This window comes from Manis javanica, chromosome 1, assembly GCF_040802235.1.
Source record: "Manis javanica isolate MJ-LG chromosome 1, MJ_LKY, whole genome shotgun sequence".
NCBI classification, from domain to species: Eukaryota; Metazoa; Chordata; class Mammalia; order Pholidota; family Manidae; genus Manis; species Manis javanica.
The window spans coordinates 187,989,007-188,060,481 of NC_133156.1; the positions used below are offsets into that span (position 1 = coordinate 187,989,007).

Consider the following 71,475-nt stretch of genomic DNA (forward strand, 5'->3'; position numbering starts at 1 on the left):
CGCAATATCCATACAGAGGTTAATCAGACCAGGGCTGGAAAGGGAATGGTAAATCGAAAAGAAGATAGTAGTGCCGGCGGCCAACACTGGACGATGACCCGAACCAGCGAGGTTGGTCAGTGAGGAAGAGAACTGAAACAGCGGCTTCGTGTTTTCCAGAGATCCCAAGTTTTTCAACAGAGGCCCTTCGATTCTCTTCCGTCCTTAAAGCGGACGTCTTAGAACTGGCCGGGAAGCTCAAATCTCAAGTCTGTCCAGGCCAGCAAAAGTCGCCGGAAGGCAGGACCGGCCAGGCGTATCCGCTGGCCTGCTTTCCTTCCTTACCTCCATATTCACGTAGCCGCTTGGCTCCCGAGCCCTCTCCACCCCTCGGAGTTCCCAGATCCGCCCCACCTCTACCCTGCGGCGGCCACCCGCACCGCCCTCTGTTCCTCCCCCTTCCCCTCCTCCTCCCCGCCGTGGGGCGCTGACTCGCCCGGCTGCCACGTATCACTGATGACATCACCAGGGCCTTCGGCCTTAGCCAATCCGCTAGGGGGAGTCCGAGCGAAGTCCTGGCCAGCGAGTCAGGGGGGAGGGGCGGAAGGGGGGAGGTGAAAGAGAGGGGAAAGGGGCGAGCGCCAACCTCTCAAGTACGCATGCGCCGAAGGCGCGGAGCTTGGCGGGAAACTGAGTCTTGGCTGCTGCGCAGCGCTTTCAGACTGCAGTGACCACTGCCAGGCTTGCAACTCTCTTTCCCGGCATGCCACGCGGTGCGGCCGTCCTCTGGGCTGTGTAAAGGCCCCTCAGTCTAAGGCTTTCCTATTTCCTGGTTCGCCGGCGGCCATTTTGGGTGGAAGCGATAACTGAGTGGCGGCGGCTGCTGATTGTGTTCTAAGGGGACGAAGTGGGGGAAGACGTTTGCTCTCCCGGAGCAGCCTATCTCATTCCTGTCCTTCGATTACCCGTGGCGCGGAGAGTCAGGGCGGCGGCTGCAGCAAGGGCGGCGGTGGTGGCGGCGGCGGCGGCAGCTGCAGTGACATGTCCAGCATGAATCCCGAATAGTGAGTGCAGGAGGGCACCAGTCGGCTGGGTCGGTGGGTCAGCTTGGGATAGCTTAAATGGGGCTAGAGAGCTGGGGCGTAGGGGCCCTCGACCGGGCTGAGGGGCGGGTGATGGGGCCGGAAGAGGCTGGCGGCCGTGAGTCGGGCCCCATTGTCTGACGGCGGAGCGGGGGACGGGCCGGAGGGGTGAGTCGCCTGGGCCTGGACCTGGTCAGGATGGAGGGCCTGAGTGTCCGGCCGGTGCGAACGGACAGTCTGCCGAGGGGGGTGGGGTGTTTGGGAGACGGTGGTGGGGCGGTGGAAAGGGTTCGCTGCCTTTGGAGGTAGTGACTTTTGAAGGAAGACTTGTTCCTAAGGGGAGGGGATTAGGTAGGAGAGCTCTCCTAGAGGGCACTGTCAAACCCTGCCTGCGCCCGCACTCTGCGGAGCTGTCAGCATCGTCTGGGTGGAAACCAGCTTTACTTGTAAATTTTGAGCTTGTTGGCTTCTCCTTCCATCCTCCCGGCCAGGTTGCAGGTAATATGGATGCTTTCCAGGACTCCATGGGATTGAGGATAATGAGTACATGCTGAGAAGGGATTTAAAAATTTTAGTTCTCTTTTTAGTTATTTCTTGGAGCTCTTTAAGAACTTACGGAGCCCACTGGCTTCTTTGAAAACGTGGGCATTTGTGACAATTTTTTTTAAGAGGACGCTAAAGTCATTTTGTCTTGTGTAGGTCAAGAAAAAAAGCTAAGACGTAGGGACATTTTTCTGATAATACCAAATTAAAGGAACACTGCTGTCAAGTTGAAAGAAACGAATGGGCCCTACGATAGATCTGTAGGTTTGGGATTACCTAATGAATGCTCGAAGATAGGGAATGAGATTCCATGATGTGTCATGAAAAGTTAATGCATTTTTTTTTTACTTACTCAGGAAGTCACCACAGCATGTGTGACATACCTGGCACCTTCCTGGGAACTGGTGTTCACTTTTCTTGGGAAAACTTTGTTGGCCTTTCCTTAATGTCACTTAAAAAAATCCTCCTACAGTTTATGTATGTAGGTTAGTGAATAATTGGAGGAGACTGAATTGGTGTTCCTTTTCAGTGTCAGTTAATTTGCAGAAGAGTGGGAATTTTTTTTTAAGCAAAATTCTGTACTTATCCTAAAGTTTATTTACTGCTTTGGTCAATTACTGCTAAACATTTCCCCTAGAAGGTCCACCCATCAGTTTAGCTGACTGTCATGTGTGTGTCACATGGCTCTTGCAAAATACATTGACTTCAAGTTTTGTAATACTGTGGTTTGATGCTGAAATGTCACCTTTTTGTTCTAAACAGAAGCCACAGTATTAAAATTTCACATACTTAAGAGAGGTTGAGGGTAGTTTTCTAATAGTGCCATATTTACCATGTTGGCAGGCTTTTTTTGTTTGTTTTTCAAGGACTTCAAGGACAAAGTTCATTTTGCATAAATAGAACTGCAGAATTGAACTTAAGGTCTCTAATATAGCAGTTTTTGTGGCAACAATAAAGTGGATTTGCCACTTCATGGAAATTTGTAAACCTCTTTCTGTTCAGGGACTTTCTTATATTTGCTACATATATTTAGTACTATATAAATAGATCTTGAAGATTGGTTGAACAGAACCTGACAAATTATTTAGTCTATGAATTTGTTTCTCCTTTTGTAAAATAGGATAGTAGGAGTCAATTTTCCTGTCAGGGTAGTTGTGAGGTTCAAGTGTATGTAAAAGAACACCAAGAGCCCTCTAGGTGGTGGATATCATCTAAGGCATTCCAGAAGTGGTAGGATTTAGGAATATAATTGTTACCTTCAAGTAGTTTGTACGTGACCCTATAATGGAATATAGAAAATAGAAAATTGTATATCTATCAAATACCAGTAGACATAGCAAGTTTCAGATGGGCAGGCAGACTGGATTGGAGCAACAAGATTTCAGAGGAGGATGGAGTGGTGTGGTTGGCTAGTTGGGTTCAGGAAGACTTTATAGAAAAAGAAACTTGTAAGAGAATTAATTACTAGATTTGGAGAAGCAAGGAGGGTTTTTCAAGGGGGAAAAAGGAAGAGGAATGGCTAATAAATGGCAAGGATAGTAATTCTTAAATAAATATAATGCCAAACAATTTTTTTTTTGAGGACTCTAGGTTAATAACTTCAGCAGAAATAATTTTTGTATTTTTCATTAAGTATGCTGGTACTGTGTCTAGTAAAATAATCTAGGACTTCGGGAAAACCTTAGAAAAGCATTAGTGAAAATTACTTGAGGTGAGTGAAGGTGCTGAGTATTCTATTAGGGAAGGTCACCAGGGCAATCAGCAAGCAGATTTTTACCAATCTGACTTAAGCAGTGTCTTTTTTTTGTCTTTAATGAAGTTTGTCTATCATAATGGTAATTAGCGAAAAACTGAAAAATAGAAAAAAGAAGGAAAAGTTCTTAGGAGTTTCATCACCCAAATAAAAGTCCATTTGCTTTAACACCTTGTTCTAAACCTTAAAATCTTGTTTTTTCTTGAGTTAAAACTTTTAATGGGTGAATGCCTTTCATTATTCCATGATGTTGTCTTAATAGTTAACATTTATAGCCACTTACTGTATGCCAGATACAATATATATGTGTATTACAGCATACATATTATATGCTAACATGAAAGAATAGTATACTAGCTAATGTTTACAAGTACATCCCAAATATTTATTTAGTCTTATCATCTACTAATATATCTTCTTCCTTTTAGAAACTTAAAAAGTTTTCATTGGTACTGCTGAATTTGGTAATGAAAATGGGTTCTTGACAAAATAAAAGATTTGGTTCTCTCAGAAAGAACAGGATTTTACATTTAAATTAGTTGACATAGGATTACCTGTTGGTAGCTTTATTACTGAACACTTGTGCTTTACAATCTTAAATTGTAAGCTTCTGGTTTGGAAGTGAGGAGAATAAGAAATAGTGTGTATCAATCAGTGATTACATTTTAAGCTGTCCTGTTGATTACTTTAAATGTTATTTGGCTGATCTAGGACAAATGACAACCCAGGATTATCTTTATGGTACAGTAATGGCAGACTTGTTTGAATTTTAAGTACAAACAAAAAGCAACAGGAAGTGGAATCTAAAAGGTGGGTGGAAAGGATCGAACCTTTTTTTTTTTTTCGTGTAGATCTGAAGAAAGAATTTGATTTTCTGGGCTAGGTGGTAAAGGAGGCAGTGATTATTTCATCACATGAGTTAAGAAATACTTACCATTATTCTCATACCAGAAAGTTTAGCTTCTAGTGGATTTTTTAGTGTCAAGTAAATCATTTTGGCCGCTTCATTTATAAGGAATGTGTTAAGAATAAAGTATGTATACTTATGAATATACTAATTAACTATAGTAGGAAGAACTATAGTAGTCTACTTGGATCAATTATAGTTCTTTACTGCAGAAAAATTTTATAGTAATTACCCTGTTTTTAGCTTTTTTTTTTCTTCTTTTAATGTTATGGCTCCAGAATGATGTTTGAGATCATGGTGCAAGATTTAGTCAGTGTTTCAAACTTTGCCCTACTGTCATGGTTGACTCAAGGAACATTTGCCCTTTTTTTTTTCTTTTGTCAGCACTGTACTTTGAATAAAACTTTCTTAATACTTTAAGGGTTTGAAAGTGAAAGAAGTTACTTAGTTTGGTTAACTGTCAGACATTATTTCATCATTAAGTAGGTCATTACTGGCTTTCATGTAATTTTAGTTAGAATTTTTTTTTACTAGAAAAGTACCAGAAATCAAAAGTAATATTTTCTTTTTGTTGGTTGTCTTGATGACTTTTTTTGGTGGTGTTGGTAGTGGTTTGAAAAATTCAGAACAGTTTAAAGAAGAAAAGTAACCAGAATTCCACTAACCAGAATATGAGTTAATGTTTGTAGAAAATCAACATACATAATTCTTTGGGTAATGTGTTTGCGTTAGCTATATAGAATCTCTACAAAATAAATCTTGAGAATTTGTGTGGAGTGGATGATCTTTTTTGTAGGGTCATTTAAAAAAACTGCAATTTCGCACTTTAAAGTTTCCTCTTCATCATAGTTCTTTTAAAATGAGGGATATTGACAGTTTCTTATATATTGCAGCAAATTTTGTTTTGTTTTTTTTAAATCTTTTAAAGATGGAAGAGCTTCAGAATCAAGAATTCTCTTGCCAAATCTTTAACTAGCTTTTAAAGAGAATTTTGCTTTCTGAGTATTTTATTTCTTTGATATTTCAGTCCTTTTTATTCTGGAATCAATTTTAGTAATTTACCTGTGCGCTAATAACATTTTATTATAGTCTTGTCCTATTAGCATTCCTTTGGCTGTGTCTGTGTTTTTTTCTTCTTGGCAGCTTTTGACGTACATATATGATAGTTTTACTATTTGCAGTTGTAATAATTTTGTCTCAATAATCAAGTGTAGCTTCCTTTTGCTAATGTTATCTACTCTTGTCTCTTAATACATGAAAATGTTTAGGGTTAAATAAAATGCTTTTTGTGATTTTGAGATTTTTAAAGATTTGTTTAAAAAACTGTTTTATGATGAAGAAAAATAAAAAATGGGTGTAGGAGGCCAGTAAATGACATATTTTAGACATGTACCTCATCAGCTTTTTACCACTCTATCTGACTATCTGAACTACATTTTGGAGTTTTAGGAAGAAAGTTATGCAAAATGCTCTTTTTTTTTTTTCTCACGTGGAGTGGGGTGTGATGAGACTGTTCTACTGTTTTCCTGTAGAAGGTGGGACTGAGATTGCTGCTTTGATGTCTGGAATAGAATTAGGGAAGACTACCTAGGTCTTGGCTTTTCTTTGGAACTACCTTGTGAGTATTTTGTATTATAAAAGGTAATGGTGGAATGATATTTGGCAGGAAAAAAAAGTCCCAATGCCCTAAGGAGCAAGAGAACAAGTATTGGTTTGTTGACTGAAACGTGAAGAAATAGGGTACAAAAAATTAGGAAGTGAAGTTTTTCTTGGTACTTTTGTGACTGGTTGACTCGGTCAGAACACCCTGCTTTTATTAAATCCAAGGTTGTAATAAGTTTCTGTTAAGTTTTACTCTGTTCTTTGTAGATTCCTAATTCTGATAGGTAGTGTTACATGTATGAGCCTTTGCTCATGGGGGATCACTCTTTGGAAACATCATTTGAAAATAATAATAGCTACTATTTAATGAGTGCATACTTTTATGTGCCAGCCAGTCGACTAGGGTCTTAAAGCAGGGCATATTATGCAGTTTGCACCTCAAAATAGTGAGCATTACAAATGAAATTAAATAAATTATGTAATTAAAGTTTTCCAAGGACAATGATGAACTTGACTTGCCTTATGTATTTCCTGTAAGTAACAATAGTACGTGGGTGGAATTATTTTTTTGTCCTTTCCACTCTGCCTATGGATATTTTCCAGTAACTTGATTTAGGACAGTACTCTTAACCCATTTATGGTCCTGTATCTCAGGAGCATTTGATGAGCCCTGTGGACTGCTCCGGTGTGCATACATGCTCAGCATTTTGTACAAGTTGCAGGCTGCTCATACTTCCTGGGCCTATTCATGAACTGCAAGTTAAGACTGTCTGATTTAAAATTAAAAACAGAAATGAGAATGTTTACTACCCCTCTTTAAATGTAGAAACCCGAGTAGACAGTTTAATTTTAAATCTGGTCTTCTGAACTAATTTGTTTTACAATGTGAGATCTGTTTGGGCATGGCTTTACTTCAGTGACCTATTCTGCACCTCTCTTCGTTTTTTAAAATGTTTACTTACCTGTTTCTCATTAAGTTACTGATACATGAAATGTTTCCAAGTGCCTTGAAAGAAAGGCACACTAAGTTCACAGAATATCAGTGTTCACATTCAGAACAATAGGTCATCTCTGTAGTGTCTTTACTACATTAAAATCCATATGGATGTAGTTAGGATAAATGCCTAGCCAAGTATAATAGTAGTCTTTCTTAAGTGGATTAGATGGAATTTAGAAAAATTGTTGAATAGCTAGATTTACAAAAGGACATTTGAAGCAACTTTGTGAAATATATACTGTGGATAATTACTTAGTGCTTTTTACTTGTACATTGGTGGCTAGCACCAGTCCTCATGAAGAGCAGTTGCATTCATCAGTTACTAAAGTTGATAAAGTCTGAACTCTAAAATTTACCACATTTTTTTGAGCTGAGCTAATTTCTTCTTTACTAACCAAATGTTGAGTTAATTTAAGCGGTAAATGACGTTTCTTTATATTTTGTCAGGTCCTGTGTGCTACTTCATAGATGATTTGATTCATTCTCATAGATTTTATATGTATGACTTAGCATATTTACTGACAGTTTTATCAACTGAGTATATAAAATACAGAGGGAATGTGGTGTGATAAAAAGAACATAACATTTGGAGTTGTGAACTCCAAGTTTAAGTTCAGACTGCCACTAACCTTATACAATTCAGTTATTCTTTTTGAGCCTGTTTTTTTATCGATAAAATGTGATTAGTACCACCTCCGTTCTGAGTCTCAAGAAGAAACTACTGTGCTGTGCAAAAGTTATTTGACTTCCGTATTCTAGAAGGGAATGTTCATATATGTGTAAATGGCAGGTGGTTTCAGTTTTAAAGCTTTTCGCATACATATAATCATCACACATTTATCTCTGTCCTTGTCTACCTTATCAGTTTTTTCCAATACAGACTTTTAAAAATCTTCCAGGGGATGTATGTGTATAAATACACACATGGCTAATTTCATGTTTGAAGAAGCTTGTTGAAGAAAACAGCCAGCCCTTTCTTGCTCTGTCATCAGAGTATGCTAGGAATCGGGTTGTTTTGATTTTAGTTTTTAATTATGAAATGTGAACTCATCTCCCTGGTGCTTACAATTAGTTAAAAAGATGACTCAGTCTCAATATAATCACTATATCAGTATTAGCACAAATTAAATCTTAGATAATTTTAAAGAATAGGATGGCAGGACAGACAGTGCAGAAAGAGAGGGGGCTTATGTTTTCTGCTACTAACAGAAAGTTTCAGTTAAGTTTGATGTAGCTGGAGAGGAATACTGCGCTGAGGACTCTTGAACCCTTGGTGCTAGCCCTGGGATGGGGTCAACACTAATAATATGAGTTCCCACCACCAGCCAGATTTTATGTATGTACATTGTTTCCCTCAATCCTTTGGAGAAATAGTGTCCTACTTTTTACAGATGAGGAAACAGAGGCAGAGAATAGTTAAAGGGCTTGCATAAGGGCATCCAGAGTAAGCAGCAGAATTGGAATTTTAACTCAAGGGCCTGGGATTTCACAGTGCACATATGCTGTTTCCAATTCACTATGTGTGGTTAACTTACAGAGAATTTAACATTGAAGCCAGTAAATTAGGCAACTAACATTTTCTTCCCCTTACTGAGTACACACACTTGGAGAGTGTGATAGCAATAGCATGTTACTTGCATTGGGACATTTTAAATTACCTACTAATATAGTAGCTTTTCCAAACTATTTGTATACTGAATGTTCAAGAGAATTCAGAGATTTGAAATTGCTTAAAGGTATTTCTGTAGCTATGGTTTACAAAACAAAACACAGCAGAAATGTTGATAGAAAATATGCAGATCTAAAATTAGCACAAGGTCAGAATTTTGGTACAAAGAGTTAAAATAATTTAACATATATTAAGACTTTAAATATAGTTTTCCTTTATTCCCCAAGAATTTGGATTGAGTTTTTTGGCCTACAGTTTTGGTTTAAGTGAAAAAACTGGATTACCTGCTATTCCCAAATTGGAACTTACTCTAGTCTTTTTTACTCTAGTCTAATTTACAATGACACTTCATATTGAGTAGTCTGTGGAGTCTACTTTCTCCACTCTTATGTTTGATATCTATATGTGAGTGTGTAGGTAAATGACTTATTCTAAGTCTATGTATCCAAAATCTATCATTGTGCCTTTTACAAAGCTTGTACTAAGAGATCAGAGGACATTTTAATTTTGCATTTTTAATGAAGCCTCTTCCGTTGTGAGATACAGCTAAAGAATATCATTGGCCACTCTTGATTAACGTTTTGGGCAAAATACTAGGGAAGAAAATGGATGGGGACAGTGGCACATTAAAAGGACACAGTAGCCCACCTGTAAGTTCTCTCAATGGCTAAAATACCAGTTGAGCCACAAACGTAAACCACAGTGCATTGGGTAATAACCCAAAGAATAACAGTATCTGTGAGTCCATAAAATGGTACAAATAATTAAATATAACTAAATGGGAGAGAAGAGACATATGCAGGAGGATCCCAAATAATATTATGTAGAAGGAATGAGAAATTGAAAATCACTAATAGATCATGGCAGTAATAACTGCTGTAGGCGTGGTCCACTGATGAATGATGAAATTAGCAGGCGAATCTTGGAGAAGTAGGGCATTTACATGACCTCAAATATATCCCCCCAAATATTTATTTATTACTGTGGTAATTTTAACATATGCCCACAAAGTTTTTGAGTGCTCCTCCCTCTACAAGATGGAGCTTAATTCCACTCCCTTGAGTGAGGGCTCTTAATGACTGGTTTCTGATAGATGAGGAAAGGGAAAAATAGTAACTGACAGATACCACCTTAACTAGTTGGTCATGGTGAACAGCATCAGTAGTGTCATACTGCTATCAAGATGTAAGCAGTAAGAGTGCTTCAACTCTTTGGTATTTTCCCCAAAGTCCAGAGCCCCAGTCCAGTCATGAGAAAATACAGACAAATGCAAAGTGACGGTCTACAAAATACCTAATAGTACTCTTCAAAAGTGTCACGATCATGAAAAACAAGGAAAGACTGAGAGACTCACAGACTGAATGAGGCTAGCATGATATAATCACTAAATACAACATGGTATCCTAGGTTAAATCCTGGAACAGAAAAAGGACATTAATGGAAATGTTAGAGAAACTGGAATAAAAGTCTGTAGTTCAGTTAATAATGTGCCAGTGTTAATTTCTTACTTTGATAAATGTACCATGGTTTGTAAGATGTTACTATTAGGGAAAGCTAAGTGAAAGGTATACAGGACTTCTCTGTACTATTTTTACAACTTTTCTGAAAATCTATTTCAAAATAAAAATGTTTAAAAAAACTATGAAGGCATTAGTGAAATGGGTACAAACAATGTTTGAAAAGCTAGTTTCTGATACTTTTGAAACATGAAAGACATACTTGTGCCTTCTATGAATAATACCGGAGTCTGTAAAATAAAACCTTAGGTGAAAGCTGCTTTTGAGCACAAGTATTTTTATTATTAGAGAAAATTATTTTGAACTGCTTGAATTTATAGTACCATGAGCAGGCATTATAATTTAAAGAGATAATTCAATGAGAAAGCTAAGACAGTTAAAGATTGACATAGATTAAGGGTGGAAGAAAAGGGGTGGATTCAAAGAAACAGGCTTTTTAATGACTGGATGGTACAGCTTCAAAAATAATAAACAAATGAAAACTTACTTTTGCTGTTAAGTTTCTCCTGTGAGTCCACTCAAGGTCCACTTCAGCAATTTTGGAGATTCTCTGTTTCCATCATTTATGATCTGAACATTATTGATACGTATGCCATTTTTGTATGTAAGCACTAACATTTTCTGTACCTTCAAAAAGTCACCTTTGTGAGAGCATGAAACAACATTCTAAAAGTTATTACTAAGATAGATTTTGGGTTCAAAATTTGAATTAGGTAAATACTTTCCTTTTCATGAAGTTACCAAATTGCATATATAAAATATGAAGTAAGGGATGAATCTTCTTGTTTCTCAGTCTGAAATGCTACTGGGAATTCTAATATCTCAAAAGACTATTATGTGCAATGATGTTATATGAAAAGATTGTAGAACATTTTGTTTAGTATAACCCATTTTTGTTTTTAAAAATGCACACACAAATATTTTGGGGGAAAATGGACACTAATCAGATGTAGGATTATAATTAATTAATATTTTTTCTTTATACTTTTTTAACAATCTATTGTAAGCTTGTATTACCTTTATAAACAGAAGAAAGAAATGTTATTTGAGGGGAAGAAAAAATTTTAATCCAAGGATTTATTCAATGACTTAACACCCTTGTGAATTTGTTCAGCACACCCATCATAACACAAATAATTTCTAGCAGGTACAGTAAGTCAAGGTTCTAAGCAGATAGCATCAGCACATTCTCTATACAGCCACAAGTATATGAAGTCAACTTTTTGTACTAATGAGAATACTCATTTTTTCTTCTTTTATAAAATAGAATTTGGATTATCAGACATGTTCACATGTCAGTGAATATTTTACAAGAAAAACATGACTAACATTATTACAACTTTCAACATTTCATCCTCTGGAAATACATACCAAGAAAAGACAAAAGCATAATAGTGGAGAACTATAATGTATAGTTGTTTTTAATCCTAACAGTACCTGCCAAATACAAATGTCATAATGTCAGCTGTAATATACCTTAGAAAAGACCCATTTTAAGAAGTTCATTGGAAAGTAAATTTGTTCTTTTTCATTTGGAACAAATTCACTTGCATAATAGGAATCGTGTTATTTTACCTTTATATAAATGTCATACTTGAAAACAGACAAACTAAGTTCACATCAAATTTAAAACAAAGTCATGATTATGGTATGATATAATGACCAAATAAACTTTAATTCACTATTAAACTACATACTGTTAGCCTTTGGGGTATGAGTAATGGAATGATTAATGAAAGCTTGGACTGCAATAATTGTGTCTGATACCACCTTTTTCTTCACTCACTTTAAGTATGCCTCACAGGACACAATTCAAAGCTGACTTTCAGGCTGGAGAAAAGAAGTAAGGACTTTTTAGTTACTTCATGTTAAGGTATTGTTTGAATTTTATAAAGCACATACTATTTCTGTGATTAGATTTTTAAAACCCACCACTAAGGACAAAAGCAGTCTATTAGTCAAAATAAGCGAAGTAATCAAATGTCAAGAATTTGAGAGGGTTTAAGTCTTTTCTCCAAATTTAAAGAAATAGCCAAGCAGTTAAAAAAAACTCCGCATAATTGACCACTAACATGACCTTTTATTTGGTATTTAGAGACAATACATTAATTTTCCAGGTTCCATTCTAGCTGTTTAGAAAAGTGCTCCAAAAATTAAAAGCTCAAGTTAGAATTCTGAAGACACAGGAACTCTAGTGGTGCTGAAGGAAGTGACAAGTCATACAAGAGAACAAAAGAGTAGATGTCCCACAACCTTTGTAATACATGTTTGCTGAAAAACAAGCCAGTGTCCTCTACCTCTTTACCTTTCAAAGCCTGCATGGGTTTTAGAGCCAGTAAGACCTGTACTGCATTTGAATCCAGATGAATATTAGCTATAAGATCTTCAGGCAAGATGCTCACCACCATGAGCCTCAATTTCCTCATCCGTAAATAGGTTCTCTTAGCACCCTCTACACCCAGTTAGGCTTCTTGTTAGGATTAGAAATAATGCCTCTTAAAATCTCTAGCACAGGGTCTGGCACATTATAGGAGCATAGTAAGTGGCAGTTATTATTAATATGTCATTGTAAATTAGACATGAAAAAGACTAGAAGTCCTGATTTGGGAACTGGATAGGATTTACTAGAATAATCTAATTTAGGAGAGGGGATTACAATTGTGACACTATAGATTTCTGGACTAGCATAATGCAGTCTTTTCACTTAAACCAAAATTGTATTGTAGGCTGAAAACTCAATCCACATTCTTGGGGAATAAAGGAAGAATATATTTGAAGTCTTACTGTTTTTGACTCTGTACCAAAATTCTGACCTTGTGCTTTCTAATTTTAGATCTGCTATTTTCTATCAACATTGTTGCTGTGTTCTGTTCTATAAATTATAGTTACAAAAATATCTTTACACAAAAATCTCTGGACTCTTGAATATTCACTGCAATAATAGTTTAGAAATAAGCTACTACAGTAGTAGGTAATTTAAAATGTCCCAATGCCAGTAACATGCTATTGGTCACACTCTCCAGATGTGTGTATTCAATAAGGGGAAGAAGTTTATGAGTTTGATTTTGTTTGCCATTCTCCATATTGCTTGTCATGTTAGTAAAGCTGATGGTTTGGGAGAGAACAAAATAGTTGTCTTTTGCAATGATAATTTCCTTATAGACAAGAGTGTTCAACTCTTCCTATTATTTATGATGGCAGTGAACTTTAAATTATTGGGAACTTATAAATTAATGTTTTTAAATAATGCTGTTTTACCCAAAGAAAATAGAATCACTAACCTGAAAAAACAGAAGCACTCCTGTTTGAAAAGCAGCATTATTTACAATAGTCAAAATATGGAAACAATGTGTGAATACCCATAGAGAGATGATTAGATATGCTACATATGTACAGTGGACTATTACCCTGCCATAAAAAAAAGAATGAAATCTTGCCATTTGCAACAACATGAGTGGACCTAGAGGGTATTATGCTAAGTGAAATAAGTCAGACAGAGAAAGACAAATACCATGTGACTTCACCTATATGTGGAGTCTAGAAAACAGAACAGATGAACAAAAAACTTAAATAGACTCATAAAAACAGAACAGTATGGTGGTTGCTGTAGGGTCGGGAGTGGGGAATGGTTGAAATAGGCGAAGGGGCAAAAAGAAGAATGTTTGATACCTTGATCTGAGTAATGGATGCATGAATATATACATGTCAGAATTCATCAAGCCATACAGTAAGATTTGTACATTTTATTGTATGTACCTCAATATAAATAAAAAAGGAAAACTAAATAATTCCATGTGGAAAATTTTTAAAGAATGTGGTTGTTGAAAAAGTGGATTTTTAAGAAAATTGACTAATTTCGTGAAACTGTAATATAATTTGTAACACAATTAAGAAGTATTCATGTTTTTTCCAGACTTAGGTTACTCTGAAATAGAGTTTATCTTTTAATATAATGAATGCTGTATCAGGCATCATCTGTGGCCCAGTGCTGTCCGTTATTATAACAGGGCCTAGTACAGCTGATTCAGGCCGTACTTATTGAGTGTTTACTTGATGCCTGGCACTGTGCTCAGGGAGATTTGTAAATTCAGGGCATCTGTTATGTTGAAATTTCTGTTAAAAACTTTGTAATCAGTTGTGTGATTATTCTTGCTGAGGAAAAGTACTTAATATACTCATTGCCAGTGTTCAATGTTCAGCATTCTTAATTTATCTGGACCAATTAAGGAGGAGCTATCAGTAGTACTAACGTGAGTCAGCAACTCTACTGCCTAATAAAATTTTTTTGGTATTTAGGTATCATTAAGGGTACATTTTTGTAAGCATTATCTCTCTCCTGCCTGTTCAGGATCTCAAACTGCAAAAGATGCTACTCAGTATGCTTCAGTCGCCTTCTTAGTGACTTGTTTAAAAGTTTCTTATTTCCTTCTCTACCTTTATTTTGCTGCTGACTGGTACACTTTATTTATTTTTCTAATTCTTTCCTTCAGATAAAATTAGGGACAATAAGTGTACTATGGTAACTATAGTATAACTATGGTAACTTGGTAAGACCAAAAGGATATGTTTTAAATGATACAGGATACATATCACCATGTAAATCCAGGTCAACAAGTAAGTGAATATTCACAAAGGTAATCACATCTAAAAGTTTTACATCTTGCTTACTTGTAAATGATAATTGTAATAAAAATTCAAGTTGTGAATGTAATTTGGGATTCACCCAGGTATGATTTCCTTAGAACTAAATTACAACAAAATTGAAAATCACATGTATCTTCTTTAAAAAAAATCTGTAAATTCTGGAGTTTTTGTCTTTTTGAAATTGTTTAACAATATATAGAATTGGTCAGAGTGAGAAAGGATCTATGAGGGATTCCCTTAGAGACTGTGGGCAGTCTGTTGTCCTCAGGTCCAAGGAGTCCCTGAGGATGGTTTTTGAGTGGCCTGGCAGTGGTAAATGTAAATAAACAGAGCCTAGCTTCCAGTGTTTTCTGACGAATGCTTTAATACTTATTAGAATGTTTGGTAAAGTTGTGCAGTTGCATAAAGAGCCTTTGACTTTACCACATACCTAGTTTAAATTCGTATAATACAGGCTTTCAGAAGTTAAGAGTTAAATGATTTTTTTTTATCTTATAAGAGCTCTTGAGAATTGCAGGTGGATGCCAGGAAAGGATCATAAAAGCCCCTTTATTGGTGGATCACTATGAAATCATTATTTTATCTTAGAATTTGAAGGAGAGATTCATGTTTCATTGGCAGTGCAATGGAAAGTTAACTCCCTTACTCTAATACTGCAGAGGAGTGGGATTTATCTAGTGTAAAGACACTTCTGTCTCCAAGGATGCACATTACTTAGGTTTCTCTTCATTTTTACCTTCAGTGATACAGTGGAAGTCACTGTGTCATTGCCTATCCTGTACATAATTCTGTCATGTTAAGTGATTGACCAAAGGGCTTCTGCATGTTTGCAGTTTTAGCTTGTATTAAGCTGTTCATAGATTTTTTAGGAGCTGTAGTCCTTCTCAATGAGCTGTTACTCTTGGGTGTATTTTTGTTATAGAACTTACAATGCAGTATGCTTTTTACTAATGTGATGTTCTTTTTCTTTTTGCAGTGATTATTTATTCAAGTTACTTCTGATTGGTGACTCTGGGGTTGGAAAGTCTTGCCTCCTCCTTAGGTTTGCAGTAAGTTGAAACTGAAATGACTTTAAAGAAATTAATGCTGTTTTCTAGGTAGACAAAGAATTAAACAATTTTATTCTGATTAATTCCTCTGTAATTTATATATTTAAAGCCTCCAAGTATACATCCCTAGTGATATCCTGAACTGTTATTTAGAAGAAAGGTTGTTGCTCTTAAATTTTAAGTTCAGCAAAGTGTGTTAAAAACTTTGCTGTCTGATACTCTCAGTAGAGGTCAGTGTTTCATTCGAACGTAGGTAGTGAGGTAAAGGGAAGATAGTTGGCCTGTGTTGAAAGTGACTTGATGGAAAATTAAAAAGAAAAAGCAGGGTCTGATACAAACTCATTTTGACAATGGCATAGTGTTCTACATGCTGCAGTTTACAGATAAATGCCTTTCAATCTAATGAATAGAATCCATAGTCTCTCTCCTTCTTTGTCTTTATCAACTGCCTCCAATTTATCATCTTTTCCTTCTCACTGTCTAGATCATTGGTTCTCAGAGCGTGGACCAAAGACCAAAGGATTATCAGGACCTTCTCAGATGGTCCATGAGATCAAAACTTTTATCCTAAATAATATTAAGCCATTCGTATTTACTGAGTAAATAATTACTTATTAATAGTACTAAAACAAAGACATTTGCTCTGATGATGCAGAAGCAATGGTGAGTAAAGCTGCTGGTGCCTTAGCACTATGCCAAGGCAGTTCTCTGCCCCAAACTGAACTCACACGCATGGAATTTACCTCTCTTCACTGGTGGACGGGGTCATTTTCACTTAAGAGTTTATTGGATGAAACAGTAAAGATGATTAATTTTAAAAATCTTGATCCTTGAGTATTCTTTTGGAAATATTCTGTGTGAAAAAATGAGTAGCACATATAAAGCACTTTTACTGCATAATGCAGTATTTTGGTTGTCTTGAGGAAAAGAATAGCATTTATATAGTTGTTTGAGTTGCAAGCTGAACTAGCTGCTTTTTTCATTAAACACTTTTTTTTAACTTAAGAATAATTAACAAACTATATATATATATATATATATATATATATATATATATATACACACAGAGAGAGAGAGAGAGAGAGAGAGAGAGAGAGAGGGAGAGAGAGAATTGGGTATTGGGCAGACGTTTTTCTCAAATACACTGAGACTGTCACTTCAAGGAAAATATCTGACAGCATTTGCTGCCTGTAATGAAATTCAAGCTTTCAAGGAAAAATTAGAAATTTAGAAAACTTACAATTAACCACTGTGAGGTTGACAGCATCTCAAATACTTAATAGGACTTTTCTAATGATATTTGATGATATTAATGAAGGTCATTTAAAATACATATGTACTTTCATTATATAATAGTTAAAAATGAAACCATGGGAATACTAGAATAAAACATAGGTGGCGGTTTAATCTTGTGTGAAAGTACTTTCTAACACAGAAAAAAAATCAGGAAAGAAAACATTAAATTTGACTGCATTAAAATGAATGTCAAGTGCAGAAAAATGTTAGAAAACAAAGGATGCCAGCAAAAAAATATGTATGAGGAAGGGATGATATTCTCAATGTATAAAGTACACTTACACATTCGTAAGGAAAGGCTATTTGTTCTAGTGGAAAGATGGGCAAATGAATGAGTAGATGAGTGGGCAGTTCTCAGAAATTTAAATTGCCAATAAGTATGAAAATTGCTCAATCATATTTGTAATTAAAGGACTTTGAAATTAGATGTTACTTAATTTTTACTAAATTGGCAAATATCTAAGTTAAGAATAATTGCTAGTATTAAATCTACAATTCTAGATATGTAGAAGAACCTGGCATCTCTTGATGAAAATGGCTGTAGCCTGAGGTCTTTCTATTTCAAAGAAAGTCCTCTGTGAGATGCTTATTGATTGAAGTCACAGGTTTTCAGTATTTCAGACACAGTAGAATCACCAGGGAAGTAAAAAATACTGATTCCCAGACCTACAATATAGAGACTAACTGAGAAAGGTGTAATAAAAACTGTATAATGAGCTATTGGGAGCACAGAGGGAAGAATTTCTTAACCATTGCCTGAGGAGTTGGAGAATGCTTGGACAGTTAGTATTGCCTGAGCTCAAAACTGATGAATGAATAAAAATTGCCATGTGACCCAGAGGTTGGAGACTAGGAGGTATGCAGAAAGAGATACCAAGCATTTGGATGTGAGGAATAGCATGTCCAGTGGTGCAGAGGCATGCAAGTAACGCTCATGTAGGGATTTGTAAGAAATCTAACAAAGCATTTATAAGTATTTCTAACAAAGCACCTGGTGTGTAGAAGTGCTGAATGAATGTTTATTGCCTTCATTTTGTTTTCTACCCACTTAATTGCAGTACGTGATGTTTATTAAGACACTCGGCTAAAAAATCACGTTAAAAAAAAATGAATACCTAGTAAAGATGAGCATTTTGTCAAATTGCATTTAGAGCTTTAAAAATATCCTTTTACCCAATGGTTCTACATGGGCATACATGCAAATATATGAGGAGAATAAGTCAACATAACTACTTCTAGCCGCTTAGAACTCTCTCTGATCACATTTTACAGTTTTCTTTAGAGATATTTTTTGTCTCAGTCCCCATGTATATATCACATTCAGCATTAAGGCTTGCCAACATTGGCTTCATTTAGTCCTTTTTCTCCATCTCTTTGTTGGAGTGTTGTAACATAAGACTCCAGAGCTGTCATTTCCCCCTATATATTTTAGTGTGCATTTCTAAAAACTGGACGTTTTTTTATAAAATAGCAATGTCATTGTCAACTTACAAAATAAATTTCTCTGTCTCAGAAATGCAGTATTATAGCTGGTTTGAGTCAGGATTCAACATGGTCTACACATTCCATTTGGTTGTTTTGCTGCTTAGTCTCTCTTATCTGCAGTTTTTCCAACCTCTCCCTTTTTTATTTATGTATTTTTCCTGTCATTTACTTTTTGCAGAAACTGGGGCGGTTATCCTATGTAATGTTCAGCATTTTAGATTTGTCACCTTGCTTCTCTGTGGTATCTTTAAAACTTGTTCCTTTATTCCTTGTGATTCTGTAGTTGGAAGTAAGCTACAGAGTTGTGCTAACCTTATAGGAGCTCCTAGTCCATACAGCTATTTAAATTTAAATTAAAGAACAAAATAAAAAATTCATTACCTTGTTCTTATTAGCTACTTGGGGCTAGTGGCTACTGTATTGACTTAGCACAACTTGTATAACCTTTCCATTATCAAAGAAAAGTTCTGCCTGACAGTGCTGCTCTTCCTTGATTGAGGTGTGATTAGATGTAGGCCCAGTTTTTGTTGGCATACTTCTTCCCAGCTGGTGTTCTGTGCTTGCTGAGATTGTTCAGGGATTAGGTGGTGACAGTCTGATGTGTCCATTCATTCACTTACCCTTTCACAAATATTTTCACTTAGAAAAAAGTTTTGTTTTCATTCTGAAGATAATGTCTTAACAGATCACTTGAGAAAAACAGGTGTAATTTTAGAAGTTTAACATTGGATTAAACGCTTCATACAAAAACTTGTACACATGTTCATAACAGCATTATTGATAATAGCTAAGAAGGAGAAACAACCCAGATGTCCACCAACTGAAGCATGGATAAATAAAATGCGATATATCCATACAGTGTACTGTTGTTCAGCCATAAAAAGGAAAGAAGTACTGATGCCTGCTGTAACATGAACGAACCTTGAAAACTTCATGCTGAGTGAAAGAAGCCAGACACAAAAGACCATATACTGTATGGTTCCATTCACATGAAATGTCCAGAATGGGCAAATCAATTGCAACATCGAGTAGACTGGTAGTTTCCAGGGTCCAGGGGGAGAGGAGGAAATGGAGGGTGACTGCTGCTTGGTATAGGGTTTCTTTTTGGGGTGATGAAAATGTTTTGGAGTTAGATAGTGGTAATGGTTGCACAACTTTATGAATATACTAAGAAGTATACACTTTAAATGGGTAAATTTTATTATGTGAGTTATATACATTAATTTTAAAAAGTAGTAACTAGGAAATAAAATTGACTTCTAAAAAACATCCAGAAGAGGAGAATGACATGTTCATTGCTTTGTGGTGAATAAATTGGATGGGAGTTGGGGAATGGGAGAGCAAGAGTTGTACTGATTAGCAATTAGAAAAATCATTTCACAGTCATTGAAAATATGAAACCTCTTTCTATGTGATGTATGTAAAGAAAAATTAAGTAATTTTAAATTAAATAGCTACTGAACAATTCTTAAGAAGAAAACTACAATTAAATAGTCTTTGGTAGTCAGAACATGTACTGAGTACTGGAGTAGGGTAGAGTGCTGCTGTTCTCAATGTGTTAGGCCTTAATTCAACTTTATTAACTTTGTAGATAAAAGCTATTATATTTTCTTATTTACTCTATTGAATATTAATCTTTTTTTTCCCCCTTCAGGATGATACATATACGGAAAGCTACATCAGCACAATTGGTGTGGATTTCAAAATAAGAACTATAGAGTTAGATGGGAAAACAATCAAGCTTCAAATAGTAAGTCATTTTTAGACTAAGAATATTTTTGGAAATTATTTTGGTAAATTTAGAATGTATTTTATTTTTTAATAAAATTAAAGTGTCTTAAGAATCGTGCATCTATGACAGAGTGGTAGAATAATTGTTTAGATTAAAAATGATTTCTCTAAGATTATCATTGCATTTTCAGTTCGTAAAGCAGAGAAATACATGTTTTAAGTCAAACTTCGTCCTACTCGTGCTTTTATCAGTGGGAGTCTAAAGTTTTATCTTTTCTTACAGGGAAAATATATTGAGCATATTCTGACTTTTCTTTTACTGTACTGAATACTGTGGAACATTTAAAGAAACCTAGGAGAGTTTCTTCATATGTGAATTAGTTGAAGAGTATTTCTTTAGTTCTTTGTTATTTATTAGATAGTATGTACCAACTTTGTAGAAACACAGAATTTTAAAGGAACTTAGCTTTCCTAACATGTTTTATAGCTCAGAAAGTGGATGCTGAGATATAATAATGACTTGCCTACAGTTAGCAGAACCAAGTGACCCGTAACACTTGGTCTTACTGATTTTATGTCTCTGTGTGATCCTAGCCCCCTTACCCATCCATACAATCCCAACCCCAAATTAAAAATAGGCAATTGCTATAGTTCAGTTTCATCACCTTAATATGGGTCTGGATACTACCAGTGTGGATATATGTTATGTATGGTCTTTAAAAAAATTAGTCTCTGGGCATCTTTTAGAGTTGACTATTAATAATGAAGTAACAAAACCAGTGACTCTTGTTTTCGTGGAACTGATAACACACTGAACTGGAAGGAGTACTGGCTTTGGAGTCAGGAAACTTGTATTTGGTGTCTTTATTCTGGTATTTATTAGTTAGAGAGCCATGGGTTTAACTTAGTTCAACCTTTTCCCTGAGACTCAGTTTCTTATCTATAAATGAGTATGATGATGATGATTAACCCATAAGGTAGTTGTAAAAACCAAATCTAATCTGCATATATGATAATGTATGTGAAAGCCCCTTTGTAAATTTGTGGGCAGTATACAAGTGTTACTGATGATATGATATACCCAAATAAATGGAAGTTTGATAGGTTTCTTTTGTAATTGTTCCCTTTCCTTGTTTGACTCTGATAAGGGAAAGAAAGATACTTTACAAAAGAATTGTGGATTTTGATACAGGTGAACATGTTTGATACTTCAGATTAGGACTTGTAAGGATATAGTTAATCAATGATAGCTTTTCAACCAATGAACAGATTATATATAATGGGAAAAATCAGTATGAAAGGTAGAGTGCCAACTTTATACTTGGGACCACAAAGAATATTTATTTCAGAAGGATGCACCCAAGCCTCACCTCTAACTACTGATGTGAAATGGTTATGTGTGATAATTGTTCCCCTAAGATTTGGGTGTGTATTTCTGAAAACACTCATGTACTGTTACTTTCCTTACAGGTTACTCAGTATTCTTTTGATCTGAAGTCAGAATTTCCTTTCCCTGTCTGGTGCCTTTTTTTGAACATCTCACCATGGGAAACTCACCATTTTTCAGAGCAGCTAGTTCTATTTATAAATAACCTGTAATTGTTCATTCTTTATATTGAGCCTGAAGCCAGTTTCCTTCAACTTCTCTCCCTAAGACTTTTGGAGCTGCCTGAAAGAGATTAATTCCGTTTCTATTGGCTGCTTGCCTTTTAGATTGATTTTATCACAACCTTCTAACTCTGAAGTCAGTCATTCCTTTCTGGAAGCATGTATTTAGAACATTCTATTTTAGTTACTGCTGCATTTTACGAGTGCCTTTTATTAAACTATCCCTAAAATGAAAAATGATATATAGGCTTACTTCAGATATTGTGGGTTCAGTTCCAGACCATCATGATGAAGCTGAGTCAAACGAATATTTTGATTTTCCACTTTTATATAAAAGTTTTGTTCACACTATCCTGTAGTCTGTTAATTGTGCAGTAGCATTTTGTCTAAAAAAAAAACAATATACATATCTTAATTAAAAAATAGTTTATTGCTAAAAAATGCTAACCATCAGCTGAACTTTTAAAAAGCAAGTTTAATTTTTTCTTTGGTGAAAGGTTTTGCCTTGATGGTGATGGCTACTGATTGATCAGGGTAGTGATTGCTGAAGACTGGGGTGGCTGTGGCAATTACTTATAAAGTAAGAGAACAGTGAAGTTTGCCATATCAGTTAATTCTCTCTTGCACAGACAATTTCTCTGTAGTATGTAGTGCTATTTGATGGCATTTTATCCACAGTAGAACTTTCAAAATTGGAGTCAGTCCTCTCAAACTCTGCCACCCCTTTATAAATTAAGTTTTTGTAATAGTCTAGATTCTTTCTTGTCATTTCAACAATCTTCACAGCATCTTCTCCAGGAGCAGTTTCTATCTCGAGAAACCACTTTCTTTGTTCATCCGTAAGAAGCAATTCCTCATCCATTAAATTTTGAGATGCAGCAATCCAGTCACATCTTGAGGATCCACATCTAATACTGGTTCTCTTGCTGTTACTGCGACATCTGCAGTTACTTCCTCCACCAAAGTCGTGAAACTATTAAAGTTGTTCAGAAGGGTTAGAATCATTTCTTCCAAACTTGTTATTATTGGTATTTTGACCTCTTCCCATGAGTCATAGATGTTCTTAATGGCATTAGAATAGTGAATTCTTTGTGGAAGGTTTTCAGTTTACTTTATTCACATCCATTGGAGGAATCTCTCTGTTACAGCATATAAGAGAGCATCTGTAGCCTTATGAAATGTGTTTCTTAAATGAAATTTGAAAGTTGAAATCACATCTTGATCCATGGGCTGCAGAATCAATGTTTAGCAGGTGTGAAAACAATAATCTCATTGTACATGTCCATCAGAGCTCTTGGGTGACAAGGTGCTCTGTCAATGAGCAGTAATATTTTGAAAGGAATCTTTTTCTAGCAGTGGGTTTCAACAGTGGGCTTAAAATATTCACTAAACTGCATTGTAAACAGATGTGCTGTCATCCAAGCTTTGTTGTTCCCTTTATAGAGCATAGGCAAAGCAGATTGAGCCTAATTCTTGAGGATTTTCAGAATGATGAAGGAGCATTGGCATTAGCTTAAAGCCACCAGCTGCATTATCCCTAACGAGATTCAGCCTGTCCTTTGAAGGTTGGTGTTGACTTCTCTCTAGCTATGAAAAGTCCTAGATGGCATCTTCTTTCAATAGAAGGCTGTTTTCATCTATAATGAAAATCTGTTAAGTGTAGCCACCTTCATTGTCTTAGCTAGGTCTTCTGGGTAACTTGCTGCTTCTCCTGGCACGTGTGTTTTACATCTGTGAAGTGCAATAAAGAGCACGATACAATGAGGTATGCCTGTATAGTCCAGCCATTGTGGACTGCATGGGGTAAATCCTCTCTTGATTTGAACTCTGGATTTTTTTTCTCTCTCTTGGACTTCAGGGACTCATGCCTTTTTCCCATCATTAATCCATTCAAAGACAAAAAGGAGATCTACTACATTTGCTGTCTCAATAGCCATATTACTGGTTTGGATCTTAACACTTTGTGACTTGTGTTTTCAAAATCTAAACATAAGATTTTACTTTTAACCCTGTAGCATTGTATCTTTCTTGGCTTGAGTTACCTTCATGTTTTCTAGGTCTTTGAAAATGATTGTGCTGATTTGCATTTTTATTATACTTTCTGCTTTTCTTGTTCAGGTGTGCCGTCTGGGTCTTTATCACAGTTAGTGATTATAAAATATTCAGCAGGGCAGGGCAGTTAGAGAGTCCAGTCTCATACCATGGGAAGCCTCTTTCTGTGATTGTTCATTCATGAAGCATTTATGGAAATGCTTACATTACACCAGGCACTTAGATTCAAGGTTATGAAGATGAATGGAACATAGCCCCTATTGGAGGAGATTCCATTTCAGTAGGAGAGACAAACATGGGAAAATCATTTACCCTATGCTTATGAGGGTTTAATGAGTATTATATACACAGGAAGATCAGTAGCAGAGAAAGGTACTTGTAGGAAGGAAAACTACAGTTCCTTTCCCCTAAAGGCTGTTGTTACATTTTAATCTCCACTTGTCTTAGGTGTCAAGTCCTTTTTTTTTTTTTTTTTTTTAAGGATAACCATTCTGTTATTTTCCCATCAACATCAATCAAAATGTTGTCTTTTACCAGTATGTTTTAGTGGGGTGGATAGTTATTAACTATTCTAATTATACATTTTTTTTAAAGGCATTTTCTAGGAGCAATTTAAACAAAATTCTCATTGCTCTTATTAAAACCAAGGCTTTTTAAATCTAACAAGTTTTCCTCTTGGTATTTTTAATAACTAGTTTATTTAAATCCAGAACAAAAGTATTTGGAGTCATCCTCCTTAACATTATTTTCCTTCAGATTAAGATAATACTTTTCTGAGATGGTTAAAGTGTTGACTTGACTGGTAGTTATCTGAATTAGGTTCTTTCAGTGCTTTCTGTGGTGGTAAAATGTGCTAGAAGTGATTGTCTTCCATGTGAGTGAACTGTGGGAAAGGGATATCAAGCCAGTAACTTTCCTTATCATGTCAACCCCTCTCTGCATTCACATTCAGTGCATCCCACGGTTCGCAAAGGGTTGTAGGCAATGTGAAAAGTATGACGTAGTTCCTGATCTAAAAGAACTTAATGACATTTGGTTGTATTACTGCAAGCTAAATTATTGGTACTACCTACTTTTCTGGACCTGCAGCTATTTGGCAGTTAACGGTGCACTTTAGTAGTGTGAGCATTGAGGGCTGATGTTTCCATATCAAATCCTGATAGTTACACTAACCTGCTAATGTAAACTAAACTGGTCTCCTTTCTCCTGCCCCTTTCTCCAATTCTTATTTTAATGGAATTGTTGGATTTCTTGATTGTTTTATAATAGTGGGACACAGCAGGCCAAGAAAGATTTCGAACAATCACCTCCAGTTATTACAGAGGAGCCCACGGCATTATAGTTGTATACGATGTGACAGATCAGGTAAGTTCCAGGAGGAAATTGTATTACAATGATGAAATAGAAAGTTGCTATTTGATAAATATCATTCTTTGACTTTGCATGTAAGCCCTCAGTATTAATTATATGGCAGAAAACTTTGTCTACCCTCAAATGAGTGAACCACTTAAAAAACATTGGTTTTAAGCAATAATCTTTTAAAGAAGGTACATTGTTATTTTTTTCCTCTCCATCATTTGAATACCTAATGAATTGGTCAGCCAAAATTTTCTATTTTCCTTTAGTAAATAGAAAATTTAGTAATTGGGTTTATGTTTGCTTTCAAGGGTCTGTGGTTATGTTTATTATCAACTAATACCATACCATTTTGGCAAGAGTTTGTAGGGAACTGTGGGTTCTTTGTTTTGTAGTGTGTTTTTGATGTTAAGTATTAATAGGAATTTGCCTGGTAATTAGACTTGTCAGAGTTGCCAAAAGTGAGGTTTTAAGTTTCTGCCTGTGGAGGATGTGGTTCAGAAATAAGATGAACTCAAGGAACATTTTAAGAGGACAATGAGTATCTGAACATTAGCTGTTGAAAGTAAGTAGGGGATTTGTGGAGATAGTGTGAAGAATTTAGTGTAAGGGTAGGCCATAAATGTTCTTTTGATCAGAAAGTTAGAAAAAAAAATTTTCTTTCAAAGGAAAGAATGAAGGGTAAACTCTAGAATTCATTTTTCTTGTAGCAAATATTAAATCTCAATGAAATCATGCCAGATTAGGAGATTAGAGTTATAGATTTTTAGATTCAACGCCATTAGAAGTATTGGGCTAATTTCCAAAAATCTCAAGTCATCATGAACCTCAAATTTCAAAAACCAGGTTTTGTAGTGCATTTATTAAATTGCATATTCCAAAATAATTACATTTGTCTGAGCTGTAGTTTAATGAGCTGTATTTCCCTCTCAAATAAGGTATTTTCATCCTCGAATTCTAATTTCTTATTCATGTAGGTATGTATAGTCCCCTTAATATATCAGTTCACTTTTCCATCACTAGTTTTATTCTGTAGCTAGCCTTGTCTCACAAGTTCAGCTTTGGTCAGGGAAAGATAATTTCCCTTTATCACTTGCTTTATTTAGAGAAGTTGTGTCCAGAACTGTATTTAATCATTCTTAAAAATGTCTGTCTTCTTAGGAGTCCTTCAATAATGTTAAACAGTGGCTGCAGGAAATAGATCGTTATGCCAGCGAAAACGTCAACAAGTTGTTAGTAGGGAACAAATGTGATCTGACCACAAAGAAAGTAGTAGACTACACAACAGCAAAGGTATGTTTAAAGTTTGACTTTTATACTGAATGTGAAGGTGTTGAATTTGAATTGCATGTGGACATAGTCACGCAACAGCCACAACCACCTTAGCTTTTAAAATGTGTGCACTAGCACACTGACAGCAATTTGTGCAGCTTGTTTGGATTCAGTAAACTTAGTCCTTCCTCACTCCCCATTTCAGATTATAGAAATGCACTAAGTATAAAAACATTTTCAGTGTTAACTGTACTTAATATTCTCTTAGGAATTTGCTGATTCCCTTGGAATTCCATTTTTGGAAACCAGTGCTAAGAATGCAACTAATGTAGAACAGTCTTTCATGACAATGGCAGCTGAGATTAAAAAGCGAATGGGTCCTGGAGCAACAGCTGGCGGTGCAGAGAAGTCCAATGTTAAAATTCAGAGCACTCCGGTGAAGCAGTCAGGTGGAGGTTGCTGCTAAAATTTGCCTCCGTCCTTTTCTCACAGCAATGAATTTACAATCTGAACCCAAGTGAAAAAAAAAACAAAATTGCCTGAATTGTACTGTATGTAGCTGCACTACAACAGATTCTTACCGTCTCCACAAAGGTCAGAGATTGTAAATGGTCAATACTGACTTTTTTTTTATTCCCTTGACTCAAGACAGCTAACTTCATTTTCAGAACTGTTTTAAACCTTTGTGTGCTGGTTTATAAAATAATGTGTGTAATCCTTGTTGCTTTCCTGATGCCAGACTGTTTCCTGTGGTTGGTTAGAATATATTTTGTTTAGGTGTTTCTATTGGCATGTTTAGATGTCAGGTTTAGTCTTCTGAAGATGAAGTTCAGCCATTTTGTATCAAACAGCACAACCAGTGTCTGTCACTTTCCATGCATAAAGTTTAGTGAGATGTTATATGTAAGATCTGATTTGCTAGTTCTTCCTTGTAGAGTTATAAATGGAAAGACTACACTATCTGATTAATAGTTTCTTCATACTCTGCATATAATTTGTGGCTGCAGAATATTGTAATTTGTTGCACACTATGTAACAAAACAACAACTGAAGATATGTTTAATAAATATTGTACTTACTGGAAGTAATATCAAACTGTATGGTGATAAGTATTGTTTTAATTCTTATGGTTAAAGGGAACTAGAGCCTTGCATTATACTCAAAATAGCCATTTGTGTGTGCAAGCAGGCATTGTAGACCATCTAGCTCAGCGTCCAGCATACTTTTCAGATAACGTATCCAATAAAATGATCTAGGGAGGCTTCTGTGCTGTGTAGGGATTTAACCAAGCTTAGTGGTTCAGGGAGATTTAATTGTATGGAAAACAAGTTTAGAATGTATGCTTGTCTAGCCTATTATCTCTGATCCTTCTCTAAAACCATCTGAAATGGCTTAATTGATCGACATTTTGTTAATTTTTCTGTGGTGGAGGGGGATGCAATATACCTTTCCTAAGTGGCAGGTGATCAGTCTAATACTAGTGCTGATAATGTTTCTTCCATGCTCTGAGTAAGATGTCAACTGTTTTATTCTCCACAATTGTATGACTTATGTTGGAGGGAGAGTTAAAGCATGGAAGTAGAAAGCAGGAAATTTACTCTTTGCCCTAATTTTAGAAATTATAGGCCTAAAAATTAACTGATAACACGAATGCTGGGCGGGAATGATAAATGAAGAGAAATATATTTATTTCAGTGGAATTTTGCACATGTGAAAAATTTGTTAAATAGGACCTTAAAGATCCTAGGGTTTGTTTTTATTGTGGGAAACAAAAATCTTTTGCTAAGATCGGCATTTTAAGGTGATGGAGTTGTCACAGACTTTCTGTGGGGTTGAAGTAGCAGCCAAAATATCCTTTACCTGGGGCTTGGGATGTGGCTGTTGGCAACACATTTTATGGTGGGGTCTTTAATTCAATGATAAAGTTTTAAAACAAGTCAAAATTAGAGATTTCTTTATTTTCACTAAACAGCAATTGAAATACATGGTACAAAAATAAGTGATAAGATTATTGTAAAATGAAATGAACAGAATAAATATTCAATTTAATTTTCCACCTATGACAATTTCGTAATAAAATCATAGTTTACTTTGTATTTATAGATGTGCTTGTTGGATCTATTCATCCTCACATAAGGCAACTGAAAAATGCCTCAAGTTACCAATAGTTATTTGGGTGAAGATTTTTTTAATGCTCCAAAAGGTTTGTTTTTGATACAGTATAATAAAGAAAGGAGTTCAGAAATTACTTTCTAAAGTAGATAATTACAAACATTAAACAGTATGATGCTGTGCATTTCAGTTTCATACAGTAAGCTGTTCAAACTGTCTACTTTTTCTTGGTGAGTTAGCAAAAAACATTACATGAATTTATTTTGAGATGTAAACAGTCACATACATTTTGAACTGTCTAGTGATTTCCCCCATAACAGTCAAGACGGGTGTGCCATAGCTCTTCCAGCATGCTTCTACTATTTGCTTTTATGAATATGCCAATAAATGCAGTTTTGAAAAACATTCCCATTTCTACCCCCATTTTCAAGTACAACATTTCAAATTACTGTGGGTGCCTAATAAAGGGAATTATTGCTTGTCATATTTTAAGTATAAATGGCTGCCATAATTTAGTTAAATGAAGGGTGTTTTAAAGTTAAGCATTTGCAGTCTCTGGGAAATTTTTGCAGAATAGCCAGCCATTCTGGTCTAAGCTGTAACCTCCTATTATTTGACATTGGACTGAAATTTCCTTTAGCATACATGTTACCATTACACCGTATTTAAGTCAACCCCTCTTTATTATGTTCCTATTTAAGCTTCAGAATAGCCTAGTATTGACATTATCTCTTGTGTGATTAGCCAGTGAGCTGCAGCAGGAACCCAGGTATTGAAACTCCAGTCCAGCTCTTAGAACTGCCGCTTCCCTGTGGACTTAACTTCTACTAATTTAAAGGGACTACTAGGAAATTTACTGTAAGTTGACTTGTATTTCATAGCAGCTGTTAATGTCGCTGTAAGCCACTGCTGTCCGTAGACTAATGTGCACCAGAGTACACTGGCCAGTCAGGTTACTGGAATCTAACCCAGCCACATTTGCTCATGGAAATGCTGCTCAGCAGTATCTTCAGCTTGAGTTTTAAGGGAGGTCTCAAACTTCTTACAGCACTGCTAAAGATAAAATTAGCAGTTGTGTGGATACTCTTAAGTAGCATTCATTCACAGCTAGGTGTAGAGTACCATCAGTCACACCTTATTTCAAAGGAGATGAACAAAAAACATCTTAGATCATCTCTAGATAAAGTGGTACTTCCTTGGCAAACAGGGTACTCCAAAGTAAAATACTCTAAAAATTCTTGTCAGTTGACATGGATAACTAAATTGAATGGGAATACAATGGCATATTCATCGCTTAGTTGCTGTTACATTGGCTTGTTTGTTTCTATAGGGTTGTCATTTCAGGTTTTTTTCCTAATAGAAATTTATTTTCATGCCTATCAAATACTAGTAAATAAATGGGTTTAACTCCTAAGCATGTACCATGAAAAGGTGAAATATTTAAGAACAGAGGCCATTAAACGTATCTGCCTTTTTTTTTTTACCAATTCCAGGCTTTTAATATTTTACATATATATAATTATTTGCTAGGGAGTTATTTAGTCTTTTTAAATCTATGTGTGGAACCAAGATTTATATAGGGATGGCAGAATCATACTAGTTTAATTCTGATCATGCCCTTAAATATGGTAAAAATCACACAATAACAGCTGCAGGCACTTGAAATACTGAATTTTATATAGCTATTAAACTTCAGCAAGCTCATTTTCCAGTGACTATAAAGTCTGAGAAATTTTAAAGCAGAAAAGTTCACACTGAATAATAGGACTTCAGTTCATATGCAGGTAGAACTAAAGTCCTAAACTTTTTTTCAAAAAGATAAGTTTTGTACTAATGTTTTGTTCTGAGGGGCTATCAGAAGTGCTTATGTGAATCATTACTCCAGCATCCTTCTTTGGGTTCAAGGTGAGTTGTTCATTTCTTTACATAAAGATCTTCCCTTTTTAATTAGGCACCCTCCTCACATGAAAATCTGGAAGGAGTTTAAAAAATCCTTAAGTGCTTATTATCTCACACCTCTCCTTAAGTCTGAGCCCCCTGTAATACTAAAAATAAATGGAAAAAAGGTGCTTTCTTCCTTCCTTATTCATTCATGGCCTAAAACTTTTTTAAGATGCTTATTTGTTTTTGCAGAATCTGTGGTTACCAGCAATAGCTCATCACTTTGCTTTAAATGGATGATCTATATTTTTTTTCCTATCAAAGTACTTACATGCAACTACCAAGCAAAAGGAATTCCCTTTTTTCCTTAGTACTGACAGCCTTAGCTTCTGTAGTTGACTGGGTTGTGTGATCCGATCCATGCCCTTTCCTTCCCTGACCTTGAACTACTCTTCCAAGGGAGAGCAGGAATAGACAGCTGATGCGTCCTACAAGGACCCTAAAGGTGCATAGCCCTGCTTAACAACAACAGTTAAGGCCTTAAGTCCCTGGCACATTTTCCTTAATGATACTAGGTGGGCAGGTGGAGCCCTGAAGATAACAAAAGGTGTTCTAAGAGCCCAAAATAATTTGTAGAGGCTCTGTTCACTCAGAACCTTCTATAAATTTAGAGAGTTAAAAAGTCTCTTCTAAAATCTTCAAAGAGGGACTTACAAGCCTAAACTTTATAAGACCCAAGTTCCTGGCCAGCTGTCCGCTTTTTCCAAGTCTCTTGGGTCCTCTTACATGTCTGAAAATACCAAATATTTGCTCTCTTCTTTCTCGCACCAGCCTTCTTTAAGAGACTTCAGCAGGTGGACTAATTTAGGAACTACTTCTCTGCTTTTTTTACTTGGAGAGAGGGAGAGGAAAGACATGTAATAAGCCTTGTTTTTTTATCAAAAACTGCAAAGCCACAATGCTCTTCGTAGATGCACCAGAAAACTAGTTTGGAAGGATTCATTTTAAATAAAAACAGTAATGCAACAGCCCTCACAATGAAAGAGAAAGGCAATTTAAAGCCCCAGTGCATTAGAGTTAAGTTTGACCCTTGAATTTCAGTGTTAAATGGCTCTTTCATGGACTTCATGTAAGTTTCCCACTAGCAGGGTTTTGGCTGACAGATTACATCCCTGCCTGAGAAGATGCCTGAAAGAGACAGAGAAACATCTGTTACTGACAGAATGCTTCAGAGGAAGAAATGACAACAATCACCTCTGTTCATTTTAGAATTAAAATGACTTGCTCCGATTTCTTTGATACAAATACAGGGACTCCTTGTTCTTAACCTACCTAGATCTTATCCTTTACCTTTCGTCTACAGTGAATTTTCACCTGGAAAATCTATGAGTTAAGCACCATATTTTGGAGAAGTTGTTTCAGAGAAAGTACAGTCCACCTGTGGAATCATGTTGGGCAGTGGCAACCCCACAGTGGGCGCCAAACCCCTCTGCTCTCTCAGCCCCACTTTTGTATCCTTCTGTTGACATTCCCAGACATCCAAAAAACACTAAAGTTTCCCTGGCATGTTGCCCACCATCTAGCCCTTGAGCCTTTTTTGGAAAGGGAGTGGTAAGGGAAGATGCAGAGAAGGTGTGGGGAGTTACCACCGACTCTGGGTCTCTGGGCACTTGGTGCTGTCAAGAGTTGCTTGAAAACAAAGTTGGGAGAAAAGAGCCTACAGAAGAGGGGCAGCCTGATATGGTCCTGTACTGAAGAAGCATACATGTGCAGACAGAAAAGAGTAGGCACAGACAAATGGGAGTATGGGGCAGGCACGCTAGTTGTCAGCCAACAACAGGGGTGAACTGAAGTAACGGGAAGCACCACCACCATGAGTCTTCCTCCTGGCAGTAGTAGCTCATCCCTTTTTGTACCAGGAACTCCTCCCAACGTCTTGTTTCAATAGCTTTTAACTAAACAAGAGTTTAAGAACAGCCATCCATCAGAGCAGGTACTGTATCCTAATCCAGCACTGAGGGACAGACTCTTCTCTCAGGTTGCCTACTTACCAGACTAATGCCCTTCACATCAGCACTCCTGCATGCCACTGGTGTACTGTCAGGGATGAGGGTGCAGCCCGCCAGCATGTCCAGAGAGGTTAAGATAGCCTCATAGAGGCGGTCTGCGTGGCTCTCCAGCTCACTGGGCTGCTTTGAGATCTGCCCAAGGACATCCTTTAACACTAACAAATGAAGTTCAAAGCAGTTAGACCACAATACCATGCAAACCTACTTACACTAGGAGGATCTATGCTATTAATTTCTGATTAAAGCTGAAATCAATCATTGGCTCCACTTTGGAATTACACTGAACCCTTGAACAACAGGGATTATGAGCACCAACCCCATACACAGTAAAAAATCTGAGTATAACTTGACTCCCCAAAAACTTTGGGCTACTCATCACTGGAAGCCTTACCAATAACGTAAGCAGCTGATTAACAAAACATATTTCGTGTTTGTATTATATATACTTATTCTTACAGTAAAAGCTATAGGAAAGAAAATTTTTTCAGATTATCAAAAAATCCAGAAAATTTCCCATTATATTGAAAAATATCCATGTATAAGTGAACCTGTGCAGTTCAAACCTGTCTTGTTCAAGGGTCAACTGTACACAATTCACCAAAAGGCACAAAGACATGGTCCTCTGGTAGCTTGGTGTTAATCTTTTAGTGGTAAGACAGGGCATACCCAGATCCTGTGGGACAGAAGGCTTACATGAAACAAGACACCATGCCAAGATTAGGACTCTGGGTCCTGCTACCAGGCTCTATCAGCTTCTGTTGGCTGGGGGACTGTCAGCATGTACACAGGTGGTCTGGTTCTGTACTTGGGAATGCTTGTGAACCCTTTGTTTTTTGGTCTCAACAGACTAAAGAAAATCATCTGAAAGCAGGCTGATAAGACACGATGGTTAGGCCAAGATTTCCTCCTGCGGGCCAAGTGTTCATTAGAGGAAGGGTTGGGCTTAGGTTCAGAGTGCATCACTACAGGCTTTTTTTTTTCTATTAACTTTATTTCCTCTAACTGTTAAACACAAAGGCCACTTCAGCTTCCTGCATCTTTATCAGCTGTTAATGCTCTCTCCGGTTTCCTGCCACAGCTGCAACATCTGCTGGAGCGGAAGGGAAAGGGGAAGCCATATAACTGCAGAGGCAGCTTGCGGATGGGGAAGGAGGCTCACACGCTGGCTGTGTTGAGATCAGCCCTTAGAGAAGCCACAGCAGTGCAGCATCATCAGGGCAAAGTGCTGTCCCAACAACTCATGAGAGCTGGCGAGGCCTGGCTGAGGAGTGCGGGCAGGGCACGTGCTGCAGCTCGCTTGAGGGTGACAGCTGGATTCTCCCCTCCAGTCACCAGACCCCCAGCTTAGTCCTGTGCAGTCAGTGGAGTTCAGGGGACCTTTGTTTTTCTGAACTTATTTAAAAATGTTAGAATGGTTGATTGAAGCCAACAAAAAGGAAAGCTGGGAGCAGGACTGAAATAATCTTCCCCAGTGTACGACTTTCATGTTTTAATTGAATACATGCATACAGGGGCCTAGTTTAACTTAATGCCAGTGGATTGCAGTAATTTGATCCAGTGTATTAAGGAGTTTGGTGTGAGACACAGATTTAACTTGTGCACCAAAGTGACTAGGTCAAAATGTAGTGACCACCTGCCAGTTATCCAGGGGGAGGCTGCTGGTGCAAGGCTGAGCTGGGGACATTTTGGAGGGAATTAATTTGGCTTCCTGTCACTGCAGTTGTACTTGTCTGAGGAAGAAAGCAGGCTCTGAAGCAGCTGGGTGGTTTGTGCCCAGACTTCAGACTAACAGTGCTCTGGAGAGTGAGCACAGTGGTGTGCCTAGCTGGAGAGACCCTGTGACTGTCAAAGGGAACTTGTAGTTTTTACAGGACAGCCAAGTTCCTGATCTAAGCAGATGATGTCAATCTGAAAAGAACCTGGTTACATGAACTCAAAAATCTGAAACCCAAACCTTTGTATTTTGGCATTAAAATACCTCGATTTCTTTTGAGAAAAGGGTAAAGTGGGATGTTTTTATTACCATTAAAGTACTGAGTAGTAGTTAGTGGACTGTGTTTTAATTGAAGTTCAAAGACCTGTAGCTTTTAAAAGAACCCGTGTTACATGCAGCCTCTGGGAAGCGCTTTCTGTCATTGAATTCCCTTCCCGCTCAGGCCCTGCACCTACAGACACTGACACAGGAGCCAACTCAAAGGGGCGTGAGCCAGGCGGCCACTCCTTGTGTGGCCTAGACAAATTCACCAATGAGGCAAACTTAGTAATTAGTTTACCACCTCACAGGGCTGAGTAAATGAAAAAAATCAGTTCAACTGCTTCAGCACAGTATCTGGCACACAGTGGTCGGTAAAATGCTAGTTTAATTACAAGTAGCAAAGAAGCTTGGATAATGAATTTCTACCCCAATAAAAACCAAAAAGCCCTAATGCGAGAACACTAGAAGAGCTGAAACAAAGAGTGGGAGATTGTAAAGGGCTCACTTAATTCACACTGGATAATCCCTGTCCTGCTGAAAACCCGTTAGTGGCTCACAGTCCCATCAAAACCTCTGCCTGTTCTGTTCCCTCAACCACCATTTTTATTCCCAGGGGATATCTGGCAATGCCCTTGGAGATATTTTAGGTTGACAAAACTGGGGAGAAGGTGCTAATGGGGTAGAGGACAGAGATGCTGCCGAACACCCTGCAATGCATAGGACACCCCCTCTCAGCCTTAAAATGTCATCTGAGCTGAGGCTGAGGGCAGGAAAGTGCCACCTCAGGGGACTCTCAAGCCTGAGGTTCCTGCCCAGCTTTGCTTATGCTGTTTGCCCCTAGAGTAAACGTCCCTCCCTGCAACACACACTCCAACACTGAGGCATGATACAGATGGGCTCCTCTAGCACTTGGCTATTGTCTTACAGCAAATTTGGAGCTCCTTTTAGGGGCCTATCACCTTACTGCTTTAACCCAGCGTTCTCCTAGCTCATCCTCCATACAGCATCTTCTCTCAGCAAGGGCAACACAAACTAAATGCTTGCACCCTGCCTGCTTACATGTATTCTGCAAGTCTCTGATTTTTATTTTCTCCATCCTGCAAAACGGGCCCAAGCTTAGTTTACACACCATTCTCTGCCTTTTCCCACTCGATTAGGTCACGTCATTAGGCTAGTCTAGACTGACTGCTCTCAAATCCTTCCCTAAAGGAGAATGCAAGGCAGGTAACCAGAGGGGTTCATCCAGTGCAGGGGAAAGGGAGACCCAAGGGCTCCCCACTAGGAAGACCCTAGCCAACACCAAGGACAGCTGGATTAAAACGAGCATGCCCCCACAGGACACCACCAAGAAGAAAGAAAAACAGAAGCCATAGTGTCCTTGCCCCTTCACCTGAAGCCTCACTTCTCGGCTCACCCTTATGATGGTGCCTGCTCTCCGTGGCTGCGGGGCCGGTGATGCTGTGGGGTGCCCGCAGCCAGTCCCAGCACTCTCAGGCCCTGGTGCATGTGGGAGGGGCTCCTCAGCAGTGACGAGGTCCCAGGAACTGCTGCTGAGGGATGAGTGCTGCCATCTTACCTGGGGTATTATCTAGCAGGCACTGAAGAAGGAGCTCCCCTTTCTGTAAGACTCTCTCCGTCAGGGACTGGTGTTCATCTAGATCTTTCTTAAATTGCTTAAATCGTATCAGAAAGAAAAAAACCACAAAGCTTTGTTACTATCATTTTTTTTAAAGTTATTCAAAATGATCCCTTGCAGCATAGCTTGATTCCCCTCTAACCTGAAAGATAAACCCACCCAGTCTTCAGAATTCCCCAAGTAAACAGTGCAGTAATTTACCTTCACCTTCTCTGAGTCCAAGATAAATACACAGTCAATCCTTTTTTCTGTTTACAGTTTGACAAAAGAAGAGTTTTCCCTGGCAGAGCCTGGCTTACAAACAACTTGGAATCAGGGTTTCCTTGTGTCACACCTTATGGGTTCTCTTAAGTTCCCATGGCTACACGATTCTCAGACACGGTCCTCTAAGTACAGACCAAAGAGGTGCCTTTAAGTTGACCACAGGGAGCAGCTGCCCCCAGTGTTCTGCTCTATGTGGACCTTAAGCCTCGGGAAAGCATCAGGGAAGCTGCGAGTCTCCTGAGCAGCTGATTTATTTTCCCCTTAAGGGTACCAAGCCTTGTATGTAGCTGATTTGTTTTTGATGTTCCTTTAGCTGCTAAGAAGTACAATGTCAAATCCATGACCGCCTTTAGAACAGGGAGACTACAGGACTCGGCATACACATTTTTTGTTTGTTTCCTTGCTCATTTATTTTTTGGAGAATTTTAGTGAAAAGTATGTGTGTGGTTTTTTTTTTTGGTTTGGAATGTGATGTATTTTTATTTATTTATTTTTACTTTTTTAAAATTTTATTTTGTTATCATTAATCTACAATTACATGAAGAACATTATGTTTACTAGGCTCTCCCCTACTCCAACTACCCCCCATAAACCCCATTATAGTCACTGTCCATCAGCATACTAAGATGTTGTAGAATCACTACTTGTCTTCTCTGTGTTGCACAGCCCTCCCCTTTCCCCCACCCCCCACATTATACATGCTAATCATAATACCCCCTTTCTTCCCCGCCCTTATCCCTCCCTACCCTCCCATTCTCTCCAGTCTCCTTCCCTTTGGTAACTGTTAGTCCATTCTTGGGTTCTGTGATTCTGCTGCTGTTTTGTTCCTTCAGTTTTTCCTTTGTTTATACTCCACAGATGAGTGAAATCATTTTGTATTTGTCTTTCTCTGCCTGGCTGATTACACTGAGCACAATACCTTCTAGCTCCGTCCATACTGTTGCAAATGGTAGGATCTGTTTTTTTCTTATGGCTGTGTAATATTCCATTGTGTATATGTACCACATCTTCTTTATCCATTCATCTACTGATGGATACTTAGGTTGCTTCCATTTCTTGGCTATTGTAAATAGTGCTGCAATAAACATAGGGGTGCATCTGTCTTTTTCAAACTTGAGTGCTACATCCTTAGGGTAAATTCCTAGAAGTGGAATTCCTGGGTCAAATGGTAAGTCTATTTTGAGCTTTTTGAGGAACCTCCATACTGCTTTCCACAATGGTTGAACTAGTTTACATTCCCACCAGAAGTGTAGGAGGGTTCCCCTTTCTCCACATCCTCGCCAACATTTGTTGTTCTTTTGTCTTTTGGATGGTAGCCATCCTTACTGGTGTGAGGTGATATCTCATTGTGGTTTTAATTTGCATTTCTCTGATAACGTGATGTGGAGCATCTTTTCATGTGTCTGTTGGCCATCTGAATTTCTTCTTTGGAGAACTGTCTGTTCAGCTCCTCTGCCCATTTTTTAATTGGATTATTTGCTTTTTGTTTGTTGAGGTGCGTGAGCTCTTTATATATTTTGGATGTCAAGCCTTTATCAGATCTGTCATTTATGAATATATTCTCCCATACTGTAGGGTACCTTTTTGTTTTATTGGTGGTGTCCTTTGCTGTACAGAAGCTTTTCAGCTTGATAATAGTCCCCACTTGTTCATTTTTGCTTGTTTTCCTTGACTGGGGAGATACGTTCATGAAGAAGTAGCTAATGTTTATGTCCAAGAGATTTTTGCCTATGTTTTTTTCTAAGAGTTTTATGGTTTCATGACTTATATTCAGGTCTTTGATCCCCTTTGAATTTACTTTTGTGTATGGGGTTAGACAGTGATCCAGTTTCATTCTCTTACATGTAGCTGTCCAGTTTTGCCAGCACCATCTGTTGAAGAGATTGTCATTTCCCCATTGTATGTCCATGGCTCCTTTATCGAATATTAATTGACCATATATGTTTGGGTTAATGTCTGGAGTCTCCAATCTGTTCCACTGGTCTGTGGCTCTGTTCTTGTGCCAGTACCAAATTGTCTTGATTACTATGGCTTTGTAGTAGAGCTTGAAGTTGGGGAATGAGATCCCCTCCTACTTTATTCTTCTTTCTCAGGATTGCTTTGGCTATTCGGGGTCTTTGGTGTTTCAATATGAATTTTTGAACTATTTGTTCCAGTTCGTTGAAGAATGTTGTTGGTAATTTGATAGGGATTGCATCAAATCTGTATATTGCTTTGGGCAGGATGGCCGTTTTGACTATATTAATTCTTCCTAGCCAAGAGCATGGGATGAGTTTCCATTTGTTAGTGTCCTCTTTAATTTCTCTTAAGAGTGTTTTATAGTTTTTAGGGTATAGGTCTTTCACTTCTTTGGTTAGGTTTATTCCTAGGTATTTTATTCTTTTTGATGCAATTGTGAATGGAATTGTTTTCCTGATTTCTCTTTCTATTGGTTCATTGTTAGTGTATAGGAAAGCCACAGATTTCTTTGTGTTAATTTTGTATCCTGCAACTTTGCTGTATTCCGATAGTCAGTTCTAGTAGTTTTGGAGTGGAGTCTTTAGGGTTTTTTATGTATGATATCATGTCATCTGCAGATAGTGACAGTTTGACTTCTTCTTTACCAATCTGGATTCCTTGTATTTCTTTGTTTTGTCTAATTGCCATGGCTAGGACCTCCAGTACTATGTTAAGTAACAGTGGGGATAGTGGGCATCCCTGTCTTGTTCCCAATCTCAGAGGAAAAGCTTTCAGCTTCTTGCTGTTCAGTATGATGTTGGCTGTGGGTTTATCATATATGGCCTTTATTATGTTGAGGTACTTGCCCTCTATACCCATTTTGCTGAGAGTTTTTATCATGAATGGATGTTGGATTTTGTTGAATGCTTTTTCAGCATCTATGGAGATGATCATGTGGTTTTTGTCTTTCTTTTTGTTTATGTGGTGGGTGATATTGATGGATTTTCGAATGTTGTACGATCCTTGCATCCCTGGGATGAATCCCACTTGGTCGTGGTGTATGATCCTTTTGATATATTTTTGAATTCGGTTTGTCAATATTTGATTAAGTATTTTTTTGCATCTATGTTCATCAGGGATTTTGGTCTCTAATTTTCTTTTTTGGTGGGGTCTTTGCCTGGTTTTGGTATTAGGGTGATGTTGGCTTCATAGAATGAGTTTGGGAGTATTCCCTCCTCTTCTATTTTTTGGAAAACTTTAAGGAGAATATATATATCTTCTCTGTATGTCTGATAAAATTCCGAGGTATATCCATCTGGCCCGGGGGTTATTTTCTTGGGTAGTTTTTTGATTACCACCTCAATTTCTTTGCTGGTTATTGGTTTGTTTAGATTTTGTGTTTCTTCCTGGGTCAGTCTTGGAAGATTGTATTTTTCTAGGAAGTTGTCCATTTCTTCTAGGTTTTCCAGCTTCTTAGCATATAGGTTTTCATAGTAGTCTCTAATAATTCTTTGTATTTCTGTTGGGTCCGTCGTGATGTTTCCTTTCTTGTTTCTGATTCTGTTGATGTGTGTTGATTCTCTTTTTCTCTTAATAAGTCTGGCTAGAGGCTTATCTATTTTGTTTATTTTCTCAAAGAACCAGCTCTTGGTTTCATTGATTTTTTTCTATTGTTTTATTCTTCTCAATTTTGTTTATTTCTTCTCTGATCTTTATTATGTCCCTCCTTCTGCTGACTTTAGGCCTCATTTGTTCTTCTTTTTCCAATTTTGATAATTGTGACATTAGACTATTCATTTGGGTTTGTTCTTCCTTCTTTAAATATGCCTGGATTGCTATGCACTTTCCTCTTAAGACTACTTTCGCTGCATCCCACAGAAGTTGGGGCTTTTGTGGTATTGTTGTCATTTGTTTCCATATATTGCTGGATCTCCATTTTAATTTGGTCATTGATCCAGTGATGATTTAGAAGCATGTTGGTAAGCCTCCATGTGTTTGTGATCCTTTTTGCTTTCTTTGTACAATTTATTTCTAGTTTTATACCTTTGTGGTCTGAAATGTTGGTTGGTAGAATTTCAATCTTTTTGAATTTACTGAGGCTCTTTTTGTGGCCTAGTATGTGGTCTATTCAGGAGAATGTTCCATGTGCACTTGAGAAGAATGTGTATCCTGTTGCTTTTGGGTGTAGAGTTCTATAGGTATCTGTTAGGTCCATCTATTTTAGTGTGTTGTTCAGTGCCTCTGTGTCCTTACTTATTTTCTGTCTGGTGGATCTGTCCTTTGGCGTGAATGGTGTGTAGAAGTCTCCTAAAATGAATGCATTGCATTCCATTTCCTCCTTTAGTTCTGTTAGTATTTCACATATGTTGGTGCTCCTGTGTTGGGTACGTATATATTTATAATGGTTATATACTCTTGTTGGACTGAGCCCTTTATCATTATGTAATGTCCTTCTTTATCTCTTGTTACTTTCTTTGTTTTGAAGTCTATTTTGTCTGATATGAGTACTGCAACACCTGCTTTTTTCTCTTGATTGTTTGCATGAAATATCTTTTTCCATCCCTTGACTTTTAGTCTGTGCATGTCTTTGGGTTTGAGGTGAGTCTCTTCTAAGCAGCATATAGATGGGTCTTGTTTTTTTATCCATTCAGTGACTCTATGTCTTGATTGGTGCATTCAGTCCATTTACATTTAGGGTGATTATTGATAGGTATGTACTTATTGCCATTTCAGGCTTTAGATTCGTGGTTACCAAAGGTTCCAGGTTACTTTCCTTACTATCTAAGAGTCTAACTTAACTCGCTTAGTATGCTGTTACAAACACAATCTAAAGGTTCTTTTCTATTTCTCGTCCTTTTTCTTCCTCCTTCATTCTTTATATATTAGGTATCAAATTCTGTACTTTTTGTCTATCCCTTGATTGACTTTGGGGATAGTCAATTTAATTTTGCATTGGCCTTGCAATCAGCTGCTCCATCCTTCCTACCATGGTTTTACTGCCTCTGGTGACAGCTATCCAACCCTAGGAACACTTCCATCTATAGCAGTCCCTCCAAAATAAGACTGCAGAGATGGTTTGTGGGAGGTAAACTCTCTCAGCTTTTGCTTATGTGGAAATTGTTTAATCCCTCCTTCAAATTTAAATGATAATCTTGCCAGATAAAGTAATCTTGGTTCCAGGCCCTTCTGCTTCATGGCATTAAATACATCCATCATGCCACTCCCATCTGGCCTGTAAGGTTTCTGCTGAGAAGTCTAATGTTAGCCTGATGGGCTTTCCTTTGTATGTAATCTTTTTTCTGCCTCTAGCTGCTTTTAACAGTCTGTCCTTATCCTTGATCTTTCCCATTTTAATTACTATGTGTCTTGGTGTTGTCTTCCTTAGGTCCCTTGTGTTGGGAGATCTGTGGTTCTCCATGGCCTGGGAGACTATCTCCTTCACCAAATTGGGGAAGTTTTCAGCAACTACCTCCTCAAAGACACTTTCTATCCCTTTCTCTCTCTCTCCTCCTTCTTCTGGTATCCCTATAATGAGAATATTGTTCCGCTTGGATTGGTCACACAGTTCTCTCAATATTCTTTCATTTTTAGAGATCCTTTTTTCTCTCTGTGCCTCAGCTTCTTTGTATTCCTCTTTTCTAGTTTCTATTTCATTTATTGTCTCCTTCACCATATCCAACCTGCTTTTAATACCCTCCATCGTGCTCTTCAACGATTGGATCTCTGACCTGAATTCATTCCTGAGTTCTTGGATGTCTTTCCATACCTCCATTAGAATGTTGATGATTTTTATTTTGAACTCCCTTTCAGGAAGAGTCACAAGGTCCATATCATTTAAATCTTTCTCGGGAGTTGTGTTAATAATTTTACTCTGGAGAAGGTTCCTTTGGTGTTTCATGTTTGTATATGGCGCCCTCTAGTGTCCAGAAGCTCTTCTGGAGCTGCTCAGACCCTGAAGCAATGTCGGGGGTCGCAGGGGAGCAGTACTGGTGCCTGGGGGGAGGAAAGAGCTGTTCCCCGCCTCCTGGCTCCTGAGCCTGTCTCCACTGCCTGAGCCAGTGGGCCAGTCACACAGGTATGTTTTTGTCCCAGAGCAGCCAGATATGGATCCCTGCTTTCCACAAGCAGCCGGAATCCCAGTCTCCCCAGGAACTCTGCCTGTATTAACTTTCCAACCCAGTAGTCATGCAAGTCTCATGAAAGCACCATGAAATGTAGGTTTGTGCTCCCAGAGCAGATCTCCGGAGCTAGGTGTTCAGCAGTCCCAAGCCTTCCACTCCCTCCCTGCTCCATTTCTCTTCCTCCCACCAGTGAGCTGGGGTGGGGGAGGGGCTCGGGTCCCACGGAGACACAGCTCTGGTATGTTACCCCATTCGGTAAGGTCTGCTCTTTTCTCCAGGTGTGTGCAGTCTGACGCATCCTCTTTCCTGTTGCTCTCTCAGGATTAGTTGCGCCAATTAAATTTTCTAATTGTATCCAGTTTTAGGAGGAAGCCTCTGTCTCTCCTCTCACGCCGCCATCTTTAATCCGAATCGGCATACACATTTTGAAGTTAAAATTTTACTCAGATTTAGTATATCCCTGTCTTTAGTTTTGCCCTAATACCCACACCTTTTTCCTCAGTACTCTCTGTAGTTTATATGGTGCCACAAGCCCATTGCATTAGGACGGTAGGAGTCAGATACCCAGCTAAAAGATGTGCATGCAGACGTGCACGTGCACACACACACACTTGCTTACACTAGGTATCTAACAAGGCATGCACCACTCTGGGGAACGGTTGACAGTGCAGTCCCACTTTGTGATACAGTTGTATGGCGAGAGGGAGAGGGCTTGGCTCATTGATGTGCAGGATACCCTCCAGTTTAGATTTCAGCTCTACCCACAGAACAAAACAACTGCTTCTGGTGAGCCTGGAAGCTGAGGCACAGAAGGGCAGAATGGTAAAGGGAGGATACACAGAGGGAATGTAGTTGTTCTACTGGCACCTGCTGTGATGGGGCAAGGCTGAGGCACAATGGAATGGCCATCTGGATTAATCTAACAGGCAATTTCCAGGCATTTTCTCTCCCTGCAGCGGTACTGCCCCTGGGCCTCCCGGGGGCGGGCCCCGCACAGCTCTGTGCATGTATTCTGGGGCCGCACAAAGGGTCCCTCACACTCAGGCTTCCTCTCATTCCTCAAAAGTGCTCTGGGCAAGGAACTCCCGGCAGCCTCTCTCCACAGAGAAGGAAACAGCATTCCTACAAGGGGTAGGGCAGCTGGCCCACCCAGGAGAGGCCCTTCCCCTAAATTTATTGGTTCCAAGTTGGGAAACAAAGGCTTTCCAGCCCTCTCCTCCCTTCTACCAGGGTGTTGTGGGAACTCCAAGTCAAGCACACAGAAATCACCCCTTATTCTGAAGGCAGGTTCTTAGGCTGTAGAAATTCAAGAACTGCCACAGAAAACCCTTTCTAGACTAGCCAACAGGCTCAGACTACAAATACCACCACTGCTCCTGCAGAAGGGGTTTGAAAGGCTTGGCCAACTAGGTGTGCTAGAAATTGTCAGGTTGTTCAGTCAAGGTTAATGTTACATTATGCTTAGGGGAACAGTGTAATTTATCATCCAATTCACAACACTTATGAGAATGGAGGGAGAGGGGCTACTAATAATTATACCAGAAGAGCAGGTACACACCATCACCCTAAATACACTTGATCTGAAGTCACATTAGCCAAAACCCACAATTTAAAAAAATTTTTTAAATAACAAAACCTTCATGAAGAAGAGGCAAAAAACAAAACACACCAAGAAGCAAACTGAGTCATGTTTTTGTTTAAATGCCATTTGGATGCCCTGTGTGTATTCTGATGTCAGTACAATTTCAGCTCAATCATTAAATACCAGTTAGTGCTGTTAACAGAACCTTCTGTGATGACAGACTGCTCTGCCTACACTGTTCGGTATGGTAGCCACTAGACACACGTGATGACTAAAAACCTGGAATGTGGCTACTGCAACTGAAAAATACGAGCTTTTAATTTTACTTAAATAGCCCTATGTGACTAGTGACTCCACAGTAGTGCAGATCTATACTTACCAATCCTGCAGTCATTTGGAAAATTACTTTGCCAATCACTCGTATTTTTGATCAAGGGATTTATGTGTTTTCTCTAAACTCAATTTGGAAATAACTCATATATTTTACAGTTTTTTAACATTAAAAATTTTTAAAGGGCCTGTGATTAGATTTCAGGTAAAAGTCAACAGTGCCACAACATACTGAGCATCAGTTATTTGAGCTTTTACTTTGTAACCAAGTAACCGAGCTACCTCCAGCGAGGGAAGAGCCAGAAGCCAGGAGCACATATTACCCGGTAAAGCTGCAGAGAAGACCTGAGACCTGTAAGACTGGGCTTGGGTCGAGTCGAGTGGTTGGTAACATCTGCTACATTATATAGCCAGTGGATCAGTTCTTCCAGCTGACAGCAAAATGTCTGTGTAGACAAAAGAATACACGGTGTTACTGACTGAACTATTTACATTTTCAAAAGGCCAAAAAAATGGCGGGTTCCAGAAGATGGATGGTGCACCTTCCCAGAGCATTCCCTCACTTGAGGGGTTCGTCTCCTGTCTCCTTCCCTGTCTGTCCCACTGGTTGTGTCTCTCCTCTCAGCCTGACAGGACCCCAAAAATGACAGGCTGAGAAATGCCTGCCCTGCTAAGGTGAGGCAGGGACAGAAATAGCCCAGAAGTGGCATGCCTGCTACGGGAATCAATTGTTGGTCAGCACCAGTGCTAACCATGAACTGTTTCTGGGAAAAACGAGCATAAAATAAATAACTATAATCACCACTACAACTGAATTAAAATGGCTTGTCCCTGTTCTGCTTCCACACTGCCCACGGAGGTAGGACCCTAGAATCCTGCCAGCCACTCACCCTGAGGAGGCTGGGAGCCAAGCAATTCGTCTCAGTGTCTCAATCAATCACAAAAGAGGGCACATGTTAACAATTTTCCTACCCAGTTCACAGGACAAATAAAGTCACCCAAGGAAAATCACTGGGCAGGTTAAACCCCTCAAGTGCTAGGAAACATCTGTGGCATCAGCTCATGGGTACACAGCTTTCTGGCTGGCTGCCCTGCTGCTGTGTGGAGGCAACTCCCATGCATCAGGGAGGCAGGCAGTGGAACTCATGTATGGAGCACATTTCCAAAGATCCTTGTGTGCTGGACTGTGCAAAGCCCAACACGAATCATTTCATGTCATCCACACAATACCCCAAGGAGGCAAGGCTCCGTGTTTTACAAATGTGTGTACTCAGGAATGAGCTGAATTCTAAAGACAGCAGTGCCATGATTCAAATTCAGATCTGCCTGATCTGGAAGGCCCTATTCCACAGAGCATTCACTCTAGCTCCAGACAGTCATAGGTGGTCCACAAGAGAAGGTTCAGTGGCCAAGAAGTCTAGAAAATGGTATATTCAATGCTCGTAACTCTGCTCTAACACTTTCCTGAAACTCTAAGTCCCAAAGTCAAGAAAGCCGCTGACCTGTGTTCAGCCCAGTGTTTCCCACAGGCATTCAAGCACAGAGCCTTCCCATACCCTACCTCTTAATCGTCCCGGTCAAGAGCCTGGGGTACTAGTGATGAGCTCAGGCCCCAACCCTTACTAATTATGAGTGGGCAAGTTACCTAACCTCCTGATGCCTTTTCTGCAGCTGTAAAATGAGAACAGTCCTTATCGGGTACAGTTGTGAGGGCCAAGTAAGGTAAGGTACAGTACAGTGCCTGGTACATAGAAAATGCTCAGAGTTACTGAGTTTTATTATGATGTTAGCGGGCTGCGGGCATTAGAGACACCTCTCAGCAAAGCCTCTTAAACTCTGTTTACCTTCACACACTGCATGAGCGATTCTTTTCCCTCCTCTCCTCCTTTCCTGGGAGCCTGTCCTTCAGCATCTGGGTCGGAAAATGCCTGCTGGTCCGACACAGCTGGCAAGGAGCAGCATGTTCTCAGTGGTCCAGAAGGGAATCCCAGAGCCTGGCTGCTCACCAGACTGCCCTCCACTGCAGAGTCCCTTGCATGGATGAAGGAGTGCAGCAAACAATGGTTCTGGCCTTCAGGGGCCCTGGGACCTCTGAGGGCAGCCCCAGAAAGAAGCTGGCTTTGGCTTGAGTCCGATGGGAGGGAAGTTGGTGCATCACTGTCCGACACGTCCAGGGAGCTCTGCCCTTCAGCCACCCCAGTGGGCAGGGTCACCAAGGTGGGAATGGAACCTAGATACGACACCAGACTAGAAACCTGTGACAGCCTAGTGGGCAGAGCAAGGTACTCATCGTCACTTTCCAGCTCCTCTTCCAATTTCCATCCAGACTCTGTGTAGGCAGGGCACTGCACACCCTGGCAAGCCCCCTTCTCTCTGTCCGGCCTTCGTGAGAGCCACCCTCTGTCCTGTGCCCTCAGCTCGGGAGATCCCACCTCAAGGTTTCTGCCCATGGGTAGCCGATCCTTCATGCCCCTCAGGGCTGGTGTTCTGCTCTCCCAAGGAGAGTCCCTTCTGCCTGGGGCTCTGGGAGTAGATGCAAACTGGCTACAAGATGCCAACCCCACACTGCCCTGCTTAAGGCGTGGCTCCTTGGGTCCAGATAATGGCAGGGCAGTGGCCTCTGATGGGCAACTGTGGGAGACATTAGTAGGTGACTTTAGGGTGCTTGCTGGGGAGACAGAGAAGCTATCCAGGTCTACGCCTGAGTCCTGCAGGATAGGATCAGCTACCATGTAGCTGTCGAGATGCTTTGGGAGCTGAGGCCTGGGCCTAAGTGGGTAAGTATAGTCCAGCAAGTCTTCATACTCTTTATTTGGGTTCCAGAGCGGCGAATGGCGGTTGGGGGAAGGAGGCAGGGTATCTGGCAGCACGCAGGCCCAGTACTCAGCCTGGAAGGAGAGGCGCCTCCTGCCCAGCCCAGGAGCATCACCCCCAGAGGACACAGGCTCTGGCGACCACTGGAGCCCTGTCCCCACCACGCAGGGGGCTGACTGGGGGACAACCACCTCCAGGGAAGAGGAGACCTTGGCAAGGGAGCAACTCTGAGGCTCTGCCTTCTCTTGGTGACCCTGAAGACTGCTGTCTGGGGATGAGGCAGAGATGCAGCAGCCAGAAACCTGAGGAGCAGTGGCCCCTTGGCTCACCATGGACCGCAACCTTGATGGGAAAGGGAAACCTGAGACGTGAGGCTGTCTGCTGAGGTCCAGCACCTGTGGTGACACAGCTGGGGATGGGTTGTCTTCAGTATCGGCATCATGCCCTGAGCAAAGAGCTGTGGCTCCAGAAACAGTTAGAGTCTGAGGTAGTGCCTCTGAGGCAGAAAGCTTGGGCTCCTCCATCTGTAGTAATAAGAGAGAAGAGAAAGCACTCAGGTGAAAATAAGCAAACCAAGTTTCTTTCTTAGACGACAACTGAGGCGTTTTCACTGGGGTGCTTGGATATTCAGGACAGGTCTTAAAGAGCCTGCTCCCTGATGAGAGAATCGCAAATGTGCTGCTAGCGGCCACGAGACTCAGCCTGCTCTGGGAAGCAGATGGTCTTCCCCAGACTGAGCCCACCCTCAGGCCTTCCTAAAGCTCTTCCCCACCCACCCACTTTGCTAGCAAGTAGAGCTCAGCTAGCTCTGTCATGCTGAAGCTGTATACATTGCCTAACCTTTGAGAAGCATGTCCTGGGCAGATGAAACCTCACTCTGCTGCTGACAGGAGACACTCCACACCCACAGGCCAGTGACCCACTGGGTCACAACCCGTCGGCTAGCAGGCAGCAATGACTGAACACTGGCAACGTGAGTCACTCATCTCAGCCTCTTCACTGTGAACTTTGTTTGCTCGATGATGAACTTGCCCCCAAGGGAGGCAGGACAGCACCGTGGTTAGGGGTGTGGACTTTGGAACTAGACAGACTCTATGCCAACCCCTAACTGCCACCTTCCAGATGTATGACTCTGGGCCTCACCTCCCTCACCTATAAGATGGGGAAAGTAATAGCATTATTTCCACAGGACATGAGGATTATCTGAGCTCCTGTGAGAAAAGCACAGGGTGAGAGTAACATACAACAGGCGTTACAGTAATAAGCCCAGGACACATCCTCGAGAAATGGCCCATTTCTGTGCTTACTGCCTCACTGAATCTCTGACTGACCGGTGCCCCAAGCCTCCCACCACCCCTGGCTCCCAGGTAGGCAAGCCCTGCTTCTGTTTTGTCCTAGACAGTCATGCTCCGAGCCTCCTCATAGTATAGGGCTCCACAGGGGCAGCATGCAGAGCCAAGGCCACTGTGACACCAAAGAGATCAAAGCTATTCCCATGAAAGGCCTTGGCAAGCTGAACATAATAGGATGTCAGAACTGGGAGGGACAGATCACTCAGGTTACCCTCGCAATTAAACTGAGGGCCCGAGTCACAGAGCCAGGCAGGACTCCCTGCTCCAGGAGACTCCCACTGGGCATGGCAGTGCCACAGTCAGGGTGCCCAGGAAATGGCCCTTGTCCAGGGACAGTGCTGCTGCCACAGGCACTCCAAGGCCCTGCTGGGTTCCAAGTCCCATGCAGAGACAGTTTCAGAGCCCTCGGGGGTGCACAGCCCAAGGCTCTCCCTCTCTAAGTCTTCTCAGGGACCTCCTGAAGACTCCTCATCACTAAGTCAGAAACAAGATATGGCTCCTCCTATCAGAGCTCCCCTGGCCTATCCCTCTGGGCAGTAGGTCTTGGCCATAGCATCCCCAGTCCTCAAAATGTCACCAGTCACACTCTTGAGGAACAGGAGATGCTGTGGACAGAGCCCCCCACCGGTCCCAAGGTCCGACTGTCCAGGTGAGCCTGTAACATAAAAATCATCACACCCAAGCTCCCCGATTCCCCACCTTGTACAGGGGCTGGGGAAGCATGTAAAATGGTGAGAAAATGTTGGAACGTACTCCCAAAGGACAGTATTTGGTAAATCTACAGTTCCATTTGCCTTAGTGCCTACCTGGCTTCCCACCAAGTGCAGATGGTCTCTAGTCCCCACACCAGCAGGAGGAAGCAGGCAAATGAGAGCAGGCTGACAGCCACTGGCTCCCGGCTCCTGGCTGGTATTGCTGGCCTGCAGCTGGAATGCTCCAGAGGGGCCAGGGCAGGCAGGGGCAGGCAGTGCCTCAGCTCCCCGCAAGGGGGAGGCAGGACCTCCTTCAGCTTCCAGGCGTGGCAGCTGCACCCCATTCCCAGGCCCCAGGATGTCCACTGCCAGTGCCCTGCAGCTCCGCCTCCCACAGGACAGGCCCTTTGGGTCTGCGGATGCCTCCAGCTCTGCGTTTTCTTCTCCCAGGGCCACTGACATGTCTCTAGGTCAGGGTTCCCCCGAAGCCTTCAGCTACCTGCAGAATGGGAAAGGGAGAGAAAAAAATTAATTTTCTCCATCTGTGTCCAGGAAAACTTGCTTTTTAATGATTAAGACAAACTTTTTTTTGGCCAAAGGGAAAAAGAAGAACAAACAGTGCCTATTTCTTCAGAGAACAGAGGTCAGCTTTTCCTTGGCCCCAGACCCTTCCCCAGGATGCAGAAGCACATCATTTGCCCTCTGCTTTTACGTGGCCAGTACAAGCCCCAGCGGCTGGAGCCCAGGAGGGTCAATGCAGGCCCAAATTAAGAGTCAAGGCTTGGTCCTGCCTCAGGTGGTCTTTTCATCCCTGTCCCTTTGGCCCAGCCCCTGAGTATGGTGCCTGGCTGGGCCCTCCCCCGGTGCCAGCCTGGCTCTGACCACTTTGTTTCAAAGAAAAGCAAGTCAGGGTGTGCCCAGACCTCAGCTGAGCCTCGGTGCTCCCAAGGCGCCCACTCTGCCTGTGGAGGAGGCAGGACTCTCTCGAAGCACAGAAACTATACCCCAAGCTGTGCAGCAGGCAGCAACCAGAGAGAGAGCAGCACTGTCCTCCTGCTAGCTTGGCTTACAATTAACTTCGTAATTGAGGGAAGCCAGTGAACTATAGGTGGGGAACAGTGGTAATTGTCACACAGCATGTGTTTCCTGTGACAGTGAGAAAGTGTGTATGCCAGGCAGCTGGCAGGCAGGTGAGGAGGAATCAGGGGGAGCACACAGTGGGGCAAGAAGAAACAATGTGGGAACTGGACCTATTCAAGAACAATGGAGGGAGAGCCCCTCAGCCTAAGTGAGCAGAGAAGGAAGGGTGGCTGCTGGGAGCACTGGTGCAATGGGCCTGGGGCCAAACTCGAGGAGGACTTGGAAGGGGAAGCACCTTGGGTTTTGCTGGCTGCCGGGAGTGCACTGGGCCAGCCTCAGGGCTAAAGCCTCAGGGCTAAAACCTGGACAGAAAGAGCCCTGTTTTCTCAGAGACCAAGAGGCAGAGTGATTCCAAGAGGAGGTGCTGGTGGGGGCATGGAAGCCTGAGAAGGCGGGAGAGGCGGTGGAGGTGGGCTCATGCACTCTGGCAAACAACTGGGTAAACACAGCTACCCCGAGCCCACCCCATACTGGAAAATAAGAGGGTCCTACTCTGGTGCCTGCAACTTCAGAGAAGAGCACACTTCACATGTACTATGCTCATTTACTTTTCACAAACATCGTAGGGGCAGGAACTAATCAGAATATTAGTTCTTTGGGAATGTATGGTTCACATATAAATACACTGCAGATGTTAAGTGTCCCTCCACGCATGTCCCCATTCCTCACAAAACGAGGAAGCACATCAGGGCCTCATGACAGCACCAGGCACACAGTGGGCACCAAGCGACAGCAGGGCCATCTGGGTCACAGCAGTGTGCGTGAGTCAGTTTAACTACTTACCTTGCAAGGAACAGAGGAGTCCAATAGTGAAAAAAGCAGCCTATTTTTCACATAAATCAAGCAAAATATTCACTAGACAGTCCCACAAAACAGTCTTGTTAATTCTGTGTATGCTCTCACCCCCTGATGCACATGCAAACACAGAAATCTATTTCATCCTCTTCTACTTACATTAAAGTAGCCAACTTACATTAGAGTAGCCAACTGTGCAGGACACACTGGTCAGAACCTGTTTTTCTTTCACTCTTTTTTTTTAAAACAAAATATCTTGGAGATCTTTCCTTAGCAATACACAGAGAGCTTCCTGTTGTTTTTTTTTAATCACTGTTCAGTACTGTATTCCACTCAAAGAATGCACTCTAGTGTGTTTCACTGGTCCCTTACTAGTGGATATTTGGGTTACATACAATTTCTGCTATTACAGACAATGCTCAATAAATTACCATGTACACACATCATAAGCATGCATGCTGGTGCATCCGAATCACAGCCAGAAGCAGAACTGCTCAGGCGAAGGTTACCCACACATGTACTTCAGGTGAACGCTGCCAAGCAGTCCTCTAAGGGGTGGTGCCAATTTACACTCCCAGCAACAGCCTGCCTGAATGCCAGTTTCCAATGAGAGGCAGGTTCTCTTTTCCTCAGTTCACAGAATGGAAAACCAAGACTCAGATTCAAATCCGGGGCTGTGTAGCTCCAAATGCCAGCTCTTTGTGAACCAACCAGGGAACAAGATAAGCACACAAGCAGAAGAGGTAAGAGACTGGCCTAGGGACAAAGAGATGAATTACTAAATTCTGCCAAGACAGAGCTATTTTCACGGAGTCACCTCGTGGCTATTTAAGAAATTACATACGGAGATGTTTACAGCAAATGGTGTTTTCACAACTATAAAAATAATCTGAGCCCATTAGCTGGAAAAATTAGGGTAGAGGCTGAATTTAGCCTATAGCCACCCCTTTCTAGTAGAACCCCTTTCAACTAGAATGGTTTCTAGTTCTTGCTCCGTTCCTAGAAACTCTCTCAATGGCTGGAGTTGGACCATGACGGTGGCTAATCCCTTTTACACTATCCCTTCTCCTCCACAAAAGGGTGTGGTCCTACAACAGGGGCTGGAATAAGATGCTGCTGGTGCAAGAGAGGGATATGTGCAAATGATCGCTATATTTGTTTTGATGATGTTTTCATTTGTCTGGTCTGATCTCATTTTTTAAAAAAGGTCTCCAATCATTCTGGGAGGTGCAAGTAGTGCTGAAATTATAAGCTATTTAGAAGACACCTCTAGGAAGCTTTCCAGGTATACATACAAACCTGAACTAGGTTAACAGTGTCACCAGAGGCCCTTCAGCAACCAGGTAAAAAGGTCTGAAATTCAATGATTTTCATGGAAATGATAGTTCTGAAAAGAGAGATTTCAGGTGGTTATTAGTCTGGATAAGCAGCCTCTTCATAATCTTACTTACCAATGTGACTGACAAATCATGTTTATTTTCCCCTATGCTACATAAGTTTATTATGAGATAATAGACAGATACCTATAAAAAAATAGAATAAAAAGAAGTCCATGGGAGTTCATTCCAAGTCGTATATGAGATGCTACAAAGGGAGAAATCAACTAGGATGGACATAATCAGGAGAAGCTCCTTGAAATGACGACTGTTGAAGGCAAAACCATTAAAAAAAAATGTTGAAGAAAATGGTGGCCTAGCAAATGCACAAGTTTTGCATTTCCAGGGCTCAATCCTGTCTGCATCTACCAGGTGGGCATCTGTAATACTACACAAAGGTCTGGCCTTCATTCCTATCGATTCTATACCTTCCACACCATTCCTTCTAACCCTGTGGGTGTCAGGATGGAAGTGGAGGATTTTGCTCGGACCCTTTCAATGGGAGGCAGCTTACTCCTATTCAAAGCATATGATGGAATTCTCAGACTAACGGAAACCGCTTACTGTGTTGGAGCTACACTGTGTCCCAGGCCATCAACGTTACACAACCTACTACCTTATGTGGGACCTGCAAGCATTCAGATAACACAATTTACCGGCTTCTTGGAAGCTAGCAGTTCCATAGTGGGCAGAGGCCTTATCGATCTCCTCCCTAACAGGGAAGCACCAAGAAGTTGGAATGAGTGACTAAAGGCCTCACAGCACAGACAATGAGCAATGGATTCAACCCTCCCACCTGAGAAAGATCTGTACACACCAGAATGGCCCTGTCCTTGGCCAAACCAAGAGACAAGCCATGTGAGCTTCAGAAAATTCTAGGGATCACTTGATCTTTGCTATTAAAATTCTCCATTAGTTTCCAGGACCAGCAGAGGTGGTATGACTAAACCAGATATAATTAGGAGTAATGTAGGCTTGGCTTCCATTTGCCCTACAGTAAAAACGCGCTTACATGTCACATACGTGGTAACACTAACTCTAAGCCTGGACACATGACCCTTCTTGCTATCCGTGCACCTCCCTCATCCAGTCTTGCCACAGCCGCACACACAGTGGTACCATCTGGCCAGAGAACCAGGCAAAGAGGCTCTCAGTGCTGCTCTTTCCCCATGAACGTGAACTGCCCACAAGGAGAAGCGGATGAGGTGGGGTATGACCCAGCACCGGCAGGTTGCTATGCGGCTACTGGGGGAACTAGATTTATGGAATAGCTTCCTGCCACTTGCTCCTGTCCAAAATGGAGAAAGGAGGACTGGGAATTAGCAGGGAGAGGTCATGCTCTTCTCTTAACTAAACCATTCTGATACAGGACTGACCCATTAGGGAGCAATCCTCTGGCCAAAAAAGGACTTTCTCCCTTTGAACCAACCTGATTTATATCAACTTTGTCAGGGAGGCTGTTCTAGCCGGGCCCTCTCTGTGTACGTAAGTGCACAACCAGCCACCTGGACTGGCTACACAGGCCAGGGGTTGCTTGACAGAGCAAGCTCCACCAGTTCAGGGGCCACTCAAACACCTTGTTGTTTCTACAGGAGGCTACAGGGACAGGTGGTAAATGCCATGCACATGCAGTGCCAAATCTGGCCAGAGAACCAGACAAAGAGGCTCTCAGTGCTGTGCTTTTCCTGAGAACAGGAAATGCCCACAAAGAAAGGGGAGTGGGGTTGGGTAGGACCAGCCCTGGCAGGAAGCCAGAAGGTTACTGGGGTAACTAGATTTATTGGCAGAAGCCAATCCAGGCATGGGTGGAAGCATGAATGGGGGCAAAGACTTCTGTTGGGGATGCCAACCAAAGGGGTGGTCACGAGAAGCTGGGGGCTGCTTCTGGGCTGGGTGAGTGCCAGGAGTGCTGGGGCTGGAAGCCAATGGCCAAGAGCAACCGCCATCACACCTTCCCCTGCTCTGGCTGTGGAAGCCCTGGAGCCCCTAGTCCTCCATACCAGCCCTGCCTTTCCCTGGGGGGCAGGTCACCCTGGGCGCTATTTCCCTCCTGTAAGTGTCAGCAAAGCAAAATGAAAAGAGCAGGGCCAAAGCCATGAAGGGCAAACGCCTCCCCCACTGCTCGGTGATGGGCTGGCGACACCCTCAGCACCCTGGGACACCAGCAGGCGCCCCACTCTGGGTCTACTTCCCTGAGTTTTGCTTAGGCAGAGAAGGAGTTCCCTCTCCTCCCACAGGGTTCCTCTAGATGGACGTGATGGGAGGGCTGAGGCGATGTGCTCTGAGGATTCTTCCCCCATGCCTCTCTCCCCCTCCCCACCACACAGCCTCACTGGCTGTCTTCTAACTCATCATGACAGGTCTACAGGTGGCCTGGAAGGAGATGCAACTGCCAAGTCGATGAAGAGCTTGGCAGAGCTTCCCCCGTGCCCCACAACCTTGAGTCTTGGAACTCCTCAGCAGTCAGCAGACTGTCCGCATCCAATGAAGCTCAAAGCATGAGCTGCTGAAGACTGAACATGTTCATCAGCTGTACCTCTGTTCCCACCGAACAGCAAGGCAGACAAAGGGAACTCCTGTTGGGGGAAGTGGGCCCTGGACTGTGTGGTTGCAGCTCCACAGGCCATTTTTTTCACAGTACTCAGTTTCCTGTGAGGCAGTCAGGCTGCACATATGAAGACTGGTAAGAATCTTACTGATTTCCTCCAGATGTCACTCACTCATCTTCTTTGGAGAACTCATGGGTGAATTCTCTGGTCTCAAAAATAGAAACAGCTGTTTCACTAAGCAGCCATTTTGTTTTTACTTTATAGGTATTGGCAAAACTGATAAAATTTTCCTTTGCTCTGAGTCCTAGAAAGCTCAGGGCCATATCTGCAGGCCCACCCAAGCAAAACGGAAAGGACAGAGAGACATGTTTTGTACTAATCTTACCACTGACATCCTCTTACTTTTCTTTTACCTTATCTTCCTCAATTACTTTCATTAAAAAATCTTGTTACAATGAAAGTACCTTGGCAAGTTCCTCAAGTTATTTTTTGGAACAAAATAGAGGAATTGTTAGGAACAGAATAAAATAAAAACAGAAAAAAAGCTCCTAAATCCTAGACTTCGTCTCAACACCATAACAAAATCTGTTTACCAGTACCTTTAACAAGCAAATTCAGATCCTTCTCTCAGTACCTTTCCATTCAAAGTGCAGCTCCAGGACCAGAGCATCTGCCTCACCTCAGAGCTTCTGGAATGTAGGTTCTCAGGCCCCAGAGCCTTGGCATCAGAATCTGCATTTCAGCAAGATCGCTCCGTGACTGCTAAACACAGTGTTCCAGAAGCACCAGATTAGTAAGCAAGCCTGTTTTAGTGTACTGAAGAGAACTATTAACGGCTTTATGAGCACTCACAGAGGGACTACTGCATGCTAGGTACACTCACGAAGGAAATGTATGGTCCCTGTCTTTGCAACAGGACATTAGGAAAAGTTCACCTTGTGGCAGGTTTTTAATGGCTAATTATAGAATGTCACAGTTGGAAAGGAGTCCCCAGAAATAGTATTTCCAGAAAGGATTCAAGCTTCCTTGTGGCTACACTAAAAACAGAATCAGAGACCAGGATTCTGTGATGGTTACAAGAAGGGGGAAAGGTATCTGTTTTGGAGACTCCAAATAATTTAAGAGAAACTAACATGCCAATGGGGCCAATGGGGCGTACAGCTGGGAGGAAATGTACATCTTAGCCTGCTTCCTCCTCTAGAAAGTGGTACAGGAAAACCTGGAAGTGAGGCAATATCCCCTCGGGGTTGTATCTGCCACCTCTAGGTCTGGCCAACAAGTTTAAAGCCAACATGAAGACTTCTTCCATTTTTCACAATGCATGTGAACTACTTTAAAGACAGGATACCACTTCTTCACAAGAAGAGAGTGAAGTTATAAGGAGAGAAGCCACCCCATGTCCACCTCGACAAGCCTCTCTCTGACTCAATGAACATACTAAAGACTTTACATCAGCCACATCAGGCCCCTCCTTTTTTACTCCTCTGCTCTAAATATCTGCTCTAAATAGCCATTTGGAGTAACAGACCGCATTAAGAGTGTATCAAATATTACTCTTAATAATTGGTCAAACTGGTTTTTGACAATTCATCTCCAGTGGGTGGTGAGACTCTAAATGAGTAACAGATAATCTTCTATGGAATATGTTTACTGTAGAGGGAAAAATCAGGAAAGGCCTAAGAGCCTTTTTAAAATCAAGGAATAGATCAGGACCAAAAGGTAGAGACTGAATAGCCAAGTATTCTACAGATACTTAGTATTATTGAATCTGTTCACACATCTGCTTATTTTTATCCTGAAAACTGCTAACAGCTACTCAACATTTTCTCTGAGCCAGGAACTATGCCAAGCACTTTATACCAATATTCTGTTCAATCCTCACAACCCATGGAGTAGGTACCATTATAACACCCATTTTACTGATGAGGAAACTGAAGCCAGAAGTTATTTAACTTATTCAGAATTAGTAATATGGCAGAGTTAAAGTCTGATATGACTTAAGAGAGCCATACATCAACTGCCTCCCTAACCTGTACGAACAATTGACCCAACAAAGTTATTAAAGGAAGTTTCTGTTTTGTCACCTTTTGGCTACACTCATTTTTTGTTTTCTTTTGGCTTCCTTAAATCACTGAGTACCTTCTAGGTTCCAAGCATTGTGCTTAGCAGTTGAATGTAAATAAAAAGGGCAGTAGAAGGCAGTGTAAGGAAGGGAATAATTGTTAGTTGTAGGGTAGGGAACAGCATTACAAAGCTTTCCGAAGAGGTAAAAATGAGTTCTTTGCTCTTTTTAATAGAGTGGCCCAGAATGGACCCAGGTGGAAGGAACAATGATGAGAAATGGTGACCCCTACTTCTTTTGACCAAGTCATAGGCAAACAGACTCAGCGCTCTTTGTCATGCGTTCTAACACTCTCCTCTCCTAGATATTTCTAGGTGCTGTTGGGGTATTTCTGAATGCTACCTATCTACGTTCCCGCCCCGGGCACCCCCCCACCCCCAAAACCGAATTCCCAGTGAGGTCCTATCTCCTCTGGCGATGGCAGGTTTGCGCTCGTTTTTACTACAAACAATAAACACACTGAACCTCACTAGATAATTATTAAGGACCTAAAAAGATTTGAGCATGTGCCCCTACGCTGCTGAAACTCGTTCCAGAGATGACAGTTGGAAAGGGTGACCCTTCTCAACAAAGATTGAAACATCTTGATTTTTTTCCTCCGCGGCAGCCGGGGCTGCTGCATTCAAGGCGACGACAAGAAAGCATAATTCGTCTGCAGCCTTCCAGTGCGTGTGACCCTGAGCTGGTGAGAGGAGGTCTCTGCGTTAGCTCCGCTCGGGAGCGGTGCCGGGCCTCTCCCTCCGGGGGCACCTGAGCCTGGCAGCGCGCAGGGTAAACAGGACACGCCCCGGGAGAGGCCGTGAGGGACAGTGAGCTCCCCAGGCCGACTAGCGGTGCAGCTGCTCCCACCGCAGGATGAAGAGCCACGCGCGCTCACTCCGCCCGGCGTTGCCGCGCTCCGGACTTCCCAACCCCGGCTTCCCGCCTCCTAAGGCCCGCTCCCAGGTCACGACCCGCACCCGCCGCCGCTCCGTCAGCAAAATGGAGGCGAAAGCACTCGGCGCCCGCGCCCCCAAAAAGCTTTTGTGTGCTTCCCGGCGGGGTACTTGAGGCCCGGGGACCAGCCCGGCCAGGCCTCACAGACCGGGAGTGACAGCCTGGCAGAGGGGGCCGAGCCGTGCGGCCGGGGACTGCCCTGGCCGCCACTCCAGGGCCGCGGATCCCCCGACTCCCGCGCGCGGGCTACTACCTACCGCTCCTGGAACGCTTCCGACGCCCCAACCGGGCCTGCGGCTGCGCTCGCAGTCCCAGCTGCCACCAGAGGCGACCCGGACGCAGGGGTCCCAGGGACAGACCACCGCGCGCCAGCCCCAGCCCAGAACGCCTGGGGCGGGACCGAGCGCCGGCCACGCCCTTTCCCGCGCTGAGGCCCCAGTGCAACGACACGGCCAATCCCAGCCCTCAATCCGAGGGCTCGTCCAATACGCGACCCTCTCCTGCAAGAAGAGCCCACCCCTTGCTCCGTCTTGGCCTATAGGAGGCTGGCTCCCCTTTGGTCGGCCATCCTCCCTCGCTTCCATGCTCGCGGCCACGGTTCTCTCGTTCTGGCCGAGTGGGGTCGGACGAAGGCGTGTTGGCCCGAAGCGGTGCGAACTGGTGGGCGCCGAGGGACGCTCTTCTCCTGCGTGTAGGCCGCACCCTGAGTCATGCCTTCATTCATTCATTTTGCGCTGGGCGTCCGGCCGTGTTCCAAGCGCGAGGCTGCCGGGAGGCGGTCCCACAGTCTTAACTGTGCGTCTGTTTACGTTCGCATTTAAACACCCGGCATGTAACCGAGGCTCGAACTCATGCCACCCTTCCTAAGGGCGAGAGGGAGAGGTCCTCATGTGGGGACTCACGGGTGGTTCGGGACAGCACCACGGGAGGGAGAAGTGGAACCTAGGCAGGCTCGGACATATTCCGGGGTGGTGTGGATAAATGAGCCGGGCTTCTTAGCGGCTCTCGGGGCAGCCTGGATGGGAACAGCGATGGAGTCTGAGGGAAAGTGGGAGCCTGCGTGTGGGAAGCTACAATGCGTCCCTTCCCCGCTCCGCCTCCCGCCCATCCCTGCCAGCAGTGAGGCATAGGAGCCTAATGACACAGCTCTCTATAGTTTACTGCTCCGTGGAATCCTGGGGCATAGAGGAGCACTACCACGAGGCTTCGGGTGGGAAAGGGGTCACATTGCAACTTCCAGTGGCAGGGGACCCTATTAATCTGGGTTTCCAAGCAATAGGAACCACTGTTACAGGCTCTGGTGAAAGTACTGCATTTAAATATCTAAACAAATTGATGTGAGAAAAAGGGAAGCATACATTTTGAAGGAGTATCATTAGATCTCCTTTGAGAGGTGCCACATTTACTTTCACCAGCTGGTTCACCAAATTCTGCATTTGCTGTGGAAGAAACTAGTGTTCCTGAGCTCAGACTGTACACTTCATCCAGCAGGACCATACTACAAATTTTTTAAATGCTATCTCCTGGCTGGCATTTGAACTATTTTTTCGGGGGGAGGGTATCATCTACAATTACATAAGGAACATTATGTTTGCTAGACTCCCCGCATCACCAAGTCCCCCCCACATACCCCATTACAGTCACTGTCCATCAGCATAGTAAGATGCTATAGAATCACTACTTGTCTTCTCTGTGTTGTACAACCATCCCCATGCCCCCCCCTACATTATGTCTGCTAACAGTAATGCCCCTTTTTTTCCCTTATCACTCCCTTCCCACCCATCCTCCCCAGTCCCTTTCCCTTTGGTAACTGTTAGTTCATTCTTGGGTTCTGTTAGTCTACTGCTGTTTTGTTCCTTCAGTTTTTTTCTTTGTTCTTATACGCCACAGATGAGTGAAATTATTTGATACTTGTCTTTTTCCACCTGGCTTATTTCACTAAGCATAATACCCTCTAGCTCCATCCATGTTGTTGCAAATGGTAGGATTTGTTTTCTTCTTATAGCTGAATAATATTCCATTGTGTATATGTACCACCTCTTCTTTATCCATTCATCTACTGATGGACACTTAGGTTGCTTCCATTTCTTGGCTATTGTAAATAGTGCTGTGATAAACATAGGGGTGCATTTGTCTTTTTCAAACTGGGCTGCTGCATTCTTAGGGTAAATTCCTAGAAGTGGAATTCCTGGGTCAAATGGTATTTCTATTTTTAGATTTTTGAGGAGCCTCCATACTTCTTTCCACAATGGTTGAACTAGTTTACATTCCCACCAGCAGTGTAGGAAGGTTCCCTTTTCTCCACATCCTCGCCAACATTTGTTGTTGTTTGTCTTTTGGATGGTGGTGATCCTTACTGGTGTGAGGTGATATCTCATTGTGGTTTTAATTTGCATTTCTCTGATGACTAGTGATGTGGAGCATCTTTTCCCGTGCCTGTTGGCCATCTGAATTTCTTCTTTGGAGAACTGTTCAGCTCCTCTGCCCATTTTTTTAATTGGATTATTTGCTTTTTGTTTGTTGAGGTGCGTGAGCTCTTTATATATTTTGGATGTCAACCCTTTATCGGATCTGTCATTTATGAATATATTCTCCCATACTGTAGGATGCCTTTTTGTTCTATTGGTGGTGTCCTTTGCTGTACAGAAGCTTTTCAGCTTGATATAGGCCCACTTGTTCATTTTTGCTTTTGTTTCCCTTGCCCGGGGAGATATGCTAATGAAGAAGTTGCTCATGTTTATGTCCAAGAGATTTTTGCCTATGTTTTTTTCTTAGAGTTTTATGGTTTCATGACTTACATTCAGGTCTTTGATCTATTTTGAATTTACTTTTGTGTATGGGGTTAGACAGTGATCCAGTTTCATTCTCTTACATGTAGCTGTCCAGTTTTGCCAATACCAGCTGTTGAAAAAGCTGTCATTTCCCCCACTGTATGTCCATGGCTTCTTTATAATATATTAATTGACCATATACATTTGGGTTAATACCTGGACTCTCTATTCTGTTCCACTGGTCTGTGGGTCTGTTCTTGTGCCAGTACCAAATTGTCTTGATTACTGTGGCTTTGTAGTAGAGCTTGAAGTTGGGAAGCGAGATCCCCCCTGCTTTATTCTTCCTTCTCAGGATTGCTTTGGCTATTTGGGGTCTTTTGTGGTTCCATATGAATTTTAAAACTATTTGTTCCAGTTCGTTGAAGAATGTTGCTGGTAATTTGATAGGGATTGCAACGAATCTGTATATTGCTTTGGGCAGGATGGCCATTTTGACGGTATTAATTCTTCCTAGCCAAGAGCATGGGATGAGTTTCCTTTTGTTAGTTTCCTCTTTAATTTCTCTTAAGAGTGTCTTGTAGTTTTCAGGGTATAGGTCTTTCACTTCCTTGGTTAGATTTATTCCTAGGTATTTTATTCTTTTTCATGTAATTGTTAATGGAATTGTTTTCCTGATTTCTCTTTATGCTAGTTCATCATTAGTGTACAGGAAAGCAACTGATATCTGTGTATTAATTTTGTATCCTGCAACTTTGCTGAATTCCAATATTAGTTCTTGTAGTTTTGGAGTGGAGTCTTTAGGGTTTTTTTTTATTTTGGTAGCATTAATCTACAGTTACATGAGGAACATTATGTTTACTAGACTCCACCCATCACCAAGTCCCCCCCACATACCCTATTACAGTTACTGTCTATCAGCGTAGTAAGATGTTGTAGAATCACTACTTGTCTTCTCTGTATTGTACAGTTCTCCCTGTGTCTCCCCCACATTATACACTATACATGCTAATCATAATGCCCCCTTCCTTCCCCTCCTTATCCCTCCCTTCCCACTCCTCCTCCCCAGTTCCTTTCCCTTTGGTAACTGTTAGTTCATTCTTGGGTTCTGTGAGTCTTCTGCTGTTTTGCTCCTTCAGTTTTTTCTTTGTTCTTATACTCCGCAGATGAGTGAAATCATTTTATACTTGTCTTTCTCTGCCTGGCTTATTTCACTGAGCATAATACGTGTAGCTCCATCCATGTTGTTGCAAATGGTAGGATTTGTTTACTTCTTATGACTGAATAATATTCCATTGTGTATATGTACTATCTCTTCTTTATCCATTCATCTACTGAAGGACAGTTAGGTTACTTCCATTTCTTGGCTATTGTGAATAGTGCTGTGATAAACATAGGGGCGCATATGTGAATGTTTAGGGTTTTTATGTACAATATTATGTGATCTGCAAATAGTGACAGTTTGACTTCTTCTTTCCCAATCTGGATGCCTTGTATTTCTTTGTTTTGTCTGATTGCCATGGCTAGGACCTCCAGTACTATGTTGAATAACAGTGGGGAGAGTGGGCATCCCTGTCTTGTTCCCTATCTTAGAGGAAAAGCTTTCAGCTTCTCACTGTTAAGTATGATGTTGGCTGTGGGTTTGTCATATATGGCCTTTATTACATTGAGGTACTTGCCCTCTATATCCATGTATGTAAAAAAAGATGTTTTGTGGTGACAATTATTTCACAAAGTAATTATATTCAAATAACTTGACATCATGCTTTGGCAATTACAGAACCATGATTTTGACACATGGCAATTTATAAGTTAAGCAAATGTGAAATGCTAAAATATGTGAATAGCTGTTGTTCTGTTTAAGAGTGCTTCAAAATTTGGTAATGACTTAATTTTTTCAGTTAACAACCAGCCCACAGTACAGCATACCAAGTCATAAAGTACAAACCCAAGGAAGGTAATACTTTTACTAAGTTATAAAACTTTGACAAATCAATACAGTACTCTTAATAATCATATTTTTATAGGGGTCATATATTGCTTTAGTGATAATTTTCACTCCGAAAAATGTCATTTAAGTACCAAATCCAAACACTGTGGGTTTCAGTGGTGGTTTATAGCAGAGCAAGTTATTCTATACCAATCAACATCTTTTAAAACTATACAATATCTCCTTTTCAAATGAGTTCCCTCATACAATCATCTGACGTTTACTGCAGCAAGGCAACTGTGTACACTTAAGAGATGGCTCTGCTTTGTTCAGAGTTGGTCCAAAGCCAGGTAGAGTTCCAAAGCATGAAAAGCTTTAAAATTCTACCTTAAGCAGATTTAATATTCCATACCAATTTCTAAGAACTTTTCAAAAATTGTTAAATATTCACATAAATATCAGATTCTTCAAAACTAGTCAGTTATTTCAAACAATGCTAATTTCAGTGATCCCTTTTCCTCAGAAACCCTGCATCTCTTTGTATTGATCAAAAGTCACATAGCCTTTTCAGTTTATTTAAAAAAACTACCTAAAATATAGTTTTACTTTTTAAATAACAAATAAATATATTGCTGGTTTGTAGAGACCTGGGGGCTCGGGTGTTGTAGACCAACTTCCTTTTTCATCATTTTCTACAAATGCTGCAGCCACTGGTGTCCTCCTGCTCACTCTTGCCAAAGCTGTCAATTCCCTAAGCTCAGCATTTAATTTATGTATTACCCATTCCATTGCTTCTCGGCCTTTATTAGTGTTTGGAGATATCGTACTTGCCATCAGTCCTTTGAGGTAACTGCTGAGACTGACTCCTTTCACAGTAATTATGGCTTCTTGAGTCAAAACAGTTTTTTCTGGGTCCTGAGGATATGGTTTGCATGTAAGTCTCTCATCTACTGAAACCATATTTGTAAATGAAATATTAGTAGATTTAAGTTCCATTGTTTTCTCTACAGGATCAACTACAGAATGTTCTTGCACATATGTTTTGGTTCTTGCCTCACCAATAAGAGATTTCATAATGGAAGGCAGTCCCCAGTCTGTGCTGAGAAGTCTGTGTCTGTGCCACGTTCTGGAGAGATCTATATGTCTGTCCAGTATATCAACTCCAACCACACTTGGATTCATAGGGTTTGGGTATTTCTGCATTGCAGCTATTGGAACAGTTCCCATGGGTGGTCAAAGGCATGCTCCAAAGTCCAGATCTTGATGGTGCCGGTGCCTACACGATGTCCAGGGGCCGCTAGGGCACAACAAAGCAAGGAGGTCACACTTGCCCCTGCACCAACCCCCAGCTACCTGGCCGGCAGCACCACACACCAGACAAGAATTTTTTAAAGGGACCAAAGGTACCTGGGAAAAAATGGACTCAATACCATTAATTTCAGGGAAATGCAAATCAAAACCACAATGAGATATCACTTCACATCCACAAAGACAGCTATAATCAAAAAGACAGGTGATAACAAGTGTTGGTGAGGAAATGGGGAAATTGGAACCTTCCTCCATCACTAGTAGGAATATAAAATGGTACAGCCACATTGAAAAACAGACTGTCCACTCCTCAAAATGTTAAACATAGATTTATATATGACCCAGCAATTCACTCGTAGGTATATACCCAAGAGACAATAAAACATTTTCAAACAAACACTTGTACATGAAGGTTCATGGCAGCATTTTTCATAATAACCAAAAAGCAGAAACAACTCAAATGCCCATCAACTGAAGAATGAGTACATAAAATGTGGTATATCCAAAACAGATAAAATAATAAAAAGAATGAAGCACTGATGCATGCTACACAGCATGGATGAACCCCGAAAGCATAAAGCTAAGTGGCAAAAGCCAGTCACAAAAGACCACATATTATAGGATTCCATTTATGTAACATGTTCAGAACAGACAGATCTATAGAGACAAAGTAGATTAACATTTGCCTAGGGCTAAGGGAGTTGGGAATGGCAAGTAACCACGAAAGGGTAAAGGATTTATTTGGGAGGTGATGAAATATTCTAAACTGATCATGGTGATAGTTGCACAACTCCATGAATAAACTAAAAACCGTGGAATTGTATACTGTTGATGGGTGAACTCTATGGTAGGTGAATTATAGCTCTTTTTAAAAAAAGGGATACAAGAATCAGCTTGAAAGAATTGTTTCTCACTGGTCAAATTTGGAACAATTTTCACAACAAAAAGAATAATCTTAATTGATTATAATATAATAACTTAAAATATATGAGTTCCTTATAATTCTCACATAAGCAAAGTATATGAAAGAAGAGGAGAAAATGAAAAGTTCATCTTTACAGAGTGATAAATGTAGAAGAAATGATAGATTAGACAATCATCATTTGTAACCCAAATATAATAATTAACCAAGTCAAGGACTACCAGTGGATGTTAAAATTACTGGTAGAAAAGAAGTTGAGGAACAGGATATTCACACAGACTCCAAATATCACCCCACAGATTACTTATTAACTGCAGGGGAGGCTATGCATTTATAAAGGAGAAATCAAGTGGTTACCAGCACAACAAAGTGGTCAGAACAGTTATCACTACTAAAGGGACTACAAAACATGTGCCTCCTAAGAAGTATTCTTTCCAAAAATATTAACCTAACTTCCTGCTTACAGGAAATGCAGTGGATACTGGGACAAGTTCAACCATAAGGAAATAATCATTATGTCCAGAATAGGGGGCATTCTACAAAACAATATTCTTGGCCTATCCAAAAACATCAACTGTATGAAAAACCAGAAGCAAATGGTGTTTGGGAAGAACTGTTCTGGATGAAAAGAGACCAGATAGATAAAACAATCAGAAACAATACTGGGACCTTGACTGGATACTGGAGCAGAAAAAAAAAAGAGCTATAAAAGATATTTTGGGATAGTTGGAGAGGGTTGAGTTTGGGTTGATATTAGATGCTATTACAGCACTATTGTTAAATAGTATGACAACACTGTGATTATGTAGGAAAATGTCTATTTTTAGGAGATACATGTTTCAGGAATTAGAGGTGAAATGTCTTGATGTCTGTAACTTATTTTTGGTTGTTTAACCAAAAGCAGGTATATATAAATAAATACAGATATAAATAGGTATAGATACACAGTTATAGCCATATCTTTAGATATACCTGTGTAGCTGTAACCATATAAGGGAGAGGAGGACCAAATGGGGTAAAATGTTGACAGTCAGTGAATCTGTGGTCAGCAGCCTCTCAGATGGCACTCAGTGAATCCTGCCTTTCCTTCCTGGAGTTCACACCCTTTGTAATTCCTTTCTCTTGAGAATGAGCTACATTTTGTGACTGGCTTCTAGTGTGACAGAGATGACACATCACTTCTGTGACTGGGTCACAAAAAGATGTGGCTTCCATCTTGGACCTCTGTCTCCCTGCCTGGCTCAGACAGGAGCTGGCTGCTGTGGACTGCCCCACGGAGGGCAGAGAAGGCCCACGTGAAGAGGAACCAAAGGAGGCCTCAGGCCAACAGCCTGTGAGGAACTGAATCCTGCCAACACCCATGTGAGTCAGCTGGGAAGATCTTCCCCACGACCAGCCTTCATGAGAGACTACAACTCCGTGGATGGAGACCCTGAGCCAGAGGCACCCCACTGAGCAGGGCCTGGGCTCCTAGATCACAGACACTGGGACATGACAAGTATCTGTTCCTTCAAGATGCTGTGTTAGAGTAATTTATTTTACACCAGTAGATAGATCCCTAAGGGAAGGATATATTCCACGTCCTCTTTCAAAGTTTCTGAGGATTTGCAGTTTTGTCACCACAGGGACAATCTGGCCTGCATACAGCTGTTGGCACCATGGCCACTGTGTACAATGCTGCGGACATTTGATGCTGCTGCAGTAAGTTATTTCTCAGCTGCCCCTGAGTCTGATTCAGTAGCAAGACATCCTGTGCCCAAGTTCCAGCCTCCAAGGTGTGGGGCTAGAAAGTACCGACTCTAAGCTGCCAGTGGGAACTGTGGCCCTGCCTTCCGCCAGGACTCATCCGATGAGGGATTCCCTGCGCATAGGGAGTTATTCATATGCTGGGTAGGCCAAAAATAGAGAAGAAGAAAAGAGGAGGAGAAGAAGGAAAAAAGAAAAAGGGAGAAAGAAAAAGATAGGCAGGGAGAAGGAAGAGAAAACATCTCCTGTACTTTCTCCTACCCTCCACTCCCCAGCTGCCTGGGAAGCTCACCGTACATCCACAGAGTTCCTGATGACCTAATTTAAATTCTTGTGCACTTGCTATTAGAGCTTGATGGCTATCTATCCATTTCCATCTCTACTTTACGTGCTTGCCACTATCAGTGCCTCTGCCTGTGTCTCTTTAAAGCCCCCAGAGAGATGATCGGATGGTTTGGGTGCTCACTGTTTAACAGCGGGTGTTCTGGCTGGTAGTACTTTCACTCCAAGCTACTTCAGAAAGTCTAGACCAGCCACTAGTGAGGATGCCTTTGAGACCAAGCTAGCTCCACTCCATTTGTTTGCCTCTAAGGTGGTACCAGACAGAACAACATCTGCAAAGTAGCCCCTAACCTGGGGCTTCAGTAGGCATTTTCGGGCTTCTGGAAGGGGACAGTGTAGAGGAAGGAACTTCTCTTGGCTTATATACTCCTGCCTCACTGACAGAAATAAGACATATGCAGAAGAAACTGACTCGGAGTGACGACATCGACGTTGATTTGGGACATGAGGTGTAAGTGAGGCATCCAGGTGGTGGTTCTGTGGTCAGTTGGAAATTCAGAGGTAAGGGCTGGAGGTGAAGATGGGATAGTTGGTCATATTAGCTATGAGAATTACAGTTACGCACAGGAGAGAGTTTTCCAGAGGCACAGAAGAGATTGTAAAGCTGGAAAAGCCCAGGACAATTGCTGTACTAATATCTGTTCTTTTACAGATTTCACCAGAACTTCGTAAATTTGTATCTGGAATAAACAGGTGGAGTGAGTGGGTTTTGCAAACTGGTGTGCAGACTGGGTATCTCTGTGCAGCCCATAGACTTCATGTCTAACCATCACATTTTGACATTGCCTGATCATCGAGATTCTCTAGGTGGGATCATTTTGTGGGTAGGATAATAATATGGTATTTCCACCCCCATAATTTCCCATTCCCCCTCCTCAACCAGGCAGCAGGCTTTATGTTTATTTTCCAAGGGGAAGGTTTGTGGCAAACTAAAAGAAGATGCCTACAAAACACTTCCCTTCCTAGCTTTGTTTTTCAAAGCCTAGACCCCTTGAAGTGATTTAGTGTACCTCAGGAAGAGGAGAAAGGAAATGGCTCTGAGGGAAACCTGAGCACACTCTGGTGGATTTTCTCCAAGCTAAAAGGAGGCTTCCTCAAGCTGGAGGAGGGCTCCGGGGCCCTGCAACAGCCAGAACCTGTGCCCTGCTCCCTGACAACACCCCAGGGAGGTGGCCAGACCTCAGAAAGGAACAGTGAGGGATTCCTGGCCTCATCAAATATCCATTTGTCCCAAGGGTGGCATGTGAGCTACTGGGCTATTAGAACTGAAGGGACCAGGCACAGTGAGACATGGGGGCCTTAGCAGAGAGGGATGACCTGGAACTGGACGGTCTTCCAAGGACCCCCCACAGACAGCCTCAGGCAGAATTTCCTGTTGATTTGTAGTTGGAATTAACTGATTTAGATCATTTATTCCAGAATATTTTTTTAAAAGTTGCAGGGGATGAATATACTACATCAGTAATACTTCCCTGACAACCTTCGTGCATTTAGCTTTTTCTATATATATGGGATATTTATTTGAAGGTAGATTGTGGATCTGGGAGGAAGGGGTTTCCTCCCCCGGCAAGTTCTCTATGAATTCAGTAAGACCAAGTAAAGGCAAGGGCAAGAAGTTGGGCATTAAAGGGGGTTACCATGTTCATTCTCACAATGGTCACAGACAGCTTGGTACACACTGCTGGCTCAAAAGCAACCCCAGGCCAGCTACAGGTTCTACTCCCAGCATAAGCTTAATCTCTCCACAGCTCTCTTCTGCTCTCCCCAGCCATCCCAAATCCTGGCCTCTAGCCCTGGGAGGAACTCTGTGGGTGGGTCTCTGGTGACTGGCGGATACCTGACCAATTATGTACCAAGAAAGCATGGGTGTTTCCTCTCCACCCCTCCCCTATGCCAGCACTCCCCTGACTGACCAGCAGCTATGTTGGTAAATATACCATAAATGTACAAACAGGCTCTTATTATATACCCTGGCACTATTAAGGCCAGGCAGGAATCCTGGTCAGAAAGTTCAGTTTTCTCCACAGAGATTCACAGTGGAATTGCTGACTAAAAAAACCTTGTTAAGGGTTGTGCTTTTTCAAATTTAGATTTTAAAACTAGATTTCTTCAGTGGGATAGAGTTGGGGAGAGACTGGAAACCTGTTAGGAGGCTATTACAGTATTTCCATAGGGGACATGCGGAAGGCCCAAGGAAAGATTATGGCAGTGGGAGAGAGGAAGGGACAAATTCCAGTGTCATTTAGGAGGTGATCTCAGTGAACCATCTCCACATACAGGTGAAGGAGAGGGAGTGGTCAAGAACATCCTACTAATTTCCAGCTTCAAAACCTGAGTAGATGAAAGTCTTATCAACCAAGAGGCAGTATGGTTTGGAAGAAAGAGCCCATGTTGTGGATCTAATTGACCTAGGTCACATCACAGCTCCCCCACTAATTAGCTGTGTGGCCTTGGGCAAGTTTTGAAATTCTCTGAGCATATTTGCGTAGATTTACTCATTTATGAAAGGTCCATAGTAACACTTGTCAGTCTCCCAGGTTACTGTGAGGATTAATTTTTTATTTTAAGCACCTGGCCTTCAGTGGCATAAAGAATAAAGAAAATCGAAAATACTTTTGAAGAGGGTATAGAGACCTGGAGAATGAAGAATACTATGTGGTTTGAGGCCACTGTGTTTAAGATGTCTGCATGAGATGCCATGCAGTAGACATTATCCTGGTATACTCTTTTCTAAAGAGATGTAGAGGTGTGAGAAGAACTAGGAGGGGTGGGGAGGTGATCCTGGTGCTCTTGGGGTGAGCCAGGGGCAGTGGTGCAGTTCTCAAGTGTGACCCCAAGGTGGAGGGAGGGTGCAGTATTCATCTGCAAAACACCAATGGAGCATCTTCTTGTGCTGGACACTGTTTCCAGAAGCTCCCTGACTTGTATGGTGGGGGCTGCAGCTTGGTGGGAGTGCAGCGTAGGGACCAAGGGCAAGCTGGCCCAAGATATTCCAACTGGGTCCAACTGCCAAAAAGAATTTAGACAGAGGACTTGCTCTGCAAGGAGAGCTACCACCATCAGTAACTATATTATATAATATGAACTAGGTGGGGGAGACAGGAATTTAGCAAAGTGTGTTTGCTAAAATTCCTTTCTGTGTCCCATTGTTTCTGTATGATTCAGCAAATATTGTTTACCAAACATACACTCTTTTTCATCTCCCTGTCAATTGTCTTTCTTCCCTTTGAAGTCCCAGACCCCTAGCCCTTCTCCTTGGTTCAAGATGACATATATAGCTCATTTGGTCTGACTCTTTTTGGAATCTCATGTCTGTATGTACATAATTAAATTTGATTTTCTCCTGTTAATTTGTCTCATGTCAATTTGATTCTGAGATCAGAAAGAAGAACCTTGAAAGGGAGAGGAAAAATTCTCCTCCCCAGAGTCAGCCAGTTTCTCTTTACATCACCATAGGGTTTTAGGCCTTGGTCTGATCAGGGGAGTTTTCCTTCCAGGATGGTCACTGAAATATCTGACCAGGTGCAGGGTCAGCTGCAGAACTGAATTCTCTAAGGCTAAGGTTACTTTTCTATTTCTGAAAAGGCACATTAGAAAAAGGGAACATTAAGCAGAACTCAAGAGATTTTCTGAAGCTTTTTCTAAAGCTCTTCCCTACCCTCCATCTTTTTTTTAAAATGAGGACATTAATACATGTGAAAAGGGCAGATCAGACTGAAGGCACACATCTTCCTTGCAGAGAATGTTGTAGGGCAATAAACCTCTCCTCTCTACAGAAAATAAGATGCCCTGTTAGTAGGAATTGTGTTGTTATCAGCATTATTACCCTGTATGTTAAAAAAGCTGACTTTTAAAAGGACCTTGAGTTTAAATTTGAATGGCAACTTCAGTGTTAAATTCAGTATCTCTTTTGGTGTGGGGGGGTTAATTCTCCCCCATCACCTGCATTAAACCCTCCAAGCCCCATTATTTTTCTAGTCACTTTAGGTAAAAAGAGATCATCATTTTAAATCATAAACACCACCTCAATTTAGCCATTAACATGTCAGTCTTAGGTAATCAGATCCCAAACAGGAATTTAAATCTTCTTTCCTCTCCTACAAGGGCAAGCATAAGGTGTGGTGGTATGGGGAAAGCTTATCTGTCTCCTCCAGCATCCTGCTCCAGCCCTACCCTTTCCACCCCAGCTTCCTAACTGTCTTTTGGACCCTCAGGATTACAGCAGGTAGGAGG

The 71,475-nt window shown here is 41.1% G+C and overlaps 2 protein-coding genes and 1 pseudogene across 6 annotated transcripts; 1 reads left to right on the forward strand and 2 right to left on the reverse strand.

Moving 5' to 3' along the window:
- Positions 1–803: 803 nt before the first annotated feature.
- Positions 804–28,638, forward strand: RAB1A (RAB1A, member RAS oncogene family). 2 transcript variants are annotated; one of them, XM_017673293.3, is made up of 6 exons: positions 804–1,043; positions 15,670–15,742; positions 20,178–20,273; positions 25,184–25,279; positions 26,432–26,563; positions 26,811–28,638. In XM_017673293.3, the coding sequence occupies exons 1-6, from the start codon at positions 1,021–1,023 to the stop codon at positions 27,006–27,008; spliced, it is 618 nt and encodes a 205-aa protein (XP_017528782.1). In that variant the 5' UTR covers positions 804–1,020; the 3' UTR covers positions 27,009–28,638. The 2 variants fall into 2 exon arrangements, with proteins under 2 accessions (XP_017528782.1, XP_073068428.1); XM_073212327.1 differs by lacking the exons at positions 804–1,043; positions 15,670–15,742 and adding an exon at positions 16,273–16,405.
- Positions 28,480–58,656, reverse strand: CEP68 (centrosomal protein 68). 4 transcript variants are annotated; one of them, XM_073212299.1, is made up of 8 exons: positions 58,484–58,656; positions 52,543–52,630; positions 49,423–49,807; positions 46,295–47,788; positions 44,774–44,896; positions 36,156–36,252; positions 32,587–32,759; positions 28,480–32,490 (listed from the first exon to the last, which is right to left on the reverse strand). In XM_073212299.1, the coding sequence occupies exons 3-8, from the start codon at positions 49,768–49,770 to the stop codon at positions 32,362–32,364; spliced, it is 2,364 nt and encodes a 787-aa protein (XP_073068400.1). In that variant the 5' UTR covers positions 49,771–49,807; positions 52,543–52,630; positions 58,484–58,656; the 3' UTR covers positions 28,480–32,361. The 4 variants fall into 4 exon arrangements, 3 of the variants coding, with proteins under 3 accessions (XP_073068400.1, XP_073068396.1, XP_073068408.1); XM_073212295.1 differs by lacking the exon at positions 52,543–52,630 and having other exon boundaries at positions 49,423–49,803; positions 58,480–58,656; XM_073212307.1 differs by lacking the exon at positions 52,543–52,630 and having other exon boundaries at positions 28,480–31,723; positions 49,423–49,803; positions 58,480–58,654.
- Positions 58,657–63,518: 4,862 nt separating this feature from the next.
- On the reverse strand, positions 63,519–64,142 carry LOC140843332 (PRELI domain containing protein 3B pseudogene; annotated as a pseudogene).
- Positions 64,143–71,475: the final 7,333 nt, after the last annotated feature.

Coding starts and splice junctions, on each gene's coding strand:
- RAB1A (XM_017673293.3), top strand. CDS start 1,021: ATGTCCAGCATGAATCCCGAATA. Junction 1,044..15,669: donor TCCAGCATGAATCCCGAATA/GTGAGTGCAGGA, acceptor TTCTTTTTGCAG/TGATTATTTATTCAAGTTAC. Junction 20,274..25,183: donor AAACAATCAAGCTTCAAATA/GTAAGTCATTTT, acceptor GTTTTATAATAG/TGGGACACAGCAGGCCAAGA.
- CEP68 (XM_073212299.1), bottom strand. CDS start 49,770: ATGTCAGTGGCCCTGGGAGAAGAAAACGCAGAGCTGGAGGCATCCGCA. Junction 47,789..49,422: donor TGCACTTGGTGGGAAGCCAG/GTAGGCACTAAG, acceptor TTATTACTACAG/ATGGAGGAGCCCAAGCTTTC. Junction 32,491..32,586: donor ATGTGAAGGGCATTAGTCTG/GTAAGTAGGCAA, acceptor ACTCTTGTTTAG/TTAAAAGCTATTGAAACAAG.